This window comes from Citrus sinensis, chromosome 2 (assembly GCF_022201045.2).
Source record: "Citrus sinensis cultivar Valencia sweet orange chromosome 2, DVS_A1.0, whole genome shotgun sequence".
In the NCBI taxonomy this organism is placed as follows: domain Eukaryota; kingdom Viridiplantae; phylum Streptophyta; class Magnoliopsida; order Sapindales; family Rutaceae; genus Citrus; species Citrus sinensis.
In genome coordinates this window covers 21,759,631-21,831,719 of record NC_068557.1, presented here as the reverse complement: position 1 = coordinate 21,831,719, position 72,089 = coordinate 21,759,631, and the positions used below count along the sequence as shown (strand labels likewise).

General features: G+C 33.5%; 1 protein-coding gene across 2 annotated transcripts; it reads left to right on the top strand.

Annotated features, from left to right (window-relative positions):
- The first annotated feature begins 49,572 nt into the window (after positions 1-49,572).
- On the top strand, positions 49,573-51,503 carry LOC102608207 (zinc finger CCCH domain-containing protein 16-like). 2 transcript variants are annotated; one of them, XM_052435448.1, is made up of 3 exons: positions 49,604-50,352; positions 50,505-50,713; positions 51,218-51,426. In XM_052435448.1, exons 1-3 carry the CDS (start codon positions 50,335-50,337, stop codon positions 51,402-51,404), a joined length of 414 nt encoding a protein of 137 aa, XP_052291408.1. In that variant the 5' UTR covers positions 49,604-50,334; the 3' UTR covers positions 51,405-51,426. The 2 variants fall into 2 exon arrangements, 1 of the variants encoding a protein (XP_052291408.1); XR_008052522.1 differs by lacking the exon at positions 50,505-50,713 and having other exon boundaries at positions 49,573-50,352; positions 51,218-51,503.
- The last annotated feature ends 20,586 nt before the right edge of the window (positions 51,504-72,089 follow it).

Sequence of the window (72,089 nt, the reverse complement as noted above, 5' to 3'; positions counted from 1 at the left end):
AAGTTAAGAAAAGTATATTAAGAAGGTTTTAGAGAGGTTTGATATGCATGACTGCAAACATGTTCTAACTCCTTTTGGTCCCCAATTCAAGTTGTCAACAGCACAATCCTGAAAGGCTGAAAAGCTACAGATGAATGAGATACAATATGCACAAGCTGTAGAGAGCCTTATATATGCAGTGGTCTGCGTTAGACTTGATACAACCTGTTGTCAGCAGATTTTTTAGTCGTCTAAGCAAAACTCATTGAAGTGCAATCAAATGGAAAATGAGATATCTCAAAGGTTCTTTTGCTTGTGGTTTGTTGTATAGAAAGTGATGCAAATGAAGTTGCGGATTATGTGGATTCTAATTTTACTGGAGACTTGGATAAAAGAAGGTCTATTTAAGGGTATATGTTTATGTTAAATATGTGCATGATAAGTTGGAAAGCATCTCTAGAGCCAGCCAATGGTGGCATTATCTTCAACTAAGGCTAAATTTGTTATAGCAACAAAGGTAGTTAAGGAGGCCGTGTCGATTAAAGGTGTTCTCAATGAACTTTAGTTGAATCAGGAAACAAACCAAGATTTATGTGATAATCAAAGTGCCACTCAATTGATTAAAAATCAGGTCTATCATCAGTAGTCCAAGCATATAGATGTAAAGTTGCAGTTTATCAGAGATGAAATTGTAAGGGGGAGCTGTGGCTGTGTGCAAGATCCATACAGATGTAAATCCTGCTAATGCACTTACTAAAGTGCTTCCTACTGTAAAATTTGAGTTATATATAAACTTAATGGGTGTTTTGCCCAAATCAAACTAAATTCAGGAGTGAATTGTAATTGATTGAAGGGTTTTTAGATAATGCTTTGTTGAAGGGATTATCTGAATCAATTGCAAGGTGGATAATGTGAAGATATAAGCATTTGAGTTTTTGGACTCAAATGAAAAATGAGAAGAACTTGTGGACATTATGCATATTGACTTTAGTTAAAGATTTCTGTTTGATATTTTTTGCTTACGTGGCAGATTTAGTTATAATTTGTTAATGCGTTTCCAGTATAAATAGAAGCTGACAAGCAGAGCCTGATATGAGAGCTCTTTCTTCTTCGTCTGTTAACCAAATTACATGGGATCTATTACATTGTGATATGTGCAAATTCTTCTGTAGAATCCATTTGTATTTTGATAGTATTGATCAATAATGAGAGCAGATTTTTCTTCACAAACTAGTTGCTTGTGCCTTTGTTCATTCTTTTGTAGGTTTGTTCTTGGTTCTGTTTTCTTGTTTTCATTAAATTGAGGAATAATATGGCCAAAGAGTCCTCAGCAATCAGCATATGGTAATTTGTTCATGTATGACTCAAGATGCAGAAGGTAATATTTTAAAATCTTCGGAAGTTCAAATATGTGTTGTGTTTACAAGTACATTCATAAATACATTTCACTCTTTCTCTCAGCTATGTGGAAACTATTGCTTCCAAAATGGTTGGGTTGTCTAAGTTGATCAAAGAGACTCTGGGATGTAAATTTCTATAATGCATTCAGTAAGTTTTATGTTATTTAAACTTTTTTTGTTTTTCATGTTATTTAGACTGCTTCTGTCGTCATTATTTCTATATACAGTGATAAGAATCAATTTCAAATCAACCACAACCAAGACAATGATAACAAGGCAACCATGAACCATACAAAAGGAAGGAATAAATTTTCCTCAAATCATTTTGAAGTCAATCTAGCTTTTTGCTCAGCCTTAGCTAAAGGCTTACCAAGTTCAAGACTTGTCAACAACGACTAGTATTAGTTTTGGCCTAAACTTTCTCAAATCACGATCTTTGTGGATATAATAGGAAACTCTCCTATGTCAAGCCATAACATAGTCCTAAAATAGCTCCTTATCTTTCTATGAATTGTATAAGAACATGTAAAGAAAATATGTGAAAAGAAATAATATTTTTCTTCAGCTATTCAATCGATATCAAATTATCTTTTATGGTATCAAAGTAGATGGCTGAAAATTTTTGCAGAACCACAACTCACTATTCAATCCTTTCATCAATGTGCCAATCTTGTTTCTATTAAACTCACATTAAATAATTATCTTTTATGGAAGTCTCAAGTCCTTCCTTTAATCAAAAGCCTTGAGATGGAGCATCACATTGTAAAAGACAAGACTCCAACGAAAATGGTTACACAAGGTGGGAAAGAAATAATAAATCCAGAATTTATTCAATGGATGAATAATGATGGATTATTGATGACATGGCTTAGAGGGATGATGGTTGAAGATGTTCTAAGCTTGATTATAGAAGGCCAAACTGCTTGTGAAGCATGGCTTTCCATTAAAGAGCAAATGCTTCCAGCCACCAAGGAACAAGAATCTTGGTTGAAGGATAGCCTCTGCTCTCTTTAAAAGGGAAATACAAAGCTCGAAGAATTTCTTAATAAATTCAAATCATTGTGTGACAACTTGACAGTAATTGGGAAACCAATTTCAGATAAAGACAAAGTCTTCCAACTTGCACGATCCTTGGGGCCTAAGTACGCGGATTTCATGACTACCATGCTAACTAAACCTCCATATCCAACTTTAAAGCATTTCATCCTTGCCCTTCAGAATCATGAACAAACCATAATGGTACAAAAAGAAGAAGATGTTATGCTTGTTAATAAAAATCAGGCGTTGTTTGATGCTAGAGGAAGGGGAAGAAACCAAAGAGGAAGTAAAAACGATGGTCGTGGAAGAGGTTTTGTGCAAAATGGTGTGGGGGCTCAAATAAAAATAGAAGCCATTCATATCAAAATGAAAACAAAGTCATTAATTCTCAAAAAAGACAAACTGCCTCAGATGCTCAAACTGCTCCAAAAAATAATGCCAACCATCAAGAAAAAGAAGATATCATTATTTGCCAAATATGTGGAAAAAAGGGCCACAATGTTGCTGTGAATCTAATATTGTTTTATTATTGGTTTATGTTGATGATGTGATAATAACGGGCAATAATAGCAAAATGATTCAACACATCATCCATACTCTTAGTTCTCAATTTGCCTTAAAAGATCTTGGCTTATTAAATTATTTCTTAGGTATTGAAATCAAGAAATTTAAACAAGGTATCTTTCTTCCGCAGGCCAAATACACAAGGGATTTACTTGACAAAACAAAGATGCAAGATAGTACATTCGTTGCCACTCTAATGGCTGTGAAACAGATACCAAGATTTGATGATGCACAATCCGTTAATGCTACTGAGTATCGACAAATAGTGGGAAGTCTTCAATACCTCACTTCTACCAGACCAGATATCACACATGCGGTCAACAAAGTGTGTCAAAAATTCCAACAACCAACAAAGGTTGATCTCGAGCTGTCAAACGGATATTGCGATACCTCAAAAAGACACTTAACTTTGGACTTCGCTATTTGAAACAAAGTTCCTTGACACTTTATGGGTTCTCAAATTCAGATTGGGTGGGTTGCCCTTTAACTTGATGAAGTACGAGTGGCTTCTGCATTTACCTTGGATCATCGTTTAAAAAAGCAAACCATCGTTGCTCGTTCCAGTACAGAAGCTGAATATCATTGCATGGTATCTACGGCAGTCAAACTCACTTGACTTACATACATATTCAAAGAGATTGGCATAAACCTGATAAAGCCTCCAGTTCTTATATGCGACAATATCAGCTCCCTTCATATGTCAAAAAATCTTTTTTTTTCCATGCACGGACCAAGCACATTGAGCTTGATTATCACTTTGTTCGTGAGAAAGTAACAAGTAGATTACTGAACACAAGATATATTCCATCATCACAGCAAACGGTAGATTTATTCAGTAAACCATTGTCCAAAGCATTGTTCTCAAAATTTCGGCACAAACTTGGAATACACACCATGGCAATTCTTACTTTGAAGGGGGCTGATAAGAATTATTTTCAAATCAACCACAACCAAGACAATGACAGCAAGGCAATCATGAACTCTACAAAAGGAAGGAATAAATTTTCCTCAAATCATTTTGAAGTCAATTTAGCATTTTGCTCAGCCTTAGCTAAAGGCTTACCAAGTTCAAGACTTGTCAACAACGGCTAGTATTAGTTTTAGCCTAAACTTTTCCAAATCACAATCTTTGTGGATATAATAGGAAACTCTCGTATGTCAAGCCATAACATAGTCCTAAAATAGCTCTTTATCTTTGTATAAATTGTATAAGATCATGCAAAGAAAATGTGTGAAAAGAAATAATATTTTTCTCCAGCTATTCAATCGATATCAAATTATCTTTTATACAGCAGCTTGTTTACTAAAGAGTTTCGTTTGCCCTTGTTTGTGGGATCAAGACCTCAATTTCCTGTATTTCAGACTATTTGTGTGATTATTCAATGCCATTAGTGTACGTACTCAAGATTCCTTTCCATCACCCAGTTGGATCGCTTAATTAAAGGACTGATGATACTTGTTTTAAAATATTTTGAACTAAGTTGGTCAGTTAGCATGACAAATCAAATTCTCCAAATTGCACCCATATAGCCGCATTTTTGTGTTTTAATACTCACATAATGAATCCTTTTTTTATGACGTTTAAAGATTTTTTTTTTTCCCTATTGTCTCTGATTATCATCAGGTCATTCTCTATAAAATTATGTGCAAATTTCTACTACTGTCGTGTGTAAATGCTTAGGCAGAGCCTGACCAGCAGTATTTCGTTTCATTTTATAAACATTCCAGCGCTCCTAAAACCATCAAGGAAAGGAAAATAATGTGCAGCAGCAGTTGGATCTTCTTTCAGTATTCTTTGAATATTTTCTGCCCGGAGGCCTAAGGAATGTAAAATGTTGTTTTGCACATGGCACATGCTAGGTACTAAGAAAGCAAACAGAGCAATTTTGGTGGGTTGAATAGTCTACCGAAGCAAAGATTTGAGTTCACATATAGGCAAGGAAAATGAATTTAACAAAAATATTTATGGAATAAAGTGCAGTTTTTTTTATTTGACTTGGATGTTCAAAGTCCGAATTTTGATTTTCTTTCATCCCAGTATTGTTGACCGTCTTGTATGTAAGAAAGTCATCGACCAAAATGATGAAAAAGTAATTTATAAGTTTATTTTGTATCGTGAGGCATTTCGACATTCCCGATTTCTGCATGCTGCATAATCTCTTGAACTGTAATCTCTATATTAGAGGTCTGATGTTAGCGGTAATCAAATAAAATTTTAAAGTAAGAGACTCATTTCACTTATTTGGCATATATCTGAACATATTTGTAGTACAGCAGAATGCTGAGGTGCCACAGAAATGCCCGTGTCTGTGCTTTGATTGTAGCCTGTATAATCTTCTCAATGAGTTCATGGGCTCTATTGATACAAGCAAGAATTCCCTAATTCGGACCAATTCAAGGTACAAATATTTACAGGTTCATTTTTCAGATTCATGTGATGTAGTATGCTTCCATGTTTTTTCTTTTTTTTTTTCGTCTTTCAATATTAATTTTTGTTTGTCTTTGAACTCTCAATGACAGGAAGTTTGATCCGGTGAAGTTTAATCCGGCAGAGTATGACGGAACGTTTAATCCGTCGGAGCCTCAAGCCGATTCCTTTTAAGTCAAACTCCCCGGTAGCAGCTCCTTTGCCTTGACATGGTTAAAAACCAGCAAGAAAATGTTATTAAGTCATGAAGTATATGAAAAATAATTTGCAGCGGAAATATTTGAATTGCAATTCTCATACAATATATAAAATTACCATAATCTAGAAATCGTATCTTTGCTTTTTCGCTGAAGTAATCTAGACTCCCAGATCACGATCTGTCACCACCAATCTTATTAGATCATGATTTGTCACAGTGATCTTTCAGATTATGACTCAAGATTGATCTGCACTTGACATGTGGGCGCTTTTATCACTGCTAAAAGCAACTAGCAAGAGAAAATTTTTTCTCTCAAAGTTAGAGAGAAAAAATCTTTTTTCTCTGATTTGTATATTGTGGCTACTGTCTCCTTTTAAAGAAAACAAGTCATTTTATATCTCTATTTGGTGGAAACCCTAGGCTCATATTTATATTCTTATTTTTAATTCTATTAAATCAAATTTGATTTAAATTAAAAAATAATAAAACCAAAAGTGGCGTTACTTGTTCTTATTATTGGGGCCCACCTTGTAAAATAACACAAGGCCCCCTACACACAAATATATTAAATGGAGTCTCCCACTAAATAATATATTAGGACTTTTAACTCAAATAGCTAATTATCTTACTTATTAACCCGGGGATCATATGGGTGCATATAATAGTGGCTACAATAATTAGACCTCTAATTAAACTAATCCAATTATTTAATTCAAAATCTACTCTACTAAAAGATTGGAACTGACATCCATAATTGCATTCTATCTAGGATAGTGTTCTCAAATAATAATGCGACCCATGCCACATTGATTTTCTTACTGAACAATCATTTGTACCATATCGCTAATTAAATTGATGCCTCAATTGTTCAATCAATTTAATTACATATTGTTCCTTGATACTTACTGGTTTTCTCTAATGATCATTTTCAATATATTAATTATATTGACACTCTCTGTCCAGAGAATTCTATGATCAAATACTGAAAACCCGTGAAGAGATGTATTGTACAAATTCTATATTGTTAATCTATAATCTCACTGCTCATAATTGTTTTCACCAAGATACCGGGTAATCTTGACTATAAATGCATGTCGTGCCCATTAGTAACTCAAATGAAATGACAATCACAAACACGAAAATATAATTAACTCAAGATTAAGATTGCAATAAAATCAATGCCTATTAGATTTAATAAGTTTAACGGTCATTTTAAGGTTAATTAAATCTCATATGTGATCCAACTCAATATAGTCAAATTACATCAGTAAATTCATACATAATTAAGGCAAATCATTCAATGAATTTACTACAGTCTAAACATAAATAGAGCGTCCAACTCTATTTACCAATTGCGAACTTAATTTATTTAATCATGAGATAACTTATATTTATGTCTTCTATGAATCCATATGATGATCACATCAATACTTAAAATAAGATTAAATGGACCTGATTCAAAATATTTATGCAAGTAAGATTTTTGAAAAATATCTCAAATATTTTATTAATTAGAAAATAAATAAATATGCTTTAAAGAGCACATAATCCCAACATTATATGCTTTCATTTTGATAGTGTCTTCTTGCTTCTTCACAATCTCATTTTTGTTCAATTAAACAAATATATATATATATATATATATATATATATATATATATATATATATATATATATATATATATATATAAAGTTGGGACTTGAGGAGGTGATGTGGCATCACCATTTCTCATCTTTGTACATTCTCTATTATCTAATAAATAGAGAAATTTTCTTTTAAATTTAACTTTTCATCTTTTCACAATTAATTTAATTGTAAATGTTTTAATGAGGCATATTCTTTGTAATGAACATCCAAGGAGGAGTGTTATGAATTTATTAAAATAAATGTAGATGGTCATAATATATATTTCTTAGTCTTCTCACTATCTCTCATTAGCAACATTTAGCTTCCCTATAACTCCCACTATCTCATAAGGAATTATGATCCATAATTTTTCATTAATTTCATGGAGTGATTATGTAACTATAAAAGGAGAGCTCATCTTTTTGTTTTGTACACACACAATTGAAATGAATAAAATCACTCTACAACATATTCTCTCACTTTATTCTTTATTTTGCGTTGCTTCTTTATTTGTATTGTTGGTTAATAGTTTTTTTTTATTTTTTATAAGGCTGCCTCATCTTTAAAAAAAAATCAATTCATATTTTTTATCAGTTTCATCAAGTGTAAAGTAAGAAAAAATGATAATACTAAATTCTTTTTTCAAAGCCGCGTGAAGCGCGGTTCTATTTTCTAGTTACAAATAAATGCGTGTTACTAGCTAGTATGCCCCATCTCTGCCCACACCCCTCACCTTGCAATTCAACCATTTTAATTTATAGTATCAATTTTAACATATATATAATTGGTAACCTGATTGCTCGCAACGAAGATTTAGATTTCATAATCAATAAATACACTTGGTAAGAAGCACCAAATATGTATGTAAAGAGTTAATTTTTACTCATTCACATAAAATAACTCGAAATCTCCTCTTTAATTCATCTTATTTGATTGCAATACATCGATTAAACAATAAAGGCTGAAAATCAATAGATGGATGGTGGGGAAAGTTTGTGCATTTGGAGTCGGAAATTGAGTAATTGTTTGCTTTATGGAGGGCAGGTAGTGGTGGAGAAGAAAATTAAACAGGGGCTGCAGTGAACTGTTCTACAAGAGCTATATCTTACCTTTTATGTAAGGTAGCCGAGCCCTAACATATAATTAATGTTATATGGCTGCATCTGTGATTCATATGATCTAAATTGATTTCTGTTAATTTAGTCATCTTTTCTTTCTTCAACTCTCAGACAAGAGGTTTAATCCATCGGAGTTGTGAAGAATTGAGTTGTGAATTTGGGGACTAAAATGTAATCGAAAGAGAGTTACTGGGCTATAGTGTAGATCTTATTCAGTATTGGGGTCGATATGAAAATACTTTGCTGATGTGGCAAAGTTTGTTATGGTCGTTGGAAGCGTTTCTGGAAAATTTCCAGAAACCTCAGTATAAAAGGGGCTGATGAACAGCCTCTGGTGTACGTGTGTCTTCTCTTTCTTTTCTCATCCAAATTCTGTAATTCTTGCTTTAATAGAAAGCTTGTAATCTCCTCTATAATGTGTGATCGAGGTGTAATCAGTTTGAGTAATAAAAGCTTGTGAGTTTTCCTTCAAACGGTGTCGTTTTGGTTAAGCTCATCAGTTGTGTGCTTCTGTGTTTGGCGTTTTTCTTCTGTGATTCTTGATCTGTTTCTGGAATCTTTTTCTGGTAATTTGTTCTCACAAATTAACAGGAGTGTAACCGGAAGACTTGTGGACATGCTGTTACAAGCACTATGTATGTATAAAATAACGATGGAGCTTCCAATTCCCTCGAAAGAAAATCAAGTTAATTGCTTAATCTGGATCCGTTTCAGGGATTTTAAAATTGGTTTTGAATAATATGAAAAAATAGGTTCTTATAGTTTCTTCACCAAAATCATTCTAAATGTGTATGTTAAATCTAAAATTAAATAAAAATTTTTGAGGAAAATTAAATTCGTAGATTTTAAGTCTGGCTGCGCTTCTACAGTTAGGGTATGGAAAATCCTCTACATTACAAATATAATTTAACACTTCATTATAGTTTAAATAATGTGATTTAGCCTCAACTTTGCATTTTAATATGTGCGAAAATGGCTATTTCTTTTCAATTTGGATTCAGATTCTCTTCCAATATCATTTTTTTTTTAATTTTTTGAAAATCTTGAGACAAGTGGCAAAAAGATTATTGAATGGCCAAAAATTTTATTGCTTTTGTTTTACAAAATCAATTTCTTAAATTAGAAAAGTAAAATAATAAACTTTCACGAACAAACCAAATTCTTCTTTTTCCTAATCCACTTTCCTTGGTTTTCTACCTTCATCATCTTCTCCTTTCGAGATTGAGCAATGGCAGCTATGGGCAAGACTTCAACAAATATTTAAAACCCTAAAGCCATAGGGTAACAAAGTTATAAGGAATTGAAATATAAAGCCATGGGGTAACACAGTTAATTTAGTTTTGTAAAACTTCAATAGACAAACAAGAAAAAGAGAAAGTACATGTGTTTAACATATTGATTGACCAGCAAAAACACAAATATTGTTTACCTCGGGTTTTATAAGACTTGGGATGTCTTATCATCTGAGCTTATCCCATTTTGGAGTAAAACCCCATATGAATATGAATATGTACCATGAAATTAACACGAATAATACTCAACTCCAATTCATAAGAATAATTCAAATTATAATGCTGATAATTGATATCTCCGTGAACAATACACATGTACAGAGGATCGGAAGTATGGGAGGTCCTGGACCCCAAGCTTTAAAAATGACCTTTATCTAGGTAAATTTTATTCTTTACCCCCTCAGTTCCATAGTTCTCACATATTGCAAGCTGTGTTAATAAAGTTTGTTGTTTCCATATACCCCCATCGAATGAAAATTCTGGTTTCACCATACGCAGGCACGAGAACAATCAGCAGATTTGAAAGAGCTAATTATTCATTTTTATTTTTCTGCTGCAAATATCTTTTATGTATACTTTAATTACAAGCGTACACGTGATACTAGGAATCAGTTGGCACTTATCTAGCTAGGAATCAGTTGAACAAATTCTTCTCTTGTACTATTAGTACTCGGTGAACTCGATGAGAAATGGTGAAGTTATATTTTTCCAAACCTGATGTCAGACACTTACTGGTATATATGCGTTGATGGAATGAGATTTGTTGTTTCCATAATAAGCATATATATTATATGATAACATTGATAATTGGTTTATTAAAACATGATTATTGTCATAAAACTGAAATATTTGTTAGTGCTTCATGGGCTATTGCGTTTAAATGGGGCTGTTCCGGGACATTGAATGAATGCAACAAGTAAGTCAAGAAAGTGAAATTGGAGCTGGTACCGGGACTTTGAATGAATGCAACATGTAAGTCAAGAACGTGAAAGAACTGCAATTAGTCTCTTAAACTCATTGTTACATTTTCCATGTAACTACGTAATCATCATTGCCAAGGAAAAATTGTGTAGTTGAAGGGTCCACACAAAATAGTAAGGGGTCGACGGCATTGGCACTACATTTTAATCTTATTCAATGATATTCAAGGGATCATGTGTATCACATCATCTGTTATTCCAATAAATTCAAAGGATCATATGTATCACATCATTTGTAGTTCCAAGAAATTCAATGGATCATGCGTATCACTTCATTTGTAATTCCAATGGGATGAGCTCAATTGGGTTAATTTAGCATCTCGTAGCATAAACAAGAAATTGTTTTTGGAAATATTGTAAAGACATCCATCCAAGGGAGTATGTATGTATGTATATGTGTGTGTGTGTGTACACACACGTTGATTCGTTTAACTAAAATAAATAGAAGAAGTCATCAATGATCCATATGGTCTCCTATAGTGAGCGTAAACAGTATTAATTTGATTATTATAGACATCCGGTATCTTATTAAATCCGACCAATTAAATATATACATATAACTTGATTGAATCTCATCGATCACTATTATTTGTCTATTGAAGTTTACAATATTTTAATAACTAGGCTACCTTATGTCTTTGTATTTCGTTTCTCGAGAAAACTTAGACTATCTTCATTGAATCACGTTATTCGTACAACAATTCAATAAAATCATGACATATACATGCTATTTGTATTCTAAAATTTTCAATCATTTATAGTTATCAACTTATCATTGTGATGAGGTATACCTTGTACCGGATTATTTCCACCTACAGGAACTTTCCTCAGACTCCTGTGATGGAGTAACCCTTCTGTCGCACTTTTATGGACTAAACTTTCTGTCACGGAGAGTTCAAGACAAAGGTTAAGAAAATTAAAAATGCAATAAAAACAAAAATAAAAATACGAAATAGTGGAGCGATATATAAAATTAATGTTCTTCAATTAATTGGACCAATTTCATGTTCTTAATTAGTTACGCACCTTGGATAGCTGAGAAATTCCGAATTCTTGCTTCTATTACCAAGGGAAATGAAATCATTGATATAATAACTATACATGCAACAAGCAAAGTGCAGACCGGAGCATTATTCCTATAACAGTTTGACATATTACTTTTTTGAAAAAAGAAAAAAAAAGAATGGAGATTATTCAATTCTATCAATCCTTTTATACAATCACTGAGAAGGAAAGACTTCCAAAATTCAAGCTTTGAATTGTATAAGTCAAAATTATTAATTGCTAGAAAATTCTCTTCAAAAAACAAAAAACAAAAAGAAGAACAAAATTCCTGCTTTTAATTTCACGGCTTTGAACAAGACCCTAATTAATGTTCTACATTAGCAAGAACCTAGTTTTAACATTTCTATCACACAGGTCGTCGACTTCTGTACCTTCATAATATTGAATTTTAACCGTTATATATGATTTATGATGTATATATGAGTAAGGGCATTTCCGTCATTTGAATAGGATGATCCAGTTGGTTTTAACTCTTAAAAGTAAAAGCTACAGGTCAATGAATAGGTTCCCCTTACACACCAGCCGTGGAGATAGAGATTCTTTAATTTGTGTTTGTGCATTGGGATACTTTGCTCAAAAGGTTTTGAGTGTGCAGTCTATTGCAAAAAAATAACAATAATTATAATCAGGGCTGCCACTGAAAGTTCTAGCTAGCTTCATCCTCCTTCTCATGACTGGATCCCATTCCGTCCATGCGATGACTTGATATTTCAGATTGAGTGTAGAGTGTAGACACTTAAAATAAAAATAAAATGGTTTCAAATTGAATGGTAAGCACTAAGGCGACAAATTTCTTGCATATATATGTAGTTGAATTGTCAATATATGAATTTATGAAATGAGAAGTTCGGGTATTTTACGCCAAGCAATTTTTAGTGTCTGTTTAATTATGTTTATGGTCCAATTGTCACGGCAATTTCATTCCAATAGCCAATGGCTTTGACTCTTGTTGTTTATGAAAGCAAATCCAGAAAACTAAAACGGCAGAAGACTTTGCGTTTACAGCTGAAATCACTTAAGCTCAACGACATAGAGTCTTGCGTTTTGAAGAGTAAAAGAAATACTCTTCTGAACGACATGTGAGTTTGTCGTTTAAGTTTAAGTGAAGCACGCTTGTATCACATGCTTGTGTTCAGCTTGCAAAGGTTCGTTAGAAGCCGTTAAATGCATGAGGAACTCACGTGAGTTGCTGGGGAACTTCTGGGTTCGTTATTGAAGCTGTTATCGAGCAGCTGATGTGGCAGCAATAGATTGGTGTACAGAGAGAGCTGAAGAGAGAGAAGGGGACTGGTTTATATATAGTCAGTTCTGATCTTTCTTAGCTATATAAGCATTACTCTGTAATTCATCTTGTTAAATCAATAAAGTTGTTCTTTGCCCTCCCATGGATGTAAGCTAGAGAAATCTAGCTGAACCACGTTAAGTTTCTTTTGTTCTTTGATTGCTCTACTTATGTTGATTCTTTAATCCAAATTGGTTAATCGTCTAGTTCCATAAATTCATCTTAGTCGTAGCTTTTCAGTCATCAATCTTGCAACATCTTGATTAGTTGGTTGGTGATCTTAGGGCAGAATCTAAGGTTGCTTAGTCTGTTCATAGCACCTTAGTTTCTACAATTAGTATCATAACTTAGTCTACAAACCAATTACGAGTATGGCTTCAACCAAGATCGATCTTGAGAAGTTTACAGGCAAGAATGATTTCAACATGTGGAAAGTGAAGATAGAGGCCCTGCTGATAACACATGGGTTAGGAGATGCACTTAAACCTATCACCAAAAAAGAAAAGAAAGAAGTATCATCCTCTAAGACACCTGAAATGGCTGCCGAGATAGACAAAAAGGCCAGAAGCACCATCATATTGAGCCTTGGTGACTCAGTGATAAGGGAGTTTGCCAAAGAGAAGACTGTTGCAGACCTATGGGCCAAACTAGAAAAGATTTATATGACAAAGTCTTTGGCTAATAGGTTGTATATCAAAAGGAGGATGTTCACTCTGAAAATGGCTGAAGGGTCCTCTCTTGATGATCATATCTATGAATTCAATCAAGTTTGTGACACACTTGAAACCATTGATGAGGGGCTGGATGATGAAGGAAAGGTATTGCTTCTGGTGAGTTCTTTACCTCAGTCTATTCAAATCTTGTTGATGCCCTTATGTATGGAAGATCAACATTATCATTAGATGAGGTTAAGGCTGCCTTGAATACTAGAGGGCTGCAAGAAAATTCTGGGAATATGATGCATGCTGAAGGATTATCAGTTAAGGGTAAGTTTAACAAGAATGATGGAAAGAAGAAAAAAACAAAAGCAAGATAAGTCTAAATTATAAAACAGAAAGTGCTTTCCTTGTCACAAAGAAGGCCACTTCAAGAAAGACTGTCAAGAACTAAAGAACAAGAACAAGGAAAGAAATGGTGATGCAGCTACAGTGGAGGAAGAAGGTTATGAATCTGCTGGTGTATGTGTGGCTACAAAGGATCTCCAGAGAGGTAAATGGATACTAGATTCTGGTTGCACCTTTCATATGTGCCCATTTAAAACTTACTTCTCTGATTACCATAATTTAGATGGGGGAAAAATAATGATGGGTAACAATGCTGTATGTAAAGTCATAGGCATAGGAAATGTGAGTCTTAGGCTTCATGATGGGACAATTTGGGAACTTAGAGAGGTTAGATATGTTCCTGACTTAAAGAGGAACTTAATCTCACTAGGTTTGATTGATCAGAATGGGTTTAGTATTAAGCTTGAATCTGGCAGATTGTTGATCATGAAGGGCACTAAGATAGTGATGAAAGGTTCAAAAAGGAATGCAGTATATGTTCTAGATGATGAGGCAGTTACAGGAATAACAGATGTCATTATTGGCACTAGTGAGCACTAGGCTGTGGCACCTAAGATTGGGGCATATGAGTGTTAAGCGGTTAAAAGAGCTTGAAAAACAAGGAGTTCTGGGGAATGATAAGACAGAAGAGTTAGATTTTCGTGAAGATTGTGTCTTTGGGAAGTCCACGAGAAACAGTTTCAAGCACTCAACTAGCAAATCTATTGGCATCCTAGACTACATACACTCTGATCTCTAGGGACCAGCACAGACCAGCTCATTAAGTGGTAATAGCTATTTTTTGTCAATAATTAATGATTATTCAAGAAGAGTTTGGGTCTATATACTGAAACACAAAGATCAAGTCTTTAGCAAATTTAAAGAATGGAAAACCTTAGTTAAAAATCAAACTGGAAAGAAGGTTAAGAAACTGAGAACAGATAATGGACTTGAGTTATGCAATCAGCAATTTAACAGCAACTGTGCAAATAAGGGGATAGCAAGGCACAAAACAGTGAGGTTAACACCTCAGTAAAATGGATTGGCAGAAAGGATAAACAGGACCCTGATGGATAAGGTGAGGTGTATGCTGGTGCAAGCACAGCTACCAAAACACCTCTGGGCAGAAACCTTATTAACAGCTAGCTATCTGGTGAATTTAAGTCCCTCTGCTGCTCTAGACTTTAAGACTCCATTTGAAATGTGGCATGGAAAACCAGCAAGCTATGTCAATCTCAAAGTGTTTGGATGTCCTGCTTATGCACATGTCAATCAAGGAAAGTTAGCACCTAGGGCTCTTAAAGGTCAGTTCCTAGGCTATCCTGATGGAGTTAAAGGATACAAACTATAGTGTACTGATCTAGAACCTCCAAGGTGCATAATAAGCAGAGATGTGCCATTTAATGAGAAGGCTGTTTTGGAAGTCAGAAAGGATGCTGGGTTGAAAACTCAGAAACCTCAAGTCCAAGATAAGATCCAATTTGAGGTGGAGCATCCTGATTCAAAGAAATCTGAGAGGGGTAAGAATTCAGATCAAGACAGTGAAGATCATGATGAATGCAGTGGCCCTCAACCACAATCTCAAAGGCAGACTCAAGCACAAGGTTATCAGCTGACTAAAGATAGAGAAAAGAGCCAAATCATACCACCACAAAGATATGGATACGCTGATTTGATAGCATATGCACTAGCTGCTTCACATGATATTGATGTAGATGAGCCCAAGAGTTATATTGAAGCTATTCAAAGCTCAAACAAATTAGAATGACAGGAAGCTATGAATGATGAGATAGCCTCTCTTAAGAAGAATCACACTTGAATATTGGTTGAGAAGCCTGGTAACAGAAGGACAGTGGGTTGCAAGTGGGTTTTCAGAGTCAAAGAAGGCCTCACAGCTAGTGAACCTATGAGGTACAAAGCTAGGCTTGTGGCTAAGGGGCATACTCAAAGGGAAGGAGTTGATTTTAAAGAGGTATTCTCCCCTGTGGTCAGACATGCCTCCATAAGGGTACTGTTAGCACTGACTGTAGTCCATGACTTAGAGCTTGATCAACTCGATGTCAAGACTGCATTTCTACATGAAAGACTACAAGAAGAAATTCTTATGACTCAACCTGAGGGCTATGTGGATTCTAAGAAACCAAACCATGTTTGCTTGCTAAAAAGGTCACTGTATGGGCTCAAGCAATCTCCAAGGCAATGGTATCTCAGGTTTAATGAATTCATGTTGTCACATGGATACCTAAGATGCAGTTTTGATTGCTGTGTATATTACAAGCTAATAAGTTCAAGCCTCTACATATACCTGTTACTCTATGTAGATGACATGTTGGTAGCCTGTAAGTCGAGAGAAGAAATTGAAGCTTTGAAGAATTTGCTGAGCTCTGAATTTGAGATGAAAGATTTAGGGTCAGCAAAGAAGAAACTGGGCATGGAGATCAAGAGGGACAGAAGCAAAGGTATTATGTTCATTTCTCAAGAGAAATATATGAGGAGGGTACTGGAAACTTTTGGGATGACCTCATGTAAACCTTTGATGACTCCAATGGCAACACATTTTAAGCTCTCCAGTCTCCAGTGTCCAAAGACAGAAGAAGAAAAGTTAGAGATGGCCAAGATCCCTTATGCTAATGCAGTTGGCTGCATGATGTATGTTATGGTTCTAACTAGGCCTGATATCTCCTATGCTCTAAGTGTAGTTAGCAGATATATGGTGTCTCTTGGAAAAGAACATTGGAGAGCTGTAAAATGGTTAGTGAGATACCTAAGTGGAACTCTGAACCATGGGCTGGTTTATGAAAGGTCAACGAGTAAGTCTGAAGGGATAAGTGGATTTGTTGATTCTGACTTTACAGGGAACTTAGATAGAATAAGATCTCTCACAGGGTATTTGTACATGCTGGATGGCTGCTTGATTAACCGGAAGGCAAGCCTTCAACATGTTGTTGCGATATCAACAACAGAAGCTGAGTATACAGTAGCCACTGAAGCAGTAAAGGAAGCCTTATGGTTGAAAGGATTGATTTTAGAGCTAGGAGTGAGTCAGAAGACAGTTGATGTATTTTGTGATAGCTCAAGTGCCATTTACTTGAGCAAAAACCCAGCTTACCATGAGAAAACAAAGCACATCGACATCAAGTTGCATTTCATCAGAAATGTAGTTTCCATAGGTGTAGTCAAGATGGTGAAGATACATACAGATAGAAACCCTGCTGACATGTTAACGAAAGTAGTCACTACAGCTAAGTTCAAAGTTTGCTTGGACATAGCTGGTCTTGGCTGCTGTTAATTCATTCTGGAAATGGAGGGGAAAATTAGGGGTGATTTGTTTCAATGTGGAGAATTGTTGTTTGTGAAAGCAAATCCAGAAAACTAAAACGGTAGAAGACTTTTGCGTTTAGAGCTAAAATCACTTAAGCTCAATGACATAGAGTCTTGCGTTTTGAAGAGTAAAAGAAATACTCTTCTCAACGACATGTGAGTTTGTCGTTTAAGTTTAAGTGAAGTACGCTTGTATCACATGCTTGTGTTCAGCTTGCAAAGGTTCGTTAGAAGCCGTTAAACGCATGAGGAACTCACGTGAGTTGTTGGGGAATTTCTGGGTTCATTATTGAAGCTGTTATCGAGCAGCTGATGTGGCAACAACAGATTGGTGTGCAGAGAGAGCTGAAGAGAGAGAAGAGGACTGGTTTATATATAGTCAATTCTGATCTTTCTTAGTTATATAAGCATTACTTTGTAATTCATCTTGTTAAATCAATAAAGCTGTTCTTTGCCCTCCCGTTAATGTAAGCTAGAGAAATCTAGCTGAACCACGTTAAGTTTCTTTTGTTCTTTGATTGCTCTACTTATGTTGATTTTTTAATCCAAATTGGTTAATCGTCTAGTTCCATAAATTCATCTTAGTTACAGCTTTTCAGTCATCAATTTTGCAGCATCTTGATTAGTTGGTTGGTGATCTTGGGGTAGAATCTAAGGTTGCTTAGTTTGTTCATAGCACCTTAGTTTCTACAACTCTCAATAAGTGCTTTTTTTCCTGTGAATTTAATTTGCATGCGACCCGATTTTCAATCTGATAAGATTTGTATGATCAGTTCAAAGTTAAAATCGTGGGTCTAATTTAATTATTTGAATGGTAAAGCACGAAAAAAGCTGGACCCAAAAGACTTTATAGGATGTTTGTTTGCAGTCACAAATCCTGTGGAAATTACTTGTTTGATGACGAGTGAATAGGACTCCTCAAGCAAATATAAAGAATGAATCTATATAGAGAGGCTTGATTTTATGTTTGATGGCACAAAATGGGAAAATTCCTTAGAAGGCGTAGTTCATGTTTTATATTCAGCTTTTGTATTAATTAGTGTGAAGTAGTGCTCTTTCTTGACAATAAGCAAGGATTTCTCTTTTCTGAACAACCTAAACCATATATATTTTGTTTTGGCAAAATTTAGAACTCCCCTTAGGTTAATAGGATTATATTTTATTTAGTATTAAATTTATGCATTTTTTTTTATAGAACTCCTAGACTTAATTCATACGTAAAAGCTGGTTTAAAAGTTGAAGATTGTCTAAAACTTATACTATTAACACAGTAACTGACATGGGATAATATCTTCAACATTTTCGACTATCATTTATTATAAAAAGATCGAATTGCTTGACCTTCAAAAAGTGCATGTATCGATTAACATGACAATTATCGGGGTGTTGTAGTGGGCTTTCAGTTTTTGGAAAAATCATTAGTTTTGCCGAATAACTGGTTTATCAATTTCCCTTCCTCAGAAGTATATATACCCCAGTTTTCTTTCAGAATTTATGTATTTCCATTTTTTATGTCTTCTTAATAATTTATAAAGTAGAAGATAAATAAAAAAAACACTATTTTTTTATGAAAAATAAACTATTTTTCCATTTATGTGAGCAGTTTAAACCATAAACTACTTATGTAAGTGTAAATGGATTTATCAATTAAACGACCAAGTATCCACGTGTCTGCTCAATGATTAGAAAGAGCATCAACACCATTTGATTTTGATCATGATGGAACACATTTTCATTGCTATAACTTTAAGCACTTTTTAAAAATAAATAAATAAGTAATATGTTCAGCAAAGCTCGACCAATTTTTTGTCAAAGTCGGTGGCCTTAACAAGCCAAATTCAAATTGGCTTTGACAGCCACCAATCTAAAAAGAGTAGAATTCCACAGTAAAAAAGAAAGAAGAAGAAAAATAGAATTTAAAAGCTGCAAATGTTGAAGGATTTGGCACCGCCAAGGAAGAAAGAAAAATAAGATAATGGCTGTGAGACAAAAAAAAATTAAAATAATAACCAATTTTGACTATATAAAGGAAGCTCCTCATCTTAGCTTTTGCATTCATTCTTTGTGAGAGAGAAAGCAGAGAGCTTGAGTGATTTTAAGAGCTTAAAATTATAAAGCTCTTGTGAGTAGAGATTTGGTGTATTAGGGTTCTGGGTAGTGAGCCAAAATATTACAATACTTATAATCCTCATATCACTTGTAAAATAATTTTCTTCTGTCTTCGCCCATGGACGTAGGCTAAAAGCCGAACCACGTAATTTTCTAGTGTCTTCTTTTGTGCTTGTTCTTTATTTTCTTCCAATTTTATTTTAACTGTGACCCTGCTTCACCCATCAATTTCCTAACAGTGGTATCAGAGCTACTGGTTGTATTTTTTAAAGTTTGTGGTACTGTTCATGTATACGATACTTTTCACGTATACGGTATTGTTCACGTGAAATGGTAAGAGCTGATCCTAGCAAAGTTAGTTCGTGGTGAAAAGTGATGGCGGCAAAATACGAAATTGAGAAGTTCAACGGAAAAAATTTTTCGTTGTAAAAAATGAAGATAAAACATGTATTGAGGAAAAATAATTACTTCGCAACAATTGGAGAAAGGTCCATGGAGATAACTAATGACAAGTGGAACGAGATAGACGGCAACATCATTTCTGATCTACACTTGGCACTTGCGGATGGAGTATCATCCAGTGTGGTAGAGAAAAAAACAGTAAAAGAAATATGAGATACTCTCACAAAATTGTACGAGGCCAAATCACTGCACAATAACATCTTTTTAAAAATGAGACTCTATACTCTTCGAATGGCGGAATCTACATTTATGATCGACCACATCAATACCTTGAATACTCCATTTTCACAACTCACAACGTTGGGTCATAATATAGAGAAAAATGAACATGCAGAGCTTCTACCTCAAAGTGTACCAGATTCGTATGATCAACTCATCATCAACCTGACGAACAACAATCCAGCGGACAATCTAGTTTTCGAGATGTTACAACCTCCGTATTAAATGAGGAAAGCTGGCGAAAAAATAAGGAAGACAGACTGGCGAGTTTGCAGCAAGTAGAAGCGCTATCGGTGACGAGAGGGAGATCAATAGAACGTGGCCCCAGTGGGAGTCAGAGTCATGGTAAGTCAAAATCAAAAAGTAAGAAAATGTCAAATGCTACAATTGTGGCAAGAAATGGTACTTCAAGAAAGAGTGTTAGAGTAACTAGAAGAGAAAATAGGGCAAAGAACCTGAGTCATCAAATGCTCAGGAGTGTGTAGCAAGTACCTCGGATGATGGCAAAATTCTCTACAGCGAGGCAACAACTGTTTCAGAAGGCAAAAAAGGGCTAACTGACGTCTGGCCCATAGACTCAGGAGCTACCTACCACATGACATCTCAGAAAGAATGGTTCCACACATATAAGCCTATCTCAGAAGGATCTGTATATATGGGCGATGATCATGCCTTGGAGATTGTTGGTATTAGTACTATCAAAATCAAAATGTTTGATGGTACAATTCGCACAATTGAGGAGATACGACATGTCAAAGGTCTGAAGAAGAACCTATAGTGTTTGGGACAAATGGATAGTCATGGGCATAAAATTCATGTGGAAAAAATGGAATTATGAAGATTGTTAAAGGCGCGTTTGTATTGATGAAGGCAAAAAAGATCAGTGCTAATCTATTCATGCTTAAAGGAGAAATACTACAAGTGGCTGATGCGTGTGTCGCATTAAATGGAGAAGAGTCGACAATGATCTGGCATCTCAAACTTGCCTACATGTCGAAACAAAGTTTGAAGATTCTCTCTGAGCGGAAATTACTTCCGGGACTCAAATCGGTAAGTTTACCATTCTATGAGCATTATATTACAAGTAAGCAGAATAGATTAAAATTCAGCAAATCTGTTGCCAGAAGTAAATGTATTATAGACTTGGTTCATTCTAATATTTGGGAATCACTGGATATATCTATGGGAGGTGCAAAGTACATGATGACTTTCATTGATGATTATTCCAGGAGATGTTAGGTGTATCCAATTAAGAAAAAATCAGATGTGTTTCCAGTGTTTAAAGAATAAAAAGCGCTGGTGGAACTTGAATCCGGCAAAAAGATCAAGTGCTTGAGGACGGATAATAGTGGAGAGTATATAGACGGCGAGTTTCTTGCTTTCTGTAAGTAAGAAGGTATTCAAAGGCAGTTCACGGTAGAATACACTCATCAATAAAATAGAGTGGCAGAGCGGATGAACATGACTCTTATAGAAAGGATAAGAGCTATGTTGAGAACTACTGGTCTACCCAATTTATTTTAGGCAGATGCAGCCAAAACTGCTTATTATATATTAAATCGGTCGACATCCATAGCTATTGGGCTGAAATAGCGATGGAGATGTGGACTGGAAAGCCAACTAATTACTCTTATCTATATGCATTTGGATGTCCTATGTACGTGATGTACAATGCCCAAGAAAGAAAAAAGTTAGATCTAAAATCTAGGAAGTATATCTTCTTAGGGTCTGCTGATGGAGTAAAAAGGTATCGTCTGTGGGACCCCACTGCCCACAAGATCATTATCAGCAGAGATGTTATCTTTGTAGAAAATCAACTACAAATGAGAGATGAGGATGATAGCACTGTAAAAGAAAAGTCAGAGACTGCACCGATATATGTAAAAAATAATCTAAAAAAAGAAGATTCAGATTCTTCTGAAGCAGCACCATAGCACAAGGAATAAGAACTAATCGAGTCCGAGACTCCAGAAGTTCGTCAATCAACTCATTATGACGACCACCACCGTAGCACTCACAGTATGTCATAGAGATCAATGTTGCATACTGTTTTCTAACAAAGAATGGAGAGCCATCAACTTTCCATTAAGCTTTAAATAGCTCAGATGTTACTTTGTGGATGACAGCAATGCAGGAAGAAATTGAAGCTCTACACAAGAACAAAACATGAAAACTTGTACCACTACCACATGAAAGAAAAGTCATTGGTAATAAATGGGTCTACAAGATTAAACGTGATGGCAATAATCAAGTGGAGCGGTATCATGCAATATTGTTAGTGAAATGATATGCTCAGAAAGAAGGTACTGACTTGAATAAGATATTTTCTCCGGTGATTTGACTTACAACAGTCAGATTAGTCTTGGCGATGTGTGCTACATTTGACTTATATCTTGAGCAGTTAGATATGAAAACTGCATTTCTTCATGGAGAACTTGAAAAAGAAATTTATATGCTCCAACCAGAAGGTTTTGCTGAAATAGGAAAGAAGAACTTGGTTTGCAGATTGAATAAATTTCTATACAGTCTCAAACAGGTGCCGAGGTGTTGGTATAAGAGATTTGATTCCTTCACCATGAGCCTTGGATACAATAGACTCAATTCAGACTATTGTGCATATTACAAGAGGTTTGAAGATAATGATTTTATCATTTTACTATTGTACGTGGATGACATGTTGGTAGTAGGCCCCAACAAAGATCGAATCCAAGAATTGAAGGCACAATTGTCTAGGGAGTTTGAAATAAAGGACTTGGGACCCGCAAACAAGATTCTAGGGATGCAAATTTATCGAGACAGAAATAACATGAAGATTTGACTTTTTCAGAAGAACTACTTGAAGAAAATCTTGCAACGGTTTAACATGCAAGATTGTAAGCCAATCTCTACCCCACTTCCTGTTAATTTCAAATTATCCTCAAGTATGTGTCCTAGCAATAAAGCAGAGATGAAGGAAATGTCTCGAGTACCGTATGCATCAGTAGTGGGAAGTTTGATGTTCGCTATGATATGTATTAGACTAGACATTGCACAAGCAATGGGAGCAGTAAGTCCATACATGGCGAATCCTAGTGGAAAACATTGGAAAACTGTGAAGAGAATTTTGAGATATATCAGAGGAACCTCAGATGTTGCATTATGTTATGGAGGATTAGAATTTACTGTCAGGGGCTACGTGGATTCAGATTTTGCAGGAGATCTTGATAAAAGGAAATCCACTACTGGCTATGTGTTTACACTTGTGGGAGCAACTGTAAGCTGGGTTTCGAAACTGCAGACCAATGTGGCTTTATCTACAACAAAAGCAGAATACATGGCAGCTACACAAGCTTGCAAGGAAGCTATTTGGATACAAAGGTTATTGGAGGAGCTTGGGCACAAACAAGAGAAAATATCTGTGTTTTGTGACAGTTAGAGTGTCTTGCATATTGTACGGAATCCAGCCTTTCATTCCAGGACAAAGCACATAGGAGTTCATTATTACTTCATTCGAGAAGTAGTGGAAGACGGAAGTGTGGATTTACAAAAAATCTATACTAAGGAGAACCTAGCAGATGTTTTGACCAAGCCGATAATTACTAACAAGTTTGTATGGAGTAGATTCTCTTGTGGCCTTACAGAAACGAAAGCAACATGATAGCGGCGAAGCAGAAAGGATGGCATGGAGATTGATTGATTCTCAATCAAATCTCCAAGTGGGAGAAATGTCAAAGCCGGTGGCCTCAACAAGCCAAATTCAAATTGGCTTTGACAGCCACCAATCTAGAAGAAGTAGAATTCCACAGTAAAAAAGAAAGAAGAAGAAAAATAAAATTTGAAAGCAACAAATGTTGAAGGATTTGGCACCGCCAAGGAAGAAAGAAAAAGAAGATAATGGTGGTGAGACAAAAAAAATTAAAATAATAGCCAATTTTGACTATATAAAGGAAGCTCCTCATTTTGGTTTTTGCATTCACTCTTTGTGAGAGAGAAAGCAGAGAGCTTGAGTGATTTTAAGAGCTTAAAATTATAAAGCTCTTGTGAGTAGAGATTTGGTGTATTGGGGTTCTGGGTAGTGAGCAAAAATATTACAGTACTTATAATCCTCATATTACTAGTAAAATATTTTCATTCTGTCATCGCCCATGGACGTAAACTAAAAGCCGAACCACATAATTTTCTAGTGTTCTCTTTTGTGCTTGTTCTTTATTTTCTTTCAATTTCATTTTATCTACGGCCTTGCTTCACCCATTAATTTCCTAACATTTTTCAGCCCCTATTTCCCAAAGGTTCGAACTCAACTAGCCAGCCAAAGAAACTATCAAGCCCCTAAAGGATAAATTCTCAACTCCAATACAAAAGAATAATTCAAATTAGTTAAAAGAACAGAAAAATAATTGTTTGGCTGCTAAGAAAGTTGAAGAAAATGGTCAAGATCTGGAATTTTAATCTTATTCAATTGGCTTCTGGAACAATCTACACCTACTAACAGATTACTTATATATGTATATACATATATATATACACACACACACACCCAAGCGCAGCAGCTCAGCTAAAGTTAACAAACTAACTATTTACAACTTGCCTAACAAAATCATCACGTGTATATGCACAAGCAGCTACATAACCACCTGGTGCTGCTGGCAGTACATGTCATCACCTTGTAACTGATCGTAGAAGCTTCTGTGACCTGTGCTTTGCCGCAAATATGAGCCTCCTTAACAAAGTTATATCCTGATAATTAATATCTCGCTCCACGACCAATAAATGTACAGAGGAGTGGAATTAGGGTAAGTCCTGGACCCCAAGCTTTAAAAATGACCTTTATCTAGGTAATTTTATTCTTTGCCCCCTCAGTTTCATTTTTCGCACATATTGCCAGCTGCATTAATAAATTTTTGTGTTTCCATACGCCCCCCTCGAATGAAAATTCTGGCTTCACCATACGCAGTCACCAGAATACTCAGCAGATTTGAAAGAGCCATTACTTACTAGTATATATGCGTTGATGGAATGAGATGTGTTGTTTCCATACTATTATAACTTAAAAAAAAAAAAAAAGAAGTCAGGGCATACATATTATACGGTAACATTAATAAATGGTTTATTAAAACATGTTTATTGTTATAAAACTGAAATATTGGATGGTACGTCATAGGTCATTACGTTTAAATGGAGCCACCGGGACTTTGAATGAATGGAACATGTAAGTCAAGAACGCGAAAGAACTATAATCTTAGTCATGAAGTATATGCTTTCATTTCGACCTTGTCTTCTTGCTTCTTCACAATCTCATTTTGAGTCAATTGAACAAATTACAAATAAATGCTTTTTGCAAGCTATTATTATGCCCCATCTCTGCACCACCGCCCCCCCCCCCCCCCCCCCCGCCGCCTTGCAATTTCTACCATTTTAATTTATTGTATCATGAAAGAATGTGTGGGATCATGCATGCGTTTTCTTCTTGATGGGTCTCAGCCGTGTGACTTGATGAGTATATGGGCATATATACATATCATTGAAAGCGCCTTTCATTCAACTTGAGATTTTGTTTCTTTTTGTTTAGAATTTCTCTTTCAGATTACTGAAGGAGACAGACATAGGAAAAGGAGAAAAAAAAAAGCTGCGGAGAAAATGATGAGTTTGGGATTAATGCGAGAAATTTCCTAGAAGTTATGGTGTTATTGTGTTATATATTCCAAAATGCAAGTTGATTGAACGGAACTTGCATTTTTAAATTTAAGTCAATAGCTTTACGACTTATTAAAGAGCAATCTCCAATTAAGGAGAATTGTCAAGTGAATGAAAGGACCACAATGACATTTTTTAGAAGTCTCTAACATACTATATGATCATTTATCTTATTATGAACCCTACTTTTTATTTAATTCATTTATTTTTACAATTATCCTTTTTATAGTTTAAAAAGTAATTAACAATAAATGTATTGTTGCTCTCTCTCATCTGCTCTCTCAGTATCATAATCGGACTTAGTCTATCATCAATGCCAGTATGTATCTTACACAGAGGCTGATAAAGAATCACATTAAAATTTTAGATTTCTAGATATTATAAAGGACCAGCAAACATGAGAACCTCCAAAGATGTAAAGAATGGTGGAATAACGCAGGATATAGGACAGCCCCACTAAGAACATGACAGGTAATGATAGAGCTATAACCACCTTGTACGAATAAGTGTTTGCACACTAATATGCCATGAGGACATTGAATGTATAAAATCACATGGATTGTGGCGGATCCAAATACTTAAATTACGGGGGACTTGGTTCAGCAGATCTTAATTTAATTTAGGGTATTTGTTATTTTCTTTTATTGTTCACTTAAGCACATTATATTTAAAGTCACAAAAACTCAAATTCTATAATTTCTCTTAAATTTTAAAAAATAATAGTAACAAATTATTAGACCTTATTATGACTATATTTGTAAAAGTATCCTCTTTTTAAGTAATTAATCTCCACTAAATATCTTAAAGCTAAAATTGTATGCTTATTGGAATTTGAATCAATTCTCCAAAATCACTAAATAGCACTTTTACCATTAAGTATTAACCTACAAGTATTTTACCATGTGGAAAATATATCTAAATCCTCTTTATTTAACTCTTTTAGAAGGATTTTGGGATACATTTAAAAGAATAATAATAGTCCAGAAGCGCTTACAGGTCCATCCATGATTCATGAACTCACATAATTGGGACGCTTCCTAAATTATAAGCAATTTAAACCCTATGGATCTTACTTTATTCTCTAAATTATGAGCAATTCATGTATCTCTATGTCTTCTCAATAATTGTTAAAGTAGTAGATAAATTTAAAATATATATATATATTTCCATTTATATGAGCAATTTAAACCCTAAACTGCTTGTGTAAGCCTAAATGGATTTACCAATTAAACGATCAAGTATCCATGTGTTTGCTTAATGATTAGAAAGAGCATGAACACCATTTGATTTTGATCATGGTGTTCATAATTTCATTGTTATAACTTTTGGCAATTTGTTTTTTTAAAAAAATAAATAAATAAGATGTTGGATAAAGTTCAAATCAAATTTTCAGCCCCTATCTCTCAAAGATTCAAAATTGAATAGTCAGCCAAAGAAAACTATCAAGCCCTAGGGCTTTTGGCACTTATTTATGTGTTATTTGTTGAAAAGATTATAACTGCTAAATCTAAAGGATAAATTCTTAGCTCCAATCTCTATTCACAAGAATAATTCAAATAGTTGGCTGATAATTAATATCTTCATGAGCAATTCATGGACAGAGGAGCTGAATTATGGGAGATCTAGGACGCCAAGCTTTAAAAATGACCTTTATCTAGGTCAATTTTATTCTTTACCCCCTCAGTTTCATAGTTCTCACATATTGCCAGCCGCATTAATAAAGTTTGTTGTTTCCAGATGCCTCCATCGAATGAAAATTCTGGTTTCACCATACGCAGTCACCAGAATGCTTAGCAGATTTGAAATAGCCATTACTTACTAGTATATAAACGTTGATGGAATGAGATGTGTTGTTTCCATACTATTATAACTATAAAAAAAAATAAGAAAAGAATTGCAGAGCATATAATATCATATTGTAATTAATAAATGGTTTACTAGAACACTTTTATGGTCATAAAACTGAAATACTGGGTCGCACTTCATAGGTCATTGCGTTTAAATGGAGCTGGTAGCGGGACTTTGAATGAATATATGCGTTGATGGAACGAGATGTGTTGTTTCCATACTATTATAACGATAAAAAAAATAAGAAAAGAATTGCAGAGCATATAATATCATGTTGTAATAAATAAATGGTTTACTAAAACACTTTTATGGTCATAAAACTGAAATACTGGGTCGTACTTCATAGGTCATTGCGTTTAAATGGAGCTGGTAGCGGGACTTTGAATGAATGCAGCATGTAAGTCAAGAACGTGAAATATAGAGCGGGTGCGGGGACTTTGAATGATTGCAACATGTAAGTCAAGAACGTGAAAGAACTGTAATCTTAATCAGAAGTATATGCTTTCATTTCGACATTGTCTTCCTCCACCTTCACGATCTCCCTTTGGTTCAATTAAACTGTTGTTTGTGAGAGCAAATCCAGAAAACCAAAACGGCAGAAGACTTTGCGTTTAGAAGCTGGAAACACTTAAGCTCAACGGTACAGGATCCTGCGTTTTGAAGAGTAAAAGAAATACACTTCTGAACGACGTATGGATTTGTCGTTTAGATTTAAGTGATGCACGCGTATATCACGTGCTTGAGTTCATCTTGCAAAGTTCGTTAGAAGTCGTTAAACGCATGAGGAACTCACGTGAGGTGCAGAAGATTTCTGGGTTCGTTTACAGAAGCTGTTATGGAACAGCTGATGTGGAAGCAATTGATTGGAGAGCAGAGAGAGCTGAAGAGAGAGAAGGAAGCTGGTTATATAAAGCTAGTTGTGGTCTTTCTTGGATATCTAAGCATTACTCTGTAATTCATCTCAAGGAAATCAATAAAGCTGTGTTCTTTCCCTCCCGTGGATGTAAGCTAGAGAAATCTAGCTGAACCACGTTAAGATTCTTTTGTTCTCTGTTTCAATTACTTCCTTTTAGATTCTTAATTCCAATCCGTTAATTGTCTAGTTCCATAGGTTCATCTTAGTCGTAGCTTTTCAGTTAAACATCTTGCTGCATCTTGTTCTATTGGGTTGAGGTCTTGGGGCAGAGTCTTGGGTTGTTTTATCAGTCTATAGCACCTGAGATTCTACAAACAAATTACGGATAAATGCTTGTTACTAGCTATTATCCCCCATCTCTGACCACCCCTCACCTTGCAGTTTCAACCATTTAATTTGTTGTACCATGAAAGTATACGTGTTACATGTGTTTTCTTCTTGGTGGGTCAAAATCGTGTGACTTCGGGACCGGGACAAATGTTATTCAAAACGCTTTTCATGCGACTTGAATTTTGTTTCTTTTTACCTTAGAATTTCTCTCTAAGATTACTGAAGGAGACAGACATAGGAAGAAGAAGAAAGAAAAATAAGCTGTGGAAAAAATGATATGTTTGGAATTAATTCGAGAAATTTCCTGGAAGTTGTGGTGTTAATGTGTTATTTCAAAATGCAAGTTGATTTAATACAACATGCACACATAAATCTAAGTCAGTGAGTAGAAAACTAAAATCTTATTAACGAGCATCACTGTTAAAGGAAAATTGTAAATTGTTGAGTGTCCTCACACGGACCATTTTTTAACATTCACTACTATACTGCTTAATTCTTTTTACGAGCCTCACATTTCAGTTAAATTTAAAAAAATAATTAACAACAAACATATTTTTACCCTCTCTCATCTGCTCTCTCGGCATCATAATTAAACTTAGTCTATCACCACCATCAATTAAGATATATTTTACATTGAGGATGATAAAGACATATATGTATCTTCGAATGATCACAATAAAAATTTGCACTCCTAGATATTATAAAGGAATAAAAAACATGAGAACCTCCAAAGATGCAAGGAATGGTGGAATAATGCAGGATAAAGGACAGCCCCACAAAGAAATTCCAAATTGCCCAAGGTCCGAAATACAATACCAAATAAACAATTTCCCAGACATGAAAAGAAAATTTAGCCAGAAAACAAGCTTCCAAAGTAAGAGACAATTTTCCATCTTTAGAAAGTTGCCAAACAATAAAATGCATTGCAGGTTCTATTGACAAAACTATGTCCTTGATTTCACTTGCATGGTCTGGAAGTGCATTAGCAAAAGAAATAGGAAAGCTGGAATAGACCTTTTATCATTGACAACCAGATGAAGAGAAAGAGTGCAAAGACAAAAGAAACAAATAAAAATAACATTTATTTCAATTTGTTATTAAGGGTAATTTTGAAAATAAATGGATAAATTAGAAAGTGGGGATTAATGAAATAGATGAAGAGATCAAATATCACCTCTCATGATTTTATCTTTGCAGGCCCAAGGTAAGCTTTTGGACCTCGTTTAAAGAAAATCTTGAAAAATAATTAATGAATGGTAATATTTAACTCCATTTTATCTCACTAGACCCTATTTCTTAATAAAACTTTTAAAAAGGTAAAAATAACTTATTTTTGGCAGCATGCACAATGTAATTCCAAATTTATCCTTATTTTCACTGGCATCATTGCGTATGACCCATCATTTGAAACTACAAGAATCGATTCATTTTCGTTAAGTCTAGTCTAAGCTGGGCATATTATCTTCTCTGCCTGCTCAATAGTTTCAGATAAGCTATTTCGGCAAGACAAGTGAAGCTGTAAAGGAAAACATCTTGCTAGATTTGGAAACGCATAATTGCTCAGCATTTTTTCTGTTGCTAATTGCTCAACCTCTCAAAGTTTCTTTTCTTATTTTTCTCTTGTTAAAAGCATGCAAAATGTATCAAAAAAGCAATTTCAGCAATCGGCCATGGAAGCAAAGCAATCTTTTCAAACATGCTGGCTTTTAATGTTTTAGGCTCTGAAATTGATGATATCGGCAGAGCCTTTTACATTTTTATAATTATTGGTAAGAGATTCGATCTAATTAATTCCAAACTTCCTTAATTATTTTCTTTTAAAAAAATAAATAAACCTTAAATGATGCTTGATTTAAAAATCAATAAATAAATAAACTTCAAATTCCCTTAATTATTTTCTTTTAAAAGCTTGCCTTCGGGAACATTTATATGAAATGATTGAAATTAATGAATTAATATTAATTTAGTATATATTTTAATTAATTCTATCAAATATTGTTTTACTTGAGATTTTTTCGTATACATACTAATTTGTCTACATATGTGCCCGTACTAGTAGTGTATGTTTGATGAGAAATGACATAAATAAATGTATATAAAAGGATATGACATGAATAAATTAATTGTATAAAACTATCATAAACCTACATATAACTACCACTTTCAATGTGAATGCAGTAGTTCGTTATTCCAAGTATCTAAATGCTCCTTTGACAACTTCAATTTCAAAGCTTGAACATTTCCAATTCCGAGCACAATTAATTCGAAGCTTGACTTCTGATTTTCCTTCCTTCTCAGTGACTGTATAAAAGAATAGGTAGTTTAATTGTTTTAGCTGCAACCAAATACTTTCTCCATTTCTTATTGGAATAATAATTATGTCGAGGTACCATGGAAGAATAAATGCTGCTGTCTCCACTTTGCTTGTTGCCTATATAGTTTTGTTAGTTTGTTCATGTCCCTTGCTTATAGAAGCCAGAATTCAAAATTTCTCAGCCATCCAAGGTGCAAATCAATCTTCACAACTTCAATTAATTTCTTGTTAATATTAATCACAGTTTAATCATTTATATAGTAATTTTATTTTATTAATTATTCTTTGCTTTGAACTTCTAATTATACGCGACAGGAAGTTTAGTCCATCAAAGAAAGAAAGAAGGATTAGACCATCGGAGACAAATGAGAGAACCTGGCAAACAAGATTCTTCTCCGGTAACCGATCCAAACCATGGCCAACGTTGCACTGGTTGCTTGCCTTAGTGGTAGCGAGACCCAAAATATATATTAAAAATAATAATGGCGCTTTCAGTTCTCTCAAAAGAAAGTTAATTTAGTTGTTCAATCTGGATGCGTTTCGCGGATTTATGATTTATCAGGAACGGTCCGCATCTCCGGAAATTTTTTGGTTGTTCGGAGCCAGTGATAAATCGTTTAAATTTCAAAATTGAGCCGATAACGGCAGAAAAGCTGAAATCATAAGACTTCAGCTCGGTTCGGTATTATTTGTATGCGAGAAATAAAATATTCAAACAACTAATGCAAAAATCAAGAGTTATTTAATTCAGTTTATATATAATAAATTTAAAATGAATTTGTAGCTCTATCTTCGTTATTATAAACGAAGAGCGTTATTCCTATTTATGCTCTGCTTGTAACCTTTTTAATTACCGCTGTATCATCGAGTTCATGGCCGACGTACATAAAAAGCAAAAATTCCGGAATTTGCAGCTATTAAAGATGCATATCGCTACATTCCATTTTCACTGTAACGTGGAGCAGGGGCAAACAAGTATTAACCCCCCAATACTTTAAGGGAGCACGATACGAGACTCATGGAATTTTTTTTTTTATTTTAAAAATTTATCATTGCACCACCTTCCTTTTACTTTATATTCATTTAACCACCACAAAATTTTAACATGTTCTTTGCATCACTTTTTTTTTTAAATTTGTATCGATTAGCCACGTTTGCACTAACACCGTTAAATAATTTAAACGAAATAATAATTTTACCCCTAAATAAATTAAAAGACCATTTTATCTTATAAAAGCTTTGAAAAATAAAAAATTATAATTATAAAAATACCATTAAATTTAATAAAAAATAAATTCAAAATAGAGGCGCCTAGCTGATTTTTATTAAATTTAGATTTTGTAAAATTTTAATAATTATTTGTACTAAAAAATTTTAATTTTGTAAAATTTTAATAAAAATAACTGAATTTATTTATTAAAAATTATAATTGTACAAAATTTTATTAAAATAACTGAATTTATTTATTAAAAAATAAATCCCAAAATTTTAATAATTTAGGAAATTTTTATTAAATCCCAAAATTTTGCTATTATTTTTATAATTATAATTTTTTATTAAAAAGAAAATTGTTAATTTCCGGATTTATTTCTTTATTAATGTAGGGGTATTTTATAATTATAATTTTTTATTTTCAAAGTTTTTATAAAATAAAATGCTCTTTTGATATATTTAGGGGTAAAATTATCATTTTTTAAAAATTATTTAACAATGTTAGTGCAAAAATGGTTAATTGATATAAATTTAAAAAGAAAAGTGGTGTAGAGAACATGTTAGAATTTTGTAATGGTTGGATGAATATATGACAAAAAAATGTGGTACAATGATAATTTTTCTTTTATTTTTTCAACTTTTATCTTTACTCATCACTTGGGAGTCTAGCTAGACAGAATTTGAGGCTAGATCCCCGGATGAATTGGAAAGTCCACGGCTGGGTAGGATGCGTAGCCAGGGGGCAGTAGAGGAGGCGCACATATTGACCTGCTAGTCTTTTTTTTTCTAGAAAATCTTTAATCACAAAATTTTATTTTCCCTAATAACAAATTTTTAAAATTGACTTTAAATAAAATAAAAAAATAAGTTCTTATATTTTCTTCGCCAAAATTATTTTAATTGTGTATGTTAAATCTAAAATTAAATAAAAATATTTGAGGAAAATCAAATTCGTCTAAGTAAACTAGATTTACCTCCAATAGATATTAAGTCTAGCTATGCTACTATAGCGGGGGAAATAGAAAATCCGCTACTTTATAAATATAATTCAACACCACACTGTAGTTTAAATACTGTGATTTAGCCTATGTACGGAGATGGTTTTTTTTTTAATCAATTTGAATTCGGATCTTCTTCTAATCTCATTTTTTTCTTAAATTTTTTGAAATTCTTGAGACAAGAGAAAATCGTTTTAGAAAAACAATGTCTTAAATTAGAAAAGTAAAATAGCAAATTTTCATAAACAAATCCAAGTCTTCTCTTTCATTCACTATTATTATTATTATTATTATTATTATTATTATTATTATTATTTTCTCCTAATCCACTTTCCTTAGTTTTCTGCCTTCATCATCTTCTCCTTTCGAGATTCAGCAATGGCAGCTATGGGCAAGATCTCGACAAATATTTAAACTAAAGCCATATGGTAACAAAAGTTATAAGAATTGAAATATAAAGCCATAGGATAAAATAGTTAATTTAGTTTTGTAAGACTTCAATAGACAAACAAGAAAAAGAGAAAGTACATGTGTTTTAACATATTGAATGACAAGCAAAAAAACAAATATTATTTACCTCAGATTTTATAAGACTTGGGATTTGTATCAACTGAGCTTGTCCCATTTTGGAGCAAAACACAAATGAATATGAATATGTACCATGTAATTAACAGGAATAATTCTTAACTCCAATTCAAAAGAATAATTCAAATTATATTCTGATAATTGATATCTCCATGAGCAATATATGTACAGAGGATTGGAATTATGGAGGTCCTGGACCCCAAGCATTGAATATTGAGTAAATGAACTTTATCTAGGTAAATTTTATTCTTTGCCCACTCAGTTTCATAGTTCTCACGTATTGTCAGCTGCGTTAGTAAAGTTTGTTGTTTCCATGTTATTATAACATGAAAAAATAAAACGAATTGCACAGCATATATATTACATATTAACTAGAGTTGGCAACAATACCCACGGGGCTCCAAACCTGCGGGGCCCCGCTTAATTTGGGGTGAGTATGGGGCCCCAAAAAAGTCTGAAAATAAATTTGGGTCTATTTGGGTATGAGTCTAAAACCCCAAAACGTTTCAGGTTCGGGTTTGGAGATTTTCCGGATCCCCTAACTCAACCTGAAAATAAAAACAAAAAAAAAAATCTAATATTTTAAACTTTGAAATTAGAAATTGTAATGCCATCGAATCAAATTTTTTCCCCCAAAAGAAACCCTAACAGTTCGTGAGCTGCCGTCATCACTAACAGCCGGTCAGCCGCCACCGTTCGTCGTCACCGACCAACACTCAGCTGCACTTGTTGGTTCTCCTGCAGCAAGGTTTTTGCCTTTTCTACTTTTCTTTCTTTGTTTATTTATTTCGAATTGCATCTGGTTTCATTGATTTGGGTGTCTCTGTGCGTGTGTTTGTTTGTCAGTAATGAGTCATTGAGTTGCATCTGATTGTCATTTTTAGCACTTCCTTTGGATACTGGCTGCAATTTGTTTGTCAGTAATATTAGCTTTATTAGTTTGCCTGTGCTATCAACTGAAACTTTAAGGGTTTAATTGGTTTATAGCTTGGGTAGTCATGATTTTCTTTTAGCTCTGTGTTAAATTTCCAGGGTTTAATTGCTTGCTTGCATATTGCCCGCTTGCTTTTCTTTTCTTTTGGCAGCTACGTGAGGGAACCAAAATGATAGACAGGTGACACAAAACAATTTACAGAACCCCTTTTTTTTTTAGGTTTGGAACACATGAATTATTTGCATAGCAACCATTAGAGGTGTAAAGAAACTAGTTTAGCACTTAAGATTTGGGCTAGAGTGGAATTTCCACGTACGGCAATTAAGGCAGCTCAATCCACTGTAGAATTCTTTAAAAAACAGGAAATATGGAAACATTATATATGCATGCATTACTCTTACGCATCATTTTATGTGCCTCTTTAGTGTATTTAAAAATGACTAATGGCTCTATGTTAATAATCTATGTACTATGCAAGTGGCACTTTTTATCTGATATTTATTCTCGTTTTTGCATTATTCTTAACATTTTCCTTTAGCTAGCTAGTTTCGAAGCTGAAGGAATTTAACTAGTTCTATTTTAGTTTGCTGAAACATCCAAGAGGACATTTTTTATTTATTATTTTAATTAATTAATTTACTTTTGTTGAGCAGAATAATAAATTGAGGTATTGACAAACTTGGGTAATAATATTTCCTTTGGCATTCTTTATGGGATCCCACTGCCCCTTCTGCTGATTTGGGTTTGTTCAGAACCAAAGCCATCCTGCTTTTTGAAATATTATTGGTTTTCACATCTGGGGGTACAGATTTTGCTCTTGCTTTTAGTTCAGGTGATAAAGACACACCATTAATGCCAGCTTCTTGCTTTGGCGACTCTCTAGTTTTAGAGTTGGCTCTCAAACGAGACGTCGTTGTTGCTGCTGTGGAGTGTGACATGCTGTTGGTTTTGCTTAATTCCTGATGCTGCTTCATGGGCTCTTGAATATCTGGTTCTTTAAAGATAAACAGAGAAAGAGCATGCAATTAATTGCAAATTATGAGACTGTTGCAAATTATGAGACTGCTGCAAGTTATGTAAGGAAATGACAACTGTTCTGTTAGCTGTTTTAGGTGAAAGTGAGTTCAGAGTGGAAATGACAACTGTTCTCTTACTCTAAAATTCTTCAAACCCAAATCAGCAGAAGGGGCAGTGGGATCATATTTTTTAGGAGAAATTTAATAACTTCCAGAATTTAGTTTTTATATTACCTTTGGCATTCTATAAGTCAATTAAGCATCATTAACCATTAAATATAACTAGAAATTATAGATGCTCAATTAGTAAATGTTCGTTGCAGCCAAAGAATAAGCGAGTATTTGTATTTTATCTCTTAAATATCTTAGTACTAGTTGGTTTTAAATCCAGTACATGGTAAAATCAGATTTAATGTTTTGTATCTGCATAGTTCTTAATTGTTTGCTTCTAGTAAAATGCTAGTTTTATTTTCATTTTAAAATTTTGCTTATTGGCTTGATGGAAGGTGAATGGTGATAACTATCCTATATTGTCTCAAATTGCAAGAGATATTTTGGCTATTCCAGTTACCACTGTTGCTTCTGAATTTGCTTTCAGCACTGGTGGTCGATTTGTAAGCCCATATCGCAATAGACTTCATCCAAGCACATTGGAGGCTTTGATGTGTAGTCAAAGTTGGATACGTGCTCTTTGTGGAGGTATATGGTTTGCATTTTAATTTTTGTATTTTTATTTATTTAAATTAACTAATAATTAACTTGATATTTATATTTATATTTTTTAAGTAGTTGTGGCATCGACCTCTCCAGCATATGCCAAGATTCTTGATGAGGAGCCAGAGATTGAAACAGATGTAGAGGCTATAGAGGTATATAGTTTTAGTTTATATTATCTTGTCTAGTATTTATTAAGTTGAATTGTTAAAACATGTTTTTATTAATTTTTTTTTTGTTTATGTTGTTATAGGTTTATGAAGAATCTTAGAATGTGCATCAATGGTGATGGCTACAAGTTTATGTTGAAGACTTAAAATTATTTTGATTTGTCATATAAAATTTAATCATTTGTAATTATGTTGAAGGCTTAAAATTATTATGTTTTTATTTATGTGGAGGTTGTTAAAATTTGATCACTTGTAATTTTATTTCTAATATGAAATTTGATTATTTGTAATTTTATTTCTAAATATGGAGGTTTTTAGAATTATTATTATTAAAAAAAAAGGAAAACTGAAATATTTAGAAATTATTATTTAAAAAATGGGGATCAGGTCCCCGTTTTAATCCCCGCTCAATTCGGAGATTTTCAGGGATATACCTAAACAATTCCCCATTACAATTTTTCTAGTATGGGGCGGGTTCGGGGGATTGCTTCTAAATTGGGTTTGGGTTCGGGGATCATGATCCCCACCCGAACCCACCCCATTGACATCCCTAATATTAACATAAATAATTGGTTCATTAAACGAATTGGTTCATAAATAATTGGTTCATTAAGTTTGTTGTTTCCATATTATTATAATATGAAAAAAAGGAGCATATATATTACATAGTAACGTAAATAATCGGTTCATTAGAACATGCCTATTGTCATAAAACTGAAATATTAGGTAGTCCTTTATGGGTTATTGCGTTTAAATCGAGTTGATACTAGGACTTTGGGCTTGTTTGGTAATATTGTATCTTTTAAAATAATTGTTGTTAGCTATGCTATAGAAATAATCAACTGTCAAGAGAATCAATTAAATATTTAGTAAAATTTGTTTAAAAGTTCTGAGAGTTTTAAAAGTAGTTATATGTGTTTGGTAATCTTACTTTAAACTGCTGCAAGAATATAGAAAATTAAATTGGACATAACGTTGAATACAATTTATTTACACATTTATAAAAATATATATATATATATAATATTTGATTGTGTATATATAAAAATTAATAACTAAAATAAATATTTTATATTATTAATTTCATTTTTTCGGGTCCTTTGAATTAATTTTAACTTTTCAAAATAACTTTTGAACCTCTTAAAAGTAATCCCAAAACAGGTCCTTTGAATGAATGCAACATGTAAGTTAAGAAGGCGAAATATATATAGAGCCACTATCGGGACTTTGAATGAATTCAATATGTAAGTCAAGAACGTGAAAGAACTGTAATCTTAATCATGAATTATATGACATTATTTCGAGATTGTCTTATTGCTTCTTCACAATCTCATTTCCGTTCAATTAAACATATTACAAATATATGCTTGTTACTAGATATTATGCCCCATCTCTAACCACCACCCACCTTGCAATTTCTACCATTTTAATTTATTGTATCATGATAGAATGCATGCGATCATGCATGTGTTTTCTTCTTGGTGGGTCTAAGCCGTGTCACTTGATGAGGATAGCTGAGAAATGGATAGTTGATTATGAAAGCACCTCTTGCTAGTATTTGCGAACTTCTCAGCTATAAATATCGTGGTTGATATTTATATACAATCAATTTGATATAGTTGTCTGTGATTTAATCCACATAATTTAATAGCTTTTCTGGACTTTAATGGAGTCCAGGCCTGGACCAGATCAACACTCATACATATATTACGTATGCCCCTTAATTTTCAATATCGATGCTAATCAAGTTTGTATTTCTGCATTGTGGTCCTTATTTTATGTCATAGCAAACTTAAATTTGTGACTTCTTGATTTTCGCTCGCCCCACAGACACACCGGGCCCCCAAAACTAGAATCCTTGTTTCGACCCTGAAAACTGCGTAAGATCTTAATAGGAGACGCTAATACTGGCAAGAGATACTTTCAAAATTATTGAATTATATGTAAATTTTGAATTTATATGGCTGAATTTACTAATTTCTTAACCATAACATAATGTTATTAAAAGTTGGTGACAATGTGCTTTGGAAGCATCATTTCTTGTGGTTTGATACCACTTGTGCGCAAACCGAAATCAATAAGCACCAAATTTTCATAGAAAAATAATAGACACAAAAATTTAATATGGTTCGGCAATAAAGTCTATGTCCACGAAGGAAAGAGAGAATAATTATTTTACTAACAATTAACAGAGTACAAATTTGAGTAACAAAACCTTATCTTCCCCAATACCTAAATACACTTAGTACTCTTATACATCTCAAAGAAAATAATTTTCTCAAGACACATATTTTCTCATATCTCTACAAATAATGTAGAACTGAACTGAACACCCGAGGAAACGCTCTCCCAAACTTTCTAATAGCTCACTTGCAGATACTCCCTTTCTCTGGACTGTCTCATAGAGAACTCTCTTTGCACTCTTAGAGAGCTCTTCATCTAAGCTCTCTATAATCCTACATTTTTGGGATGCTTTCACTAAACGAAATGGCTTGGCATTTGTAGGAAAGTTTCACCAAACATGTGACTTTTGACTTTTTAACAAGGGACTTGATCGAGTTATTTTTAAACAATTTTCTTTAACTGACCATTCAAGTTTGAATTTTAAGGGAAGTAAAAACTAAAATATCAATTTTAATACACACACACGCTCAAATGTATAATCATGGCACTTTCTCTCAAAGAAAATTAGTTTAATTGCTCAATCTAGATCTTTTTTTCATGGATTTATCAAGAATGGTCCTCATCCAATGCCCATGAATGCTTTAGGTTGTGTGGAGCTAGTGGTATGAACTCTGAATCGCACTGTCTTTCACTGCTTTTGTTGATTAGACGTACTGACGTTCGTTGTGGGCTGAAATGGCTAAAAAATGTCAAAGTCGTGTCATGACGTTCGTTGATGGAAAAGTTCCAGCACAACCTGAAACTAAACAATGCATTGCATGTCTTACTTTAAAAAGGAACTTTTCCATCACAACATCCACGCAGAGATATCTTTTTCAACGTTAACATGCAATTTAATCTACACCTAACATTCTGTGCTTAAACAAAAGAAATTGGATGCATTTCAATTTTCTAGAGAATAAACCGTTTTCTCTTACTCAGCTTATAAACTTATCAAAAAGCATTTCACATACAACTTTAATATTGGTAAGAAAAAAAAAAGGTCATTTATATCAAATAATATCGTTTAAGGATCTATTTGCTCTCCACCCTATATTCTAGGGAATATTCCCCTAGAATAAAGCATGGGCCGCAGCACAACTGCCCCAAATGCTCGCTAAATCAAATAATTCTTACTATTGATAGTCAAAGGAGGATCCAATTCTAATTTTGATAACTGCAAACTCTCAAAGTAAAACTCTTTAGCAAAAGTCCCCTTCTTCTACAAAACCAAAAGCAAAAATAATAATAATTTATAAAATAAAATCCAATTTCTAACATGATTATTTATTGATCATCACTGGTTCACAAAACTCAAACAAAAATACAAAGTCTCATACAATTGACTAGTATTGCCTCTCTGTTACTCAGAAAAAAGTTTATTAAATATAAAATTTCATATAAAAAAGTTTATTGAGTTGTGTGATTAGTTTTATGCTGAATCCCGCAAATTGCTTTGACAGTTCTAGTCCATTAAAGAAGAACTCTCTAATCTTCAATGCCTGATCTATAAATAAAAATCATAAACGCATTATTGGGGCAACTCGGAATAGGCACGAACCGGTTTGGGTCGGTGTTTGCTCAAGCTTCCAGACCGGTTTAACCAGTTGTAATATGAACCCGACCGGGCGAGCTTCGTAACAGATCGAACCCCATCAAATTGGAAAATTCCGGTTCATTTCGGCTAGGTTACATGATTACATCAGATCAGGTTCAGACAAGAGAAAGGAAAAAAAGAAATCAAGGTGCTCAGTGACAATTTGAATTATTTGTTTATAACATTTTACAAACAATCCATTAAGAAATCAAACCTAAGAAGACCTAAAATCATGGCTCAATTTCCAGAAACTGAAAATACAAAGCCACAACCTCAAAAGTAAATCAATCACAGCCGCCGACTAGAAGTGACACACGATGCCAAGGAAGATGGATGACGGCCTAAAGTTATATAGGAGTTCTTACTTTAGGTAGTGTTTGTTTTTCACTTATCTGAATAGATCTGAATTTGGTTGTAGTATTAAGAGGAGGTGGCACTACGAGCCGAAGCCTTCGAAACAGTCATCCAAGTACCTAAATTTGACACACATCTCAGGCATTCCTCAGCAATCTTTGCTCCTGCAAGACCAATGCATGCTTGTAGCTGATGTTGATAGCTCAGGTAAACAAGAAAAAATCAATTCTAGGACCTTTCTCGTATATTTATTAAATATGCTAAACTCTTGTGTGACTCAGTATGTTATTTCGAATGCGGGCTAGGGCCATGCAAGTTAGCCATGTTTTAAGAGTAGGCTGCTTCACAAACGTACAAGAAAATCAACTGGATGGACCAATGGTCAAAAGGAAGATAGGACTACAAATACTGTTACTGGTTCTCCTAAGTAGTTAAAGTGAAGAGTCTATTTCAGTAGTGCAATAAATAGTAGAAAATATGGTGTCTAGTTTCTTCAACTGGATGCTATAAATCTATCATTTGTTGCTGCTTTAGTGGGAGCCTTAATTTATTAATGAATGTCTGTTATTATGTACTAATGGTGATAAATTAACTCAATTTATGCCTGACTAATAACCATTTGCACTTCTCTACTGATGAATCAATGTATCCTAAGTGACTGAAGTTGCCGACTCCAACACTTAGGAGTAACCAATAAGAATATCAACATTCAGTTTCAAGATGCAGATGGGTTGCTTGAGGACAAGAGGCAAATTGGATTCAGAATGAAATGATTCTTGGCTATAGTTAATTCATCATCAATGTTCTCAATAGGAAAAATCAATCATTCTGTTCATTTGCTCTCTTTGTCTTTGTTAATTATGCCTATATTTTCCATAATTAATGAGTTGATTTGTAAATGTAAGTATATTACTGCCTATTCAATACTCTTCACACAAATATAATCTCAGTTCCTGTTTTTCTGACAAGATCACAGTTATAGATTATGGAATGGAACAATATTTTCTTCAAATAATGAGATCCTACAAAATTTGCTGCCTCGCTGTAGGCAGATTATAACATATCCATGCCGGTGCGAACTATCATTTCACAATCTCATTACACAATGCCACCAACTACTTTTGAACTCCTAAAGGTACTTGAATCGCAGGCGTTTCAAGAATAATTGATTCAAGCTCTCCAAAGTGATTTTCTAGACAACTGCGGTCTGAACTTTGATTTTGCAAACCCATTACATTGGAGCCAGCTTCAGCGTGCTCACTCTGTTCCGCTGCTTTCTCAGTCAATATATCATCATGAAACAACTTCAGGGCATCTGTTGTTGAAAGAGAATGCATATATTCATGCAGGTTCTGGAATTTGTTTCGTTTCTCTTGTATTTCAATCAACATCTCTTTCAGCTCATTGAGAAGGCAAACCAGGGCACTTCAAGAAGGAAAAACCATAATCTAATTAAACAAAATACGCATACATGTATATATCTCATGAACCCAAGAAATTCAATTTTTTTACGCAAAGCTACATACGACTTATATTTATATAATTTTTTTCATTTTCTTATTAGCATACCTGGTAACACCTCTAACTAGACCCCAATTGTATCCAGAATGAAATGACTCCTTAAAGCCGATATTAAATCCCTCTTGTGCAGAGGCTTCTTTCCCTGCAAAAATCCATCACGATATCCAATGTAGAGTTTCAACGATGATATTAGTGTAGGTTTGGAAAGTATCATACCTTTGCACAAAGGAAAAATATGAAGACAAAATTAACATATAGTGTGGAATTGATCACGTCTCCTCTGCCACTCTCTGTCTAAATTAGTCTCTCTATCAAACTCCTCATTAGAGCCACCAGAATAAAGATCCATCATCACCATCCAGCAAATCACCTCAATCACAACCTGAAACTAAACAATGCATAGCATGTCTTGCTTTAAAATTAGAGATTAACATATAGTGTGGAATTGATCACGTCTCCTCTGCCACTCTCTATCTAAATTCGTCTCTCTATCAAACTCCTCATCAGAGCCACCAGAATAAAGGTCCATCATCACCATCTAGCAAATCACCTCAATCACAACCTGAAACTAAACAATTTACAGCAAATCACCTCTAATCTTTAAACTTTAATTGCGTAAACTGTTTGTTAACCGTTCAGATTTTTGTAAAATAACTGTGACCACCCTTAGAGTTTAAAGTAATTTCACTTAAATAGCATAGTTTATTTAAAATTACTTTTCAACTCTCCTTTAAATTTGTAATGTGATAATCTTTTTTAAGTAAATCTTCCAAAATCAATTACAATTAAGTATAAAATATAATATCAAGTACGTTATTTAACAAAAATCAAATAAATAAGTAGCAATTGCAAAATTTATATATGATATAACACTAATAAATAACACAACTAAGTACATATACTTAAGTAAATATCATAATTACATCAATAAACTCATTGGTGAGATTGATTGTAACCTAAAAAATACTTGACCAAACATGTTTTAATAAAATTTAATATCGCATATTAAAATTCTCATTATTTTATATAATATTAAGGACCATTGTATAATTGATCATGAAGTATATATTATTTTTAACACCCATTTAACAAACCTATTCTCTGAACTTTTTGTTTAAGATTTCTCTATAATATTGTATGAGTTTTTACAACATTGATAATGAAATTGTTGTGGACTCTTGGATTTTAGTGTTTTCATCTCTACCATTCATTTGATATAGTGAATAAAAAATTAACTATGTAAATAATATCAGGTAATCTTCAGGTTGCAAGTAAATATAAATTTTTTTTATTTTCAATTAATTGATAAAAGAAAATTTATATTATAATGGATAAAAATCTCACATTTAATAAAGGGATCATTGGATTTAATATTAGAATCTTCACCCTTAATTTAATTTTAATGGATAAGTAATTATGTAACAAGTAATCTACAAGTTGTGATATTTATTCATACTTTAAATTATTTTTTATCTAATCAATTGATAAATATTTTAAATCACCAAAAAAATGAAAGAAATACAAATAATTTGGAATTAAAATTATTATTAATTCTCTCACTTTACCATTTTGCATTTTTTTGCTTTCACATTTAGTATTAGAAATATATTTAATAGCATTAAAATAAATGAATTAACAAGTAATGTTATTTCAATAATACTTTATATAAAGATATTACATAAAGTCTTATAATAATTTGTATTGTATGAATTTAATTACAAACCATTAATACCTAAACAATAATGATAATAGAAGGCATTGCAATAAACTGTTAGCCTAAAGGGCTACAAATGTTGATTTTGATGATAAGAAACCACATGTTTTGGATAAACAAAGATTTATATATTGTGCTTTAATAACAAGAAAATGATTTTTATGAAATTAAATTTTTCTTCAAGATGTAAACTAAAATGAAAGAGTTTTGCCATCTTTGATTTTAATAAATATTATGTTGAATTTCGGATTTGGACCTATTTGAAAATATTTAAATATTTTAGGTCATTCTATAATTTCATATATTTTGGGCCATATCATAATTTCTAAAAGTTTTGAGAATAACAAAGCATTATTTAGAAATTCTGAAATTGATCCTATTTAAAAATTTTCATAACATTTTGGGCCATAATATAGTTATATAAAGTTTTGAGATAAAACTATAATTTAAGAAAATAGTTCACTGTAGCAAGCGGCTAACAGGATTTGACCAGCGGTAGACCGAATTTTCAGCAGTAGCTTACTGAAATGAAAGCGGTTATCCGGATTTCGAAAGCGGCATACCGGATGTTCTAAAATTCAAATATTTGTTGTAACTGTAACATAAAAGCAGCTAACTGGATTCCGAAAGCAGCAAGCCGGTTATCATCAGAAAACACATAACAACTAGTTTTTGGGCTCAAACTATATAAACTCAAATCCAATTCATTTTCAAGCTCTCTTGCAAGTAAAAACAAAAAGCACACAACATATATTGAGCTCTCATTTCGCAAATTATTATACATTAAATCATCTTTGTTCTTCAATTTGTATATTTACTTTTTAAGAGAGAGTTTTTGTTGTAATTTTCATTTCCTCATTAAATTTGTGAATGTTTAAGTGTGTGAGACACTTGAATGAAGAGATTGAGAGATAATCTCTTTGTTGTAAAGGTTCATTAATACCTTAGAAGTCAATTGTAAGCATTTGAAGTCTTGGAAGGCTTGGATAGTGAAATCCTCAAGCTTGGATTGCTTGGAGGCATAGATATAGGCGGAGATTGCCGAACCACGTAAAAATCATTGCGTTTGTTTTCTCTTCCGTTACTCATTTATTATTTTGCCTTTATTGAATTTATTGTTTTCGAATTTATTAAAGCATTAGATTGGATTGTTATGTGGTTTGGTTAGGATAAATTTTAAAATACCAATTCACCCCCCTCTTGGATTGCATAACTTGTATTCCATAAACTTTTTTAGATATGTTTTACTAATAATACAATATGAGTCACAACAAATGAGAAATATTTTACACACCAATTATTATTGAAAAGTACATATGTCTATATAACTATAGAATGAGAAATATTTTGATTTAAATTTTTAACCAAAATTAAACTATTTATTTCATGCAATTCAATGGTGGAGGATATAACATTATGAAATGTTGCTTTGACTTTCAATATCAACCATTAGACTATGAGATATTAATGTCTTAAATATTGTGTCAAAATTTTAAGTTAAAGTATCTCAAATCATGTCTTTATAATGGAAATATAAAAACATACAATGATTTTTTTTCTCATTTTGTCCATTAAATATTATTTGATGTAATATTTTATTTATTGTCACTATTAATTATCATAATAGAAGTAATGACTCTTTGTAACATAAAAATTTTATAATTACTATCAAAGAATAACAATAAAATAATCTTTCATGATTGATAAACTAAAGTTAATTAGGAATATGTGTTAGATTTAACTTTTATGAAATTAACAAAGTGACATTTAAAAATAAAATGAAAACAAGTTTGTGAAAGTTAAATTTTATAAGGCTCAGATAATTTCCTACCATGTAAATAAAAATATAAAAGATTTTCTTTCATATTTTTCCCACATAAATATTATTGGAGACAATATTTTATTTATTGTCACTATTAATTATCATAATAAAGTAATGACTCTTAATAACATAAAATTTATAATTACAATCAAAGGATATCAATAAAATAATATTTCATAATTCATAAACTAAAGCTTATTAGGAATATATATTAGATTTACCTTTTAATGAAATTAACAAAATGGTATTTGAAAATAAAATGAAACTATATAGGCTTATAAAACTTAAAATTCCTATCATGTAGGAATATTAATTGTAAGATAAACAAAAAGTTCAGAGAATAAATATGTTAAATAGGTGTTAAAAACAATAAATACTTCATGATCAATTATGTAATGGTCCTTAATATTATATAAAATAATGAGTATTTTAATATACGATATTAAATTTTATTAAAACATGTGTGATCAAGTATTTTTTTTTTTATATCATAAGCAATCTCACCAATGAGTTTATTGATGTAATTATGACATTTACTTAAGTATATGTACTTAGTTGTGTTATTTATTAGTGTTATATCATATATAAATTTTGCAATTGTAACTTATTTATTTGATTTGAGTTAAATAACCTACTTGATATTATATTTTAAACTTAACAGTAATAGATTTTGGAAGATTTATTTAAAAGAGATTACTACATTTCAAATTTAAAGGAGGGTTGAAAAGTAATTTTAAATAAAATATGTTGAAATTGCTTCAAACTCTAAGGGTGGTCATAATTATTTTACAAAAATCCTCTACCTTTAACGGTTAGCAAACTGTTTCCGATTATTTTTAAATTATTTATTTTTTCTTTACTACAAATATTGTGTACCATTGATTAAATCTAATGGTGCACAATTAAAACATTATTGATGTTGCAAAAAAAAATTACAGCATAATAGAGGAACCCAAATAAAAATCATGAACTCATTATTGGGGCAACTAGGAATAAGCACAAACCAGTTTGGAATGGTGTTTGCTCAAACCGATCCAAACTAGTTTGACCGGTTGTACTATGAACCCAACCGAGCGAGCTTCGTAACAAATCCAACTACATCGAATTGAAAAATTTCGGTTCGTTTTGGCTGGCGGAAATTTTTGTTTTGGCTTCTCCCCCGCATTTGTAGCTTGTCAGCCCCACTTATTCTTCTTTATATATTGTTTTCAAAACCTAAATTTAATAGAAAATTTCATCTAACCCTCAAGTTTTTTTAATTACTTAACTACCCAAATTTATAAAACTTTGGGCTTGTACCACCCAAATGAGATGGACCTAACAATTAAAGGTTCCCAACGAACCGGACGGCACGTTGCATGGCATGGGCACGGCACGAGCACGTTTCAGCAAGGCACGCGGCACTGTACGACACACACGTGGGTCTTAAAAGCACGGCATGTTTAGCGGTGGGCCAAAGCACGGCACGCAAAATGGCACGTAATAAGCATGCTTTGTTGGTGGGCTAGCACGCGACCTGTGGGCCATTAATAGAACGTGGGCAAAAGTATATTAAAGTAATTTTTTAATAAAAAGTAAAAATAAAATGTTATGATTTTATAAATATTTTAAAATTAAAATTTTTAATATATTTTATTAAATTAATTTTAGTTTTAAAAAATTCTAATTGTTTTATGTTTATCATTTATTAAATAAATAAATAAATATCATAATTTTAATAAACAAAATTATAAATATCACGATTTTATAAATGATATATCAAAATTTTACGACAATTGATATTTCATTGAAATCGTTACTTAGTTAACGGTGATATGTTTCATTTGTGATTTGTGAATAAAATGTTTTTCATATTTATACACAAAAAAATAAAATCATGAACGAAATATTTTTTATTTTTTATGATAAATAAAAAGTTGCATTTTCATTAAATGGAGTTCAAGTCCAATTATAATATTAATAATTCAAATAAAATTAGGTGTAATTTGCTTCACTGCAGTTCAAATAATATTGTTGTGTTATAATTGAATTAGTAATTGTAAAATTAAATATTTAAATATATAGTTACAAAATTATGATAAACTAATAATAAAATATTAATTATTCTCTTAATAGTTAATAAAAATTATTATTATTATTGTTGTTGTTGTTGTTGTTATTATTGTTATTATTATTAGACTCAGCTTATGAGCAATCTATACAAACTTTTGCATATAACATGACATGGTACTGTTGATTCGCTACCGCATCATCACTTATAATTTGCTGAATATTTTCATTTTCTAAGAACTTATGTGTCCGATCTGTGTGTACAGTAGGTAGATGTTGTTTTTGTTATGATGTGATTCATTGTTTTTTCAACCTGCTAACAACATGTTGTGCTTAACAGATCCCATTTGAACGGGATTACTTACAAATTGTATAATTTTTTATTTTGTCTTTGGGAACATATGTGTAATGTCATTTTATAAATGTAGTATGTAAATGTTGTATTATTGATTTTTTAGGATGTGATGCTTTGTTTTTTCAACCTGTTAATGATGTATTGCACTTCACAGATCCCATCTGAACAGGAGCAGTTGAGAGCACGCCAGATTAGTGCTCAACAAATAAACAAGGTAGAAGAACTATGGAAGACAAATCCTGATGCAACACTTGAGGATCTTGAGAAGCCTGGTGTTGATGATGAGCCTCGGCCTGTAGCTTTGAAGTATGAAGATGCATATCGGGTTCTGTGTTTGATGCAAAAATTAGATTCGGTATTTTTACATGAGAATTTTGCGGAAAGTTACAGTCTGTCTTATGGCTGCTAATTGTAGTTGTTGTTTTCTCTCTTATTTCATGCAGTATCAAAATGTTTTTGCATCACTTATCAAGCTTGAAGCTAACTATGATAAAGTATGCCTCTGGAACCTTTGGATTGTTTGCTCATTAAAATGCTCTACAGGATATTCTTCAACTGCTTTTTACTATATTGAATATCGTGCAGCATCTTACTGTCTTAATTTTCTTATAGATGATGAAAGAATCTCAAAGCAAGGACAATGCTTTTTTTTTGTTCCTTTTTCTTATCAGGTTCAAATGCTTTTTTTTTTTGGGGTGATTATGGACTATGGTGTTTGCTGGAATAATCAAAAGCATTTTTTTTTCCAAAGATCTGAGAAGTACTTGCTCGTCTGTCAAATTCAACCAGCCATTTATCAACATCAATATTTAAGAAGGAAAAAAAAGTTTGTCGTGCCCTCTACTTTTGTCTTGGCTTTTTATCAAACATCACAGCATGTCCTGTTTGCGGTGGTCTTGGCTTGCATTGTATGTTCTTTTCTAACTTTATTGGTTGTCTCTTATGGACATGTGTGTAGTAGTGAGTGTGTTGCGTGAGTGAGTGTATATATGATCATCAATTTCAATAAAACGTGCATGATATATGATAATTTTTCAGCTTATTGAATAATTATTTCGTAGTCTTGACTTCCTTTCCCTATTTTTTGTTCCTTTTTCTTCTCAAATTTAATTTTTTGTTCCTTTTTCTTCCTTTCCCTGTCGGATTACCAATTCCTGGTAATTGGTGCCTGTTAAAATGGGTTGAATTAAAGCTCTTGGCATTTGGTATAAGATTTGGTTTATCCGATAGACTTCAGTTGTAAAGCTTACAGCATGTCTTCTTGGAGGCTGTATTTGAATGTCCCAACATGTTGATAGGATTTGGATAGTCTTAAATACCAGGGCAGCTTTCTTAGCAAAGGGAGATTGAAAAGGCATGATCTAGGAGAAGCTTCTACTTTCTTAAGAGAAGCTTCTACTTTCTTAAGCCATTGTTTAAGGGTTGTTTTTGCAGTATTCGTTGGGGTCTAGTAGTTCCACAATTGTTCCAATTGTCCATTCAGCTTAAATTGCTGTGCATTGTACTAAAATTGCTTTACTTGTTTGATTGGTCTGAAAGTTGAAGAAAAGTATTAAAATAATTTCATTTTATTGCTATGAGAATAGTTGTTTCACTATTTATTTACTTTACAGAAGATTCCTGACTAGTTTCCTTTAGACTTGACACTGGAAAAATTGCAATGGGTTAAGCTGTGAAAAATTATATGCTTAGTGAACGCCAGCACATTCTCCCATCTTTTAACTATCTGTGGACACTGTTGACATAGTCTAATCTGAAATTTTTCTCCATGCTTAAATTGTAATCGACACATTATTGTTTACTGAATTTTACAGCTTGTCATTTTCTGGATGGTGATGGTTTATTTATTTGTGTGTTTCTTGACAGATCACATGTGAATTTATTAATGTGACTAGATGGAAGATTGCCATATGTGGCGAATATATGAAGTCAAGACTAAAGGTACAGCCAATTGTCTCATTTTTCAGAGTTATAATTGTGCGGCTTACACACTTGCTTTTTTCTTTGCCATTTTTCTTTTGATATGAAATGAGTTTGTTTCTTTTCTTCTTTTCTTTACACTCTTATTATATTCGTTGAGCATATTTTAACAGACATGCTCTCGTGGAATGGCTTGCAATTTTATCCACTGTTTCTGCAACCCTGGCGGAGACTATGAATGGGCTGATTGGGATAAACCACCTCCGAGATATTGGGTGAAAAAGATGGCTGCTTTATTTGGTTATTCTGATGAATCTGGGACCTGGAATCAAGAACGCTCAGGACAAACGAGCAACAAGATAGATTCAACTAATGCCGACAGGTATGCTTTTATTACTAGTCATAGACACTAAAAACTGTACTTGGTATATATGAACTCTTGTTTATTTAATTCACTTTCTGTTATTTGAATTTTTTAGTTTAAACTTCCATGTTTGACCGATGATTTTGAGAGGTTTCTTCATAGTATCATTCTCTTCATTTGTGTTTTCTTCAAGTCTCCTAACTCGGTTTTCTTAGAAGCAATGAATAATGAAAAGATGTTCTCACAATGCAAGATTTAAAGAAAGCTCTTCTGTTGGTTTTTTGGTCTATTGTTCGAGTTTAAAACGCAAAAATGTATGATTAGTATGTGGCGTAATGACCATGTTCCAAGCATGGCAAGAAAATAATTAGATTCAACAAGAAGCCTTTGGTGATGTAGCATTGCAAACTTATGTACAAGGGATGATGATCCAAACTATGATCAAATTTTCATTATTTAATGTATTTACTGCTGATGTTAGAAATCTTCTGGTTATTTATGGTTTTGTAATTTCTTATATAGGCATCATTATAGAAGGTCTAGATCAAGGGAGGCTGATCGTGTGAAAAGTGGTTCTGGCAGAAGCCATGATGATGAACGTCAAGTTCATGAAACAACTTGGAGTCGGAGGCGCTCCAATTATCACAGTGAAAGCAGAAGTGATGAGGCTAATTCTGATGGAAGTTGGTCAGATAGGGACAGAGACTAATTTTATGTATTGAATTTGGATTATTTAGTTATGAGAGTAGGATATCTCATATTTTGGCTATTGAAGTTCAATTTGTAATATATACTAATAATATTTAAATGTGAAATGAAAGATTTTGTGATATAAATCAATTTCTTTTTATTATTTTGTGGTGCTTTTAATTTTACAAATAAATCAATAGGCAATGATCCAATTTAATTTTTTATTTTTTAAAAAATAAATTAACTAGTGATACCATGGTAACAATAATCATAGACACTAATAAAATATCAATAACTACTAACACTATGGTGTCATAATATCGGTGATACTGTAGTAATAGTAATCATTGACACCACTTACAAGTGTCACTATTTTTCTGACTCCCAGATTACTGACACAATTAACAAGTGTCAGTGAAAGTAATTTCTGACACTATTCTAAAGTCAGTAAAGACCATTTTTCTAGTAGTGCTTGTAACTTCTTTTTACTAGTAAAATATTTCCTTTTGTTTTCGCCCATGGACGTAGGCTAAAAGCCGAACCAAGTAATTTCTAGTGTTCTCTTTTGTGCTTGTTCTTTATTTGTCTTCCAATTTTATTTTAGCTGCATGTCTGCTTCACCCACCAATTTCCTAACATATTATTATAAACGAAGAGCGTTATTCCTATTTATGCTCTGCTTGTAACTTTTTTAATTACCACTATTAAATCATCGAGTTCATGGCCAACGTATACAAAAAGCAAAAATTCTTGAATTTGCAGCTATTAAAGATGCATATTGCTACATTCCATTTTCACTGTAACGTGGAGCAGCGGCAAATATCTATTAACTCCCAATATTTTAAGGGAGCACGATACGAGACCCGTGTGTTGAAAAATTCAAAATTGGAACTCAAATATAAGCATTCAAATTTGGTTAATGCATCAATTGACCATCTTGCATACACATGCATGCATTCAGCATTGGAGAGGCAAATTTCAAGATAAATTGCTAAGGTAGACACCTAATTTCCAATGTGCTCGAGGAAATTATGAGCCTTGCTGGAGGCTTTGACATCTTTGACGTGTATCCTTCACTCGAATTTCTTAGTTCCATAACATGGGTCAAGGCTAGAGTATTGAGCATTCATAAGAAGATGGATAAGATTCTTGAAGAAATTCTCATAGAACATAGGTTGCAAAGGAATGGGAATCATGTCAAAGCTGATGATCAGGAAGATATTGTTGACAGTCTTTTAAGTTATGAGGAGGATAATAAGAGTAAGTTTCATCTCACAATTAACTAGATTAAAGCTATCATTTTGGTAAGTCCTTTACACTAATGCCATAATTATACATAATCGAGACAATAACTATATAGACCAACAAGATCAATATACTGTAAAAGACAATAACTATATGGACTAACAAGATCTATGAATTTCAGGACATTTTCACTGCGGGGAGTGAGACTTCAGCAACATCAATTGAATGGGAAATGTCATAACTAATAAAGAACCATGGAGTTATGAAGAAGGCACAAGAAGAGGTAAGAAAGGCATTCAAAGGAAAGAGCAAAATCGAAGAGCCGGACATCCAAAACCTAGATTACTTGAAAGCAATTATCAAAGAAACTTTCAGGTTACACCCTCTAATAAGCTTTCGGACAGAAGCTGTGAATACAACTTGTTTAGTCAATAGAAGCTTATCATCTACTATTGGGTTTAAGACACCTAAAGATATATGGTCAAGAAGGCCTGCAAAGTATGAAAATTTTAGTGAGGTCCTATTTATGTTCATCTAAAATCAAGGCAAGCTTGATATTAGAGCCTTGAAAAGGGTCTTTATTGGATACCCTAATAGAGTTAAAGGGTATAAGATCTGGTGGGGAGAGCAAAAGAAGTGTATTATTAGTAGGGATATAGTGTTCCACAAATCTATATTACTCAAAGAAAGTGTAACAACCAACTTTGATGAATACGCTGATAATAATTTTGAAATAGTAATTGACATTTCAAAGCTTAAGGTGGAGTTTTCTAATGACAGATATCATGAAAAAGAGGAATATGATTATAAGAATGGAACAAATGGTGGAGTTGAAGACATTTCGCTACCAGATTTGCAACTATTTGACTTGCAGAACTATCAATTAGCTAAAGACAGAATTAAAAGGCAAACTAAAGCATTAGTGAAGTATGGTTATATTGATTTAATTGCCTACCCATTGTTAAGTGTTGATGACATTGAGGAGCCTAGAAGTTACTCTAAACCTATTGAAAGTGAGGATAACGTTAAATGGTTTTTTTCTATGCAAAAAGTGATGGACTCCCTGCAAAGAAACCATACCTAGACACTTGTACCAAACCCAGGCAATAGAAAGCTAGTTAGTTGTATGTGGATATTTAAGAAGAATGAGGGAATTCCAGGTATTGAACCTTCAAGGTATAAAGCAAAGCTTGTAGCTAGAGAGCTTACACAAAAAAGGGTGTGGATTTGTTAACTTTGTTAGATATGGAGCTTGAACAAACGGATGTTAAAACTATCTTCCTTCATGGTAATCTTGAAAAATAGATACTAATGGTTCAACCTGAATGATGTGAGTGCAAAGGAAAAGAAGGTCATATGTGTTTACTATATAAGTCCTTGCATAGAAATCTCCTAGATAATGGTATGGAAGATTTGATGAGTTATAATCACAAATTAATACCACCAAAGCAAATTTGATAGTTGTGTTCATTATGGTGGCTCAGATCAAGGTGGAGTTGTATATCTGCCTCTTTATGTGGATGATATGCTAATTATAGGCAAAGACAACTATGAGATACATCAATTAAAAAAATTGTTAAAAGGATAGTTTGAAATGAAGAACCTTGGCAATGCCAAAAAGATCCTTGGCCTGGAAATCTAAAAAAATAGAGTTGCCAATACCTTGTTTCTAAGTTAAGAAAAGTATATTAAGAAGGTTTTAGAGAGGTTTGATATGCATGACTGCAAACATGTTCTAACTCCTTTTGGTCCCCAATTCAAGTTGTCAACAGCACAATCCTGAAAGGCTGAAAAGCTACAGATGAATGAGATACAATATGCACAAGCTGTAGAGAGCCTTATATATGCAGTGGTCTGCGTTAGACTTGATACAACCTGTTGTCAGCAGATTTTTTAGTCGTCTAAGCAAAACTCATTGAAGTGCAATCAAATGGAAAATGAGATATCTCAAAGGTTCTTTTGCTTGTGGTTTGTTGTATAGAAAGTGATGCAAATGAAGTTGCGGATTATGTGGATTCTAATTTTACTGGAGACTTGGATAAAAGAAGGTCTATTTAAGGGTATATGTTTATGTTAAATATGTGCATGATAAGTTGGAAAGCATCTCTAGAGCCAGCCAATGGTGGCATTATCTTCAACTAAGGCTAAATTTGTTATAGCAACAAAGGTAGTTAAGGAGGCCGTGTCGATTAAAGGTGTTCTCAATGAACTTTAGTTGAATCAGGAAACAAACCAAGATTTATGTGATAATCAAAGTGCCACTCAATTGATTAAAAATCAGGTCTATCATCAGTAGTCCAAGCATATAGATGTAAAGTTGCAGTTTATCAGAGATGAAATTGTAAGGGGGAGCTGTGGCTGTGTGCAAGATCCATACAGATGTAAATCCTGCTAATGCACTTACTAAAGTGCTTCCTACTGTAAAATTTGAGTTATATATAAACTTAATGGGTGTTTTGCCCAAATCAAACTAAATTCAGGAGTGAATTGTAATTGATTGAAGGGTTTTTAGATAATGCTTTGTTGAAGGGATTATCTGAATCAATTGCAAGGTGGATAATGTGAAGATATAAGCATTTGAGTTTTTGGACTCAAATGAAAAATGAGAAGAACTTGTGGACATTATGCATATTGACTTTAGTTAAAGATTTCTGTTTGATATTTTTTGCTTACGTGGCAGATTTAGTTATAATTTGTTAATGCGTTTCCAGTATAAATAGAAGCTGACAAGCAGAGCCTGATATGAGAGCTCTTTCTTCTTCGTCTGTTAACCAAATTACATGGGATCTATTACATTGTGATATGTGCAAATTCTTCTGTAGAATCCATTTGTATTTTGATAGTATTGATCAATAATGAGAGCAGATTTTTCTTCACAAACTAGTTGCTTGTGCCTTTGTTCATTCTTTTGTAGGTTTGTTCTTGGTTCTGTTTTCTTGTTTTCATTAAATTGAGGAATAATATGGCCAAAGAGTCCTCAGCAATCAGCATATGGTAATTTGTTCATGTATGACTCAAGATGCAGAAGGTAATATTTTAAAATCTTCGGAAGTTCAAATATGTGTTGTGTTTACAAGTACATTCATAAATACATTTCACTCTTTCTCTCAGCTATGTGGAAACTATTGCTTCCAAAATGGTTGGGTTGTCTAAGTTGATCAAAGAGACTCTGGGATGTAAATTTCTATAATGCATTCAGTAAGTTTTATGTTATTTAAACTTTTTTTGTTTTTCATGTTATTTAGACTGCTTCTGTCGTCATTATTTCTATATACAGTGATAAGAATCAATTTCAAATCAACCACAACCAAGACAATGATAACAAGGCAACCATGAACCATACAAAAGGAAGGAATAAATTTTCCTCAAATCATTTTGAAGTCAATCTAGCTTTTTGCTCAGCCTTAGCTAAAGGCTTACCAAGTTCAAGACTTGTCAACAACGACTAGTATTAGTTTTGGCCTAAACTTTCTCAAATCACGATCTTTGTGGATATAATAGGAAACTCTCCTATGTCAAGCCATAACATAGTCCTAAAATAGCTCCTTATCTTTCTATGAATTGTATAAGAACATGTAAAGAAAATATGTGAAAAGAAATAATATTTTTCTTCAGCTATTCAATCGATATCAAATTATCTTTTATGGTATCAAAGTAGATGGCTGAAAATTTTTGCAGAACCACAACTCACTATTCAATCCTTTCATCAATGTGCCAATCTTGTTTCTATTAAACTCACATTAAATAATTATCTTTTATGGAAGTCTCAAGTCCTTCCTTTAATCAAAAGCCTTGAGATGGAGCATCACATTGTAAAAGACAAGACTCCAACGAAAATGGTTACACAAGGTGGGAAAGAAATAATAAATCCAGAATTTATTCAATGGATGAATAATGATGGATTATTGATGACATGGCTTAGAGGGATGATGGTTGAAGATGTTCTAAGCTTGATTATAGAAGGCCAAACTGCTTGTGAAGCATGGCTTTCCATTAAAGAGCAAATGCTTCCAGCCACCAAGGAACAAGAATCTTGGTTGAAGGATAGCCTCTGCTCTCTTTAAAAGGGAAATACAAAGCTCGAAGAATTTCTTAATAAATTCAAATCATTGTGTGACAACTTGACAGTAATTGGGAAACCAATTTCAGATAAAGACAAAGTCTTCCAACTTGCACGATCCTTGGGGCCTAAGTACGCGGATTTCATGACTACCATGCTAACTAAACCTCCATATCCAACTTTAAAGCATTTCATCCTTGCCCTTCAGAATCATGAACAAACCATAATGGTACAAAAAGAAGAAGATGTTATGCTTGTTAATAAAAATCAGGCGTTGTTTGATGCTAGAGGAAGGGGAAGAAACCAAAGAGGAAGTAAAAACGATGGTCGTGGAAGAGGTTTTGTGCAAAATGGTGGGGGCTCAAATAAAAATAGAAGCCATTCATATCAAAATGAAAACAAAGTCATTAATTCTCAAAAAAGACAAACTGCCTCAGATGCTCAAACTGCTCCAAAAAATAATGCCAACCATCAAGAAAAAGAAGATATCATTATTTGCCAAATATGTGGAAAAAAGGGCCACAATGTTGCTGTGAATCTAATATTGTTTTATTATTGGTTTATGTTGATGATGTGATAATAACGGGCAATAATAGCAAAATGATTCAACACATCATCCATACTCTTAGTTCTCAATTTGCCTTAAAAGATCTTGGCTTATTAAATTATTTCTTAGGTATTGAAATCAAGAAATTTAAACAAGGTATCTTTCTTCCGCAGGCCAAATACACAAGGGATTTACTTGACAAAACAAAGATGCAAGATAGTACATTCGTTGCCACTCTAATGGCTGTGAAACAGATACCAAGATTTGATGATGCACAATCCGTTAATGCTACTGAGTATCGACAAATAGTGGGAAGTCTTCAATACCTCACTTCTACCAGACCAGATATCACACATGCGGTCAACAAAGTGTGTCAAAAATTCCAACAACCAACAAAGGTTGATCTCGAGCTGTCAAACGGATATTGCGATACCTCAAAAAGACACTTAACTTTGGACTTCGCTATTTGAAACAAAGTTCCTTGACACTTTATGGGTTCTCAAATTCAGATTGGGTGGGTTGCCCTTTAACTTGATGAAGTACGAGTGGCTTCTGCATTTACCTTGGATCATCGTTTAAAAAAGCAAACCATCGTTGCTCGTTCCAGTACAGAAGCTGAATATCATTGCATGGTATCTACGGCAGTCAAACTCACTTGACTTACATACATATTCAAAGAGATTGGCATAAACCTGATAAAGCCTCCAGTTCTTATATGCGACAATATCAGCTCCCTTCATATGTCAAAAAATCTTTTTTTTTCCATGCACGGACCAAGCACATTGAGCTTGATTATCACTTTGTTCGTGAGAAAGTAACAAGTAGATTACTGAACACAAGATATATTCCATCATCACAGCAAACGGTAGATTTATTCAGTAAACCATTGTCCAAAGCATTGTTCTCAAAATTTCGGCACAAACTTGGAATACACACCATGGCAATTCTTACTTTGAAGGGGGCTGATAAGAATTATTTTCAAATCAACCACAACCAAGACAATGACAGCAAGGCAATCATGAACTCTACAAAAGGAAGGAATAAATTTTCCTCAAATCATTTTGAAGTCAATTTAGCATTTTGCTCAGCCTTAGCTAAAGGCTTACCAAGTTCAAGACTTGTCAACAACGGCTAGTATTAGTTTTAGCCTAAACTTTTCCAAATCACAATCTTTGTGGATATAATAGGAAACTCTCGTATGTCAAGCCATAACATAGTCCTAAAATAGCTCTTTATCTTTGTATAAATTGTATAAGATCATGCAAAGAAAATGTGTGAAAAGAAATAATATTTTTCTCCAGCTATTCAATCGATATCAAATTATCTTTTATACAGCAGCTTGTTTACTAAAGAGTTTCGTTTGCCCTTGTTTGTGGGATCAAGACCTCAATTTCCTGTATTTCAGACTATTTGTGTGATTATTCAATGCCATTAGTGTACGTACTCAAGATTCCTTTCCATCACCCAGTTGGATCGCTTAATTAAAGGACTGATGATACTTGTTTTAAAATATTTTGAACTAAGTTGGTCAGTTAGCATGACAAATCAAATTCTCCAAATTGCACCCATATAGCCGCATTTTTGTGTTTTAATACTCACATAATGAATCCTTTTTTTATGACGTTTAAAGATTTTTTTTTTTCCCTATTGTCTCTGATTATCATCAGGTCATTCTCTATAAAATTATGTGCAAATTTCTACTACTGTCGTGTGTAAATGCTTAGGCAGAGCCTGACCAGCAGTATTTCGTTTCATTTTATAAACATTCCAGCGCTCCTAAAACCATCAAGGAAAGGAAAATAATGTGCAGCAGCAGTTGGATCTTCTTTCAGTATTCTTTGAATATTTTCTGCCCGGAGGCCTAAGGAATGTAAAATGTTGTTTTGCACATGGCACATGCTAGGTACTAAGAAAGCAAACAGAGCAATTTTGGTGGGTTGAATAGTCTACCGAAGCAAAGATTTGAGTTCACATATAGGCAAGGAAAATGAATTTAACAAAAATATTTATGGAATAAAGTGCAGTTTTTTTTATTTGACTTGGATGTTCAAAGTCCGAATTTTGATTTTCTTTCATCCCAGTATTGTTGACCGTCTTGTATGTAAGAAAGTCATCGACCAAAATGATGAAAAAGTAATTTATAAGTTTATTTTGTATCGTGAGGCATTTCGACATTCCCGATTTCTGCATGCTGCATAATCTCTTGAACTGTAATCTCTATATTAGAGGTCTGATGTTAGCGGTAATCAAATAAAATTTTAAAGTAAGAGACTCATTTCACTTATTTGGCATATATCTGAACATATTTGTAGTACAGCAGAATGCTGAGGTGCCACAGAAATGCCCGTGTCTGTGCTTTGATTGTAGCCTGTATAATCTTCTCAATGAGTTCATGGGCTCTATTGATACAAGCAAGAATTCCCTAATTCGGACCAATTCAAGGTACAAATATTTACAGGTTCATTTTTCAGATTCATGTGATGTAGTATGCTTCCATGTTTTTTCTTTTTTTTTTTCGTCTTTCAATATTAATTTTTGTTTGTCTTTGAACTCTCAATGACAGGAAGTTTGATCCGGTGAAGTTTAATCCGGCAGAGTATGACGGAACGTTTAATCCGTCGGAGCCTCAAGCCGATTCCTTTTAAGTCAAACTCCCCGGTAGCAGCTCCTTTGCCTTGACATGGTTAAAAACCAGCAAGAAAATGTTATTAAGTCATGAAGTATATGAAAAATAATTTGCAGCGGAAATATTTGAATTGCAATTCTCATACAATATATAAAATTACCATAATCTAGAAATCGTATCTTTGCTTTTTCGCTGAAGTAATCTAGACTCCCAGATCACGATCTGTCACCACCAATCTTATTAGATCATGATTTGTCACAGTGATCTTTCAGATTATGACTCAAGATTGATCTGCACTTGACATGTGGGCGCTTTTATCACTGCTAAAAGCAACTAGCAAGAGAAAATTTTCTCTCAAAGTTAGAGAGAAAAAATCTTTTTTCTCTGATTTGTATATTGTGGCTACTGTCTCCTTTTAAAGAAAACAAGTCATTTTATATCTCTATTTGGTGGAAACCCTAGGCTCATATTTATATTCTTATTTTTAATTCTATTAAATCAAATTTGATTTAAATTAAAAAATAATAAAACCAAAAGTGGCGTTACTTGTTCTTATTATTGGGGCCCACCTTGTAAAATAACACAAGGCCCCCTACACACAAATATATTAAATGGAGTCTCCCACTAAATAATATATTAGGACTTTTAACTCAAATAGCTAATTATCTTACTTATTAACCCGGGGATCATATGGGTGCATATAATAGTGGCTACAATAATTAGACCTCTAATTAAACTAATCCAATTATTTAATTCAAAATCTACTCTATTAAAAGATTGGAACTGACATCCATAATTGCATTCTATCTAGGATAGTGTTCTCAAATAATAATGCGACCCATGCCACATTGATTTTCTTACTGAACAATCATTTGTACCATATCGCTAATTAAATTGATGCCTCAATTGTTCAATCAATTTAATTACATATTGTTCCTTGATACTTACTGGTTTTCTCTAATGATCATTTTCAATATATTAATTATATTGACACTCTCTGTCCAGAGAATTCTATGATCAAATACTGAAAACCCGTGAAGAGATGTATTGTACAAATTCTATATTGTTAATCTATAATCTCACTGCTCATAATTGTTTTCACCAAGATACCGGGTAATCTTGACTATAAATGCATGTCGTGCCCATTAGTAACTCAAATGAAATGACAATCACAAACACGAAAATATAATTAACTCAAGATTAAGATTGCAATAAAATCAATGCCTATTAGATTTAATAAGTTTAACGGTCATTTTAAGGTTAATTAAATCTCATATGTGATCCAGCTCAATATAGTCAAATTACATCAGTAAATTCATACATAATTAAGGCAAATCATTCAATGAATTTACTACAGTCTAAACATAAATAGAGCGTCCAACTCTATTTACCAACTGCGAACTTAATTTATTTAATCATGAGATAACTTATATTTATGTCTTCTATGAATCCATATGATGATCACATCAATACTTAAAATAAGATTAAATGGACCTGATTCAAAATATTTATGCAAGTAAGATTTTTGAAAAATATCTCAAATATTTTATTAATTAGAAAATAAATAAATATGCTTTAAAGAGCACATAATCCCAACATTATATGCTTTCATTTTGATAGTGTCTTCTTGCTTCTTCACAATCTCATTTTTGTTCAATTAAACAAATATATATATATATATATATATATATATATATAAAGTTGGGACTTGAGGAGGTGATGTGGCATCACCATTTCTCATCTTTGTACATTCTCTATTATCTAATAAATAGAGAAATTTTCTTTTAAATTTAACTTTTCATCTTTTCACAATTAATTTAATTGTAAATGTTTTAATGAGGCATATTCTTTGTAATGAACATCCAAGGAGGAGTGTTATGAATTTATTAAAATAAATGTAGATGGTCATAATATATATTTCTTAGTCTTCTCACTATCTCTCATTAGCAACATTTAGCTTCCCTATAACTCCCACTATCTCATAAGGAATTATGATCCATAATTTTTCATTAATTTCATGGAGTGATTATGTAACTATAAAAGGAGAGCTCATCTTTTTGTTTTGTACACACACAATTGAAATGAATAAAATCACTCTACAACATATTCTCTCACTTTATTCTTTATTTTGCGTTGCTTCTTTATTTGTATTGTTGGTTAATAGTTTTTTTTATTTTTTATAAGGCTGCCTCATCTTTAAAAAAAAATCAATTCATATTTTTTATCAGTTTCATCAAGTGTAAAGTAAGAAAAAATGATAATACTAAATTCTTTTTTCAAAGCCGCGTGAAGCGCGGTTCTATTTTCTAGTTACAAATAAATGCGTGTTACTAGCTAGTATGCCCCATCTCTGCCCACACCCCTCACCTTGCAATTCAACCATTTTAATTTATAGTATCAATTTTAACATATATATAATTGGTAACCTGATTGCTCGCAACGAAGATTTAGATTTCATAATCAATAAATACACTTGGTAAGAAGCACCAAATATGTATGTAAAGAGTTAATTTTTACTCATTCACATAAAATAACTCGAAATCTCCTCTTTAATTCATCTTATTTGATTGCAATACATCGATTAAACAATAAAGGCTGAAAATCAATAGATGGATGGTGGGGAAAGTTTGTGCATTTGGAGTCGGAAATTGAGTAATTGTTTGCTTTATGGAGGGCAGGTAGTGGTGGAGAAGAAAATTAAACAGGGGCTGCAGTGAACTGTTCTACAAGAGCTATATCTTACCTTTTATGTAAGGTAGCCGAGCCCTAACATATAATTAATGTTATATGGCTGCATCTGTGATTCATATGATCTAAATTGATTTCTGTTAATTTAGTCATCTTTTCTTTCTTCAACTCTCAGACAAGAGGTTTAATCCATCGGAGTTGTGAAGAATTGAGTTGTGAATTTGGGGACTAAAATGTAATCGAAAGAGAGTTACTGGGCTATAGTGTAGATCTTATTCAGTATTGGGGTCGATATGAAAATACTTTGCTGATGTGGCAAAGTTTGTTATGGTCGTTGGAAGCGTTTCTGGAAAATTTCCAGAAACCTCAGTATAAAAGGGGCTGATGAACAGCCTCTGGTGTACGTGTGTCTTCTCTTTCTTTTCTCATCCAAATTCTGTAATTCTTGCTTTAATAGAAAGCTTGTAATCTCCTCTATAATGTGTGATCGAGGTGTAATCAGTTTGAGTAATAAAAGCTTGTGAGTTTTCCTTCAAACGGTGTCGTTTTGGTTAAGCTCATCAGTTGTGTGCTTCTGTGTTTGGCGTTTTTCTTCTGTGATTCTTGATCTGTTTCTGGAATCTTTTTCTGGTAATTTGTTCTCACAAATTAACAGGAGTGTAACCGGAAGACTTGTGGACATGCTGTTACAAGCACTATGTATGTATAAAATAACGATGGAGCTTCCAATTCCCTCGAAAGAAAATCAAGTTAATTGCTTAATCTGGATCCGTTTCAGGGATTTTAAAATTGGTTTTGAATAATATGAAAAAATAGGTTCTTATAGTTTCTTCACCAAAATCATTCTAAATGTGTATGTTAAATCTAAAATTAAATAAAAATTTTTGAGGAAAATTAAATTCGTAGATTTTAAGTCTGGCTGCGCTTCTACAGTTAGGGTATGGAAAATCCTCTACATTACAAATATAATTTAACACTTCATTATAGTTTAAATAATGTGATTTAGCCTCAACTTTGCATTTTAATATGTGCGAAAATGGCTATTTCTTTTCAATTTGGATTCAGATTCTCCTCCAATATCATTTTTTTTTTAATTTTTTGAAAATCTTGAGACAAGTGGCAAAAAGATTATTGAATGGCCAAAAATTTTATTGCTTTTGTTTTACAAAATCAATTTCTTAAATTAGAAAAGTAAAATAATAAACTTTCACGAACAAACCAAATTCTTCTTTTTCCTAATCCACTTTCCTTGGTTTTCTACCTTCATCATCTTCTCCTTTCGAGATTGAGCAATGGCAGCTATGGGCAAGACTTCAACAAATATTTAAAACCCTAAAGCCATAGGGTAACAAAGTTATAAGGAATTGAAATATAAAGCCATGGGGTAACACAGTTAATTTAGTTTTGTAAAACTTCAATAGACAAACAAGAAAAAGAGAAAGTACATGTGTTTAACATATTGATTGACCAGCAAAAACACAAATATTGTTTACCTCGGGTTTTATAAGACTTGGGATGTCTTATCATCTGAGCTTATCCCATTTTGGAGTAAAACCCCATATGAATATGAATATGTACCATGAAATTAACACGAATAATACTCAACTCCAATTCATAAGAATAATTCAAATTATAATGCTGATAATTGATATCTCCGTGAACAATACACATGTACAGAGGATCGGAAGTATGGGAGGTCCTGGACCCCAAGCTTTAAAAATGACCTTTATCTAGGTAAATTTTATTCTTTACCCCCTCAGTTCCATAGTTCTCACATATTGCAAGCTGTGTTAATAAAGTTTGTTGTTTCCATATACCCCCATCGAATGAAAATTCTGGTTTCACCATACGCAGGCACGAGAACAATCAGCAGATTTGAAAGAGCTAATTATTCATTTTTATTTTTCTGCTGCAAATATCTTTTATGTATACTTTAATTACAAGCGTACACGTGATACTAGGAATCAGTTGGCACTTATCTAGCTAGGAATCAGTTGAACAAATTCTTCTCTTGTACTATTAGTACTCGGTGAACTCGATGAGAAATGGTGAAGTTATATTTTTCCAAACCTGATGTCAGACACTTACTGGTATATATGCGTTGATGGAATGAGATTTGTTGTTTCCATAATAAGCATATATATTATATGATAACATTGATAATTGGTTTATTAAAACATGATTATTGTCATAAAACTGAAATATTTGTTAGTGCTTCATGGGCTATTGCGTTTAAATGGGGCTGTTCCGGGACATTGAATGAATGCAACAAGTAAGTCAAGAAAGTGAAATTGGAGCTGGTACCGGGACTTTGAATGAATGCAACATGTAAGTCAAGAACGTGAAAGAACTGCAATTAGTCTCTTAAACTCATTGTTACATTTTCCATGTAACTACGTAATCATCATTGCCAAGGAAAAATTGTGTAGTTGAAGGGTCCACACAAAATAGTAAGGGGTCGACGGCATTGGCACTACATTTTAATCTTATTCAATGATATTCAAGGGATCATGTGTATCACATCATCTGTTATTCCAATAAATTCAAAGGATCATATGTATCACATCATTTGTAGTTCCAAGAAATTCAATGGATCATGCGTATCACTTCATTTGTAATTCCAATGGGATGAGCTCAATTGGGTTAATTTAGCATCTCGTAGCATAAACAAGAAATTGTTTTTGGAAATATTGTAAAGACATCCATCCAAGGGAGTATGTATGTATGTATATGTGTGTGTGTGTGTGTACACACACGTTGATTCGTTTAACTAAAATAAATAGAAGAAGTCATCAATGATCCATATGGTCTCCTATAGTGAGCGTAAACAGTATTAATTTGATTATTATAGACATCCGGTATCTTATTAAATCCGACCAATTAAATATATACATATAACTTGATTGAATCTCATCGATCACTATTATTTGTCTATTGAAGTTTACAATATTTTAATAACTAGGCTACCTTATGTCTTTGTATTTCGTTTCTCGAGAAAACTTAGACTATCTTCATTGAATCACGTTATTCGTACAACAATTCAATAAAATCATGACATATACATGCTATTTGTATTCTAAAATTTTCAATCATTTATAGTTATCAACTTATCATTGTGATGAGGTATACCTTGTACCGGATTATTTCCACCTACAGGAACTTTCCTCAGACTCCTGTGATGGAGTAACCCTTCTGTCGCACTTTTATGGACTAAACTTTCTGTCACGGAGAGTTCAAGACAAAGGTTAAGAAAATTAAAAATGCAATAAAAACAAAAACAAAAATACGAAATAGTGGAGCGATATATAAAATTAATGTTCTTCAATTAATTGGACCAATTTCATGTTCTTAATTAGTTACGCACCTTGGATAGCTGAGAAATTCCGAATTCTTGCTTCTATTACCAAGGGAAATGAAATCATTGATATAATAACTATACATGCAACAAGCAAAGTGCAGACCGGAGCATTATTCCTATAACAGTTTGACATATTACTTTTTTGAAAAAAGAAAAAAAAAGAATGGAGATTATTCAATTCTATCAATCCTTTTATACAATCACTGAGAAGGAAAGACTTCCAAAATTCAAGCTTTGAATTGTATAAGTCAAAATTATTAATTGCTAGAAAATTCTCTTCAAAAAACAAAAAACAAAAAGAAGAACAAAATTCCTGCTTTTAATTTCACGGCTTTGAACAAGACCCTAATTAATGTTCTACATTAGCAAGAACCTAGTTTTAACATTTCTATCACACAGGTCGTCGACTTCTGTACCTTCATAATATTGAATTTTAACCGTTATATATGATTTATGATGTATATATGAGTAAGGGCATTTCCGTCATTTGAATAGGATGATCCAGTTGGTTTTAACTCTTAAAAGTAAAAGCTACAGGTCAATGAATAGGTTCCCCTTACACACCAGCCGTGGAGATAGAGATTCTTTAATTTGTGTTTGTGCATTGGGATACTTTGCTCAAAAGGTTTTGAGTGTGCAGTCTATTGCAAAAAAATAACAATAATTATAATCAGGGCTGCCACTGAAAGTTCTAGCTAGCTTCATCCTCCTTCTCATGACTGGATCCCATTCCGTCCATGCGATGACTTGATATTTCAGATTGAGTGTAGAGTGTAGACACTTAAAATAAAAATAAAATGGTTTCAAATTGAATGGTAAGCACTAAGGCGACAAATTTCTTGCATATATATGTAGTTGAATTGTCAATATATGAATTTATGAAATGAGAAGTTCGGGTATTTTACGCCAAGCAATTTTTAGTGTCTGTTTAATTATGTTTATGGTCCAATTGTCACGGCAATTTCATTCCAATAGCCAATGGCTTTGACTCTTGTTGTTTATGAAAGCAAATCCAGAAAACTAAAACGGCAGAAGACTTTGCGTTTACAGCTGAAATCACTTAAGCTCAACGACATAGAGTCTTGCGTTTTGAAGAGTAAAAGAAATACTCTTCTGAACGACATGTGAGTTTGTCGTTTAAGTTTAAGTGAAGCACGCTTGTATCACATGCTTGTGTTCAGCTTGCAAAGGTTCGTTAGAAGCCGTTAAATGCATGAGGAACTCACGTGAGTTGCTGGGGAACTTCTGGGTTCGTTATTGAAGCTGTTATCGAGCAGCTGATGTGGCAGCAATAGATTGGTGTACAGAGAGAGCTGAAGAGAGAGAAGGGGACTGGTTTATATATAGTCAGTTCTGATCTTTCTTAGCTATATAAGCATTACTCTGTAATTCATCTTGTTAAATCAATAAAGTTGTTCTTTGCCCTCCCATGGATGTAAGCTAGAGAAATCTAGCTGAACCACGTTAAGTTTCTTTTGTTCTTTGATTGCTCTACTTATGTTGATTCTTTAATCCAAATTGGTTAATCGTCTAGTTCCATAAATTCATCTTAGTCGTAGCTTTTCAGTCATCAATCTTGCAACATCTTGATTAGTTGGTTGGTGATCTTAGGGCAGAATCTAAGGTTGCTTAGTCTGTTCATAGCACCTTAGTTTCTACAATTAGTATCAGAACTTAGTCTACAAACCAATTACGAGTATGGCTTCAACCAAGATCGATCTTGAGAAGTTTACAGGCAAGAATGATTTCAACATGTGGAAAGTGAAGATAGAGGCCCTGCTGATAACACATGGGTTAGGAGATGCACTTAAACCTATCACCAAAAAAGAAAAGAAAGAAGTATCATCCTCTAAGACACCTGAAATGGCTGCCGAGATAGACAAAAAGGCCAGAAGCACCATCATATTGAGCCTTGGTGACTCAGTGATAAGGGAGTTTGCCAAAGAGAAGACTGTTGCAGACCTATGGGCCAAACTAGAAAAGATTTATATGACAAAGTCTTTGGCTAATAGGTTGTATATCAAAAGGAGGATGTTCACTCTGAAAATGGCTGAAGGGTCCTCTCTTGATGATCATATCTATGAATTCAATCAAGTTTGTGACACACTTGAAACCATTGATGAGGGGCTGGATGATGAAGGAAAGGTATTGCTTCTGGTGAGTTCTTTACCTCAGTCTATTCAAATCTTGTTGATGCCCTTATGTATGGAAGATCAACATTATCATTAGATGAGGTTAAGGCTGCCTTGAATACTAGAGGGCTGCAAGAAAATTCTGGGAATATGATGCATGCTGAAGGATTATCAGTTAAGGGTAAGTTTAACAAGAATGATGGAAAGAAGAAAAAAACAAAAGCAAGATAAGTCTAAATTATAAAACAGAAAGTGCTTTCCTTGTCACAAAGAAGGCCACTTCAAGAAAGACTGTCAAGAACTAAAGAACAAGAACAAGGAAAGAAATGGTGATGCAGCTACAGTGGAGGAAGAAGGTTATGAATCTGCTGGTGTATGTGTGGCTACAAAGGATCTCCAGAGAGGTAAATGGATACTAGATTCTGGTTGCACCTTTCATATGTGCCCATTTAAAACTTACTTCTCTGATTACCATAATTTAGATGGGGGAAAAATAATGATGGGTAACAATGCTGTATGTAAAGTCATAGGCATAGGAAATGTGAGTCTTAGGCTTCATGATGGGACAATTTGGGAACTTAGAGAGGTTAGATATGTTCCTGACTTAAAGAGGAACTTAATCTCACTAGGTTTGATTGATCAGAATGGGTTTAGTATTAAGCTTGAATCTGGCAGATTGTTGATCATGAAGGGCACTAAGATAGTGATGAAAGGTTCAAAAAGGAATGCAGTATATGTTCTAGATGATGAGGCAGTTACAGGAATAACAGATGTCATTATTGGCACTAGTGAGCACTAGGCTGTGGCACCTAAGATTGGGGCATATGAGTGTTAAGCGGTTAAAAGAGCTTGAAAAACAAGGAGTTCTGGGGAATGATAAGACAGAAGAGTTAGATTTTCGTGAAGATTGTGTCTTTGGGAAGTCCACGAGAAACAGTTTCAAGCACTCAACTAGCAAATCTATTGGCATCCTAGACTACATACACTCTGATCTCTAGGGACCAGCACAGACCAGCTCATTAAGTGGTAATAGCTATTTTTTGTCAATAATTAATGATTATTCAAGAAGAGTTTGGGTCTATATACTGAAACACAAAGATCAAGTCTTTAGCAAATTTAAAGAATGGAAAACCTTAGTTAAAAATCAAACTGGAAAGAAGGTTAAGAAACTGAGAACAGATAATGGACTTGAGTTATGCAATCAGCAATTTAACAGCAACTGTGCAAATAAGGGGATAGCAAGGCACAAAACAGTGAGGTTAACACCTCAGTAAAATGGATTGGCAGAAAGGATAAACAGGACCCTGATGGATAAGGTGAGGTGTATGCTGGTGCAAGCACAGCTACCAAAACACCTCTGGGCAGAAACCTTATTAACAGCTAGCTATCTGGTGAATTTAAGTCCCTCTGCTGCTCTAGACTTTAAGACTCCATTTGAAATGTGGCATGGAAAACCAGCAAGCTATGTCAATCTCAAAGTGTTTGGATGTCCTGCTTATGCACATGTCAATCAAGGAAAGTTAGCACCTAGGGCTCTTAAAGGTCAGTTCCTAGGCTATCCTGATGGAGTTAAAGGATACAAACTATAGTGTACTGATCTAGAACCTCCAAGGTGCATAATAAGCAGAGATGTGCCATTTAATGAGAAGGCTGTTTTGGAAGTCAGAAAGGATGCTGGGTTGAAAACTCAGAAACCTCAAGTCCAAGATAAGATCCAATTTGAGGTGGAGCATCCTGATTCAAAGAAATCTGAGAGGGGTAAGAATTCAGATCAAGACAGTGAAGATCATGATGAATGCAGTGGCCCTCAACCACAATCTCAAAGGCAGACTCAAGCACAAGGTTATCAGCTGACTAAAGATAGAGAAAAGAGCCAAATCATACCACCACAAAGATATGGATACGCTGATTTGATAGCATATGCACTAGCTGCTTCACATGATATTGATGTAGATGAGCCCAAGAGTTATATTGAAGCTATTCAAAGCTCAAACAAATTAGAATGGCAGGAAGCTATGAATGATGAGATAGCCTCTCTTAAGAAGAATCACACTTGAATATTGGTTGAGAAGCCTGGTAACAGAAGGACAGTGGGTTGCAAGTGGGTTTTCAGAGTCAAAGAAGGCCTCACAGCTAGTGAACCTATGAGGTACAAAGCTAGGCTTGTGGCTAAGGGGCATACTCAAAGGGAAGGAGTTGATTTTAAAGAGGTATTCTCCCCTGTGGTCAGACATGCCTCCATAAGGGTACTGTTAGCACTGACTGTAGTCCATGACTTAGAGCTTGATCAACTCGATGTCAAGACTGCATTTCTACATGAAAGACTACAAGAAGAAATTCTTATGACTCAACCTGAGGGCTATGTGGATTCTAAGAAACCAAACCATGTTTGCTTGCTAAAAAGGTCATTGTATGGGCTCAAGCAATCTCCAAGGCAATGGTATCTCAGGTTTAATGAATTCATGTTGTCACATGGATACCTAAGATGCAGTTTTGATTGCTGTGTATATTACAAGCTAATAAGTTCAAGCCTCTACATATACCTGTTACTCTATGTAGATGACATGTTGGTAGCCTGTAAGTCGAGAGAAGAAATTGAAGCTTTGAAGAATTTGCTGAGCTCTGAATTTGAGATGAAAGATTTAGGGTCAGCAAAGAAGAAACTGGGCATGGAGATCAAGAGGGACAGAAGCAAAGGTATTATGTTCATTTCTCAAGAGAAATATATGATGAGGGTACTGGAAACTTTTGGGATGACCTCATGTAAACCTTTGATGACTCCAATGGCAACACATTTTAAGCTCTCCAGTCTCCAGTGTCCAAAGACAGAAGAAGAAAAGTTAGAGATGGCCAAGATCCCTTATGCTAATGCAGTTGGCTGCATGATGTATGTTATGGTTCTAACTAGGCCTGATATCTCCTATGCTCTAAGTGTAGTTAGCAGATATATGGTGTCTCTTGGAAAAGAACATTGGAGAGCTGTAAAATGGTTAGTGAGATACCTAAGTGGAACTCTGAACCATGGGCTGGTTTATGAAAGGTCAACGAGTAAGTCTGAAGGGATAAGTGGATTTGTTGATTCTGACTTTACAGGGAACTTAGATAGAATAAGATCTCTCACAGGGTATTTGTACATGCTGGATGGCTGCTTGATTAACCGGAAGGCAAGCCTTCAACATGTTGTTGCGATATCAACAACAGAAGCTGAGTATACAGTAGCCACTAAAGCAGTAAAGGAAGCCTTATGGTTGAAAGGATTGATTTTAGAGCTAGGAGTGAGTCAGAAGACAGTTGATGTATTTTGTGATAGCTCAAGTGCCATTTACTTGAGCAAAAACCCAGCTTACCATGAGAAAACAAAGCACATCGACATCAAGTTGCATTTCATCAGAAATGTAGTTTCCATAGGTGTAGTCAAGATGGTGAAGATACATACAGATAGAAACCCTGCTGACATGTTAACGAAAGTAGTCACTACAGCTAAGTTCAAAGTTTGCTTGGACATAGCTGGTCTTGGCTGCTGTTAATTCATTCTGGAAATGGAGGGGAAAATTAGGGGTGATTTGTTTCAATGTGGAGAATTGTTGTTTGTGAAAGCAAATCCAGAAAACTAAAACGGTAGAAGACTTTTGCGTTTAGAGCTAAAATCACTTAAGCTCAATGACATAGAGTCTTGCGTTTTGAAGAGTAAAAGAAATACTCTTCTCAACGACATGTGAGTTTGTCGTTTAAGTTTAAGTGAAGTACGCTTGTATCACATGCTTGTGTTCAGCTTGCAAAGGTTCGTTAGAAGCCGTTAAACGCATGAGGAACTCACGTGAGTTGTTGGGGAATTTCTGGGTTCATTATTGAAGCTGTTATCGAGCAGCTGATGTGGCAACAACAGATTGGTGTGCAGAGAGAGCTGAAGAGAGAGAAGAGGACTGGTTTATATATAGTCAATTCTGATCTTTCTTAGTTATATAAGCATTACTTTGTAATTCATCTTGTTAAATCAATAAAGCTGTTCTTTGCCCTCCCGTTAATGTAAGCTAGAGAAATCTAGCTT

Excerpts from the sequence above, each read along its gene's own strand:
- LOC102608207 (XM_052435448.1), top strand. Across the intron at positions 50,714-51,217 it reads GATTCAACTAATGCCGACAG|GCATCATTATAGAAGGTCTA; the intron begins GTATGCTTTTAT and ends TTTCTTATATAG.